This window comes from Dermochelys coriacea, chromosome 8 (assembly GCF_009764565.3).
Source record: "Dermochelys coriacea isolate rDerCor1 chromosome 8, rDerCor1.pri.v4, whole genome shotgun sequence".
NCBI classification, from domain to species: Eukaryota; Metazoa; Chordata; order Testudines; family Dermochelyidae; genus Dermochelys; species Dermochelys coriacea.
Window position 1 is genome coordinate 23,292,031 of NC_050075.1, and position 68,031 is coordinate 23,360,061.

Genomic DNA, 68,031 nt, shown 5'->3' on the forward strand with positions numbered 1-68,031 from the left:
TTCGGTACTTAAAGATGCAAATATGTGCTTAGTGGGATTTTTGAGAGTGCCTAGGCACCTAATTCCTATTGAAGTCACTGGGAATTAGGTGCGTAGACAATTCTGAAAATCCCATTAGGCATTTATCTGCATCTTAGGTGCCTAAATATCTTTACACAGCTGGCCCTTTGTGCAAAGTCTCTTATTAACGTAGCCTTCATCTAGCTTGTGTTGTCTACAACCCATCCTCTGTTACAAAGTCAGCCATTGATTGTTCAGTTCTCATCGTTAAAAGTTCTGCCACCACAATGCCTTTCCTCCAGTCTGGACAAAAGACATCTGATCTTCCCCAGAGCTGGTGGCTATGATTCTTCCTGCATCAGACTGCAGTTGGTGCCTTGGGAAGATAAGAGCTCCTAGGACTATCTTGCAAGGTATCAGTGAAATTATTAATGACAGGCCAACGTCAGTATATCTCAACCTGCAGAGCCTCATCCCACATATCCATCTTTCCCATAATGACTTGAGGGTCTATTTTCCTGTCCATATAGATACATCATTCCCATTAATATTGCTTGGAATGTGTGTGTAAAATCTGACCCTTCTCCCTAGGGACTAGAAATTTTTCCGTTTTCTTGAGTAAAATAAAACAAAATATAAACAGTCATAAGGTTAAATGTCCTATTTAATAACAACAATATATTTTAGGGAAGACCTTGAAAACCCTATTTACTATAACCCATGCCTTACACTGCCTCATCTATACTGTATTCTCATACAACAGTAATCTCTGGAGTGTTACAATGTGCCACTCTTATATGGAGTCAAAGGGGGCCCATATAAGAGTAAATATGCATGTGGTTCTAGGTTTTTGCAGTATCACACACTTATTTTGTATATCTGGTGCCCTAGCTTTTGTTGGTTATGTAATGACATGTCAAGAACTCTGTGGAGAAAGAGAATTAGGAGGTGTGACTGAACTACAGAATGTATTCTAAACACTAAACTGTGATGCTGCCAGCAAAATTTTAGGTGAAATTTAAGGTAATTCTGTACCTCTGCTGGTTACAGTATATAAGAGTCCCAAATACCCTGAGGCCCAACTATCCCAGGGATTAGCTCTCCTTCTATGTCCTGTGGTACAATTTGCACTCATCACTGGAACACTTACATTCACCGTCTCAAAAATGAGGCTCAAAGGAGCCAGGGAGCAGATTCTCCTATCTGGAATTTACTATATATAGAAATTGCCTAATCCTGAGCCAGGTCATTATAGTTAGGAAGCATGGCCAATGCTTCTTAATAACAAACAGCTCATTTTCCCTCATTGGCAAAGTATATCTTCTCTTTGTGTTTTTAAATTCCTGGTGCTAAAAAAGGGTTATGGTGTGTTAATTCTGTACACGTGGGAAAGGTTTTGCTTTAATTTAAGCCATGTAGAGCAAGCCCAGATAGTTCACTGATAGGTGTCAGATAAATGTAGGCAATAAATAATTAAACTACATTTAGATGTAGTATTTTGGTGGGAGCTGGTATCGAATGAGACAACTTAGGTTCTTGTAAAAATATTAACATGATCATAAAGCAAACTGAAAAATGGTTAATAAATAGGAGAGATTTCTGAATCTATGGTAATTAAAATGGATTTCCCCCCCTTTGCAATACAAAGAAATCATGTGGATTCCCTGGATTGTACCCAGATTTGTGCTAAAACAGATTGCATTCATCTAATTTTCATTTACAGTTGGCTGTGCTTGGATAAGCAACAATCATATATGGCATGCCACCCTGTTAAATAAAGAATAAGGCAAATTTTCAGGTGAGCCAAAGTAATATTTAAGCAGCAGAGACCTTTCTCATTCTGCTGATGAGCATAGAATAAAGCGCCATATCATTATCTGACACTACTGAGGAACTTTGAGGCAATGCATGCTCCTATTCTTTTCTATATTTAACTGCTGTTCTGCTTATGTTGAGAATTAATATAAAGGCTTTCATGGTGACTAATATTATACCATCGAGCTGTAGAATAAGAATTAGACAGGAAGGGGAGGAATATATATATATATTTACCTAATTGTTTCTAGAGAAATAAAAATTAATATATTTGACAGGCTTTAATGAGAAAATAATATAAAACTTTTGTGGAAAGTAGCAAATTTCATGATGATTTAGCATTAATGCAAAGAAGAGTCATGTTCATTTCAAAGGAACTATACAAAATAAACTTGTATGTCTTTTATGAAAGGCTTTAGTTTAAATTCCTTTCTTGGAACCTCTCAGATCTAACACTGGGATCTAGAATCTTCTAGAGATTCTTATGGTCTATTAGAGCAGAGGACTCCTAGGTTATGTGTTTAACTCTGCCACTGACTCATTGTGTCATCTTGGACAAGAAACTTAACCTATTTGTGCGTGCCTCTTTTTACACTCACCTTTCCAATGTACGTAATACTGATCTGTAATATCTCACAAGGGTTTTGGGAGACAATCAGTGAATGTTTTTGTAAAGCACTTTGAGATCTTTAGATGAAAGGCAATACATAAGTACAAAGTATTATTTTCAATGAGTAAGGGTGTTTTAGGCCTACCTGAATATCTGAATCACACACTGAACCTTTAAGAGAATTCATTAAAAAGTGTATTATGAGAAACAATTCTGTTCACTGCTTAAACAAGGGGCTGTAATTATCCACAGAGCAAAGGAGGCAATAAGTGTTGTGAGATGGCTCATTTTTCAGGTTTTTTCCATTGAGTTTGTAGAATTTTTTGCTATTCCCAGTTCAAAAAAAGGAATGGGTTAGCCTTATGCATGACTCGTTTCTCTGGCTTTGGCTAAATGTCAGTTTTAAAATTAGATGAACTATTGTATGTAGCAGTTCTGCAGATGTTGACGGATTGTTTTAACATTATTTTGTTTTGCTTGGGTTTTCCCAAACACTTCTCTGCTGCAAACCATCCACACAATGAAGCTTGTTCCATTAGACCTTGATCCTCATTCTGTTGCCTCTTCCTCTCTTCCCCCCATAGTGTTTCTTGAATCCCCCTATTATGTTGGCTGATGGTGCATACAGCATTACAAACGTGTTCTTACTTGTCCCTTATACAGTGCCAGGATGACTTTCTCCACCTTAGATATGACGTATTTTTGCATCTTAGAATTTGTTTGTATTTTATCTCCTGCTAAACATTGTATGGAAGGGTTGAGTTTCATCCTTTGGCCCAATGTTATGCAGTCTGACCTTGAAGGAAGCATTCCCTCACCTTGTGTTTTGGACCTTGCCTCATTATTACCTTAATTATCTATACATTGAGTTGCACAGACTCATCAGCTCGTTTTCCCAGTCTAAATCATTCTGAGCTGTGTTATTACCCTTTTCCACTGTGATAATTACTCCCTGAGAATTTTGCATCATTAGCAAATGGAAAGTCTATCACTGGGGCCTGGAGGAGAAGCACAATCTATCCTTCCCAGTTTCCTACCTGGACCAGGAAACCAAAAGAACACTTAGCTCGTGCTTTGAGATATTTGCTTTCTCAGAGTCTGTATTATTTTAACACAAGTGGAACTCCAAAATGCTACCTCAAGAATAAATAAGTTGGTTGGCTCCAAGAAAGACATCCTGGAAGATATCTAATGACAAATCAAACTAGACTGAAATATTGCCAAGACTAGTTTAAATTAGGATTTGTATGTCACCTACAGTTATTTTAGAAACTATAATATTAAATGTATAAAACTCAATCTCTTGCACTTATAAGTGTATGTATGAAGGCAAAACATCTAATGAGCCAGCACGCAAGCATGGCAAATTGTAGTTTGCTATCAACAAAAATGAGTCTTCATTGTTTAATTGGCAGTGATAACATATTTAGACTGTAGGTTCAAATTCTGAATGTGATGCTAATGTACACAGCAGGCCTGGAAAGTAACATGTCTGCAACAACAGGAAAAAAACCACAAAATCTATAATTTTTTTAATTATTGGCAAAATATCAGCCACTCGTTTCACTAAATGGCTTGAACTGCAAAATTCAGATCCAGATTTCAATCACACCAAAGTTTAGGGGCATTTAAACCCCAGATGGGTTGGGTTCAGCTCATTGTAAATACAGAGACCATTGGGAAAATTCAGATTTGATTTCTTAGGAACACAGGAATGGCTAGAGAAGAACAACTGGCCCAGCTCCATCATAACAGATCTGGGATAAAATTTTCAGACTATCTAAAAGCCAGATTTTTCAAAGATATTTAAGATGCAAATAGGAGCCTAGTAGGTTTTACAGACATGCCTAAGCAGGCTGGGCACCTTATTCCCATTGATTTCAACTGGGAGTAGGCACATAACCTGCCTAGGTACTTTTGAAATGCCAAGTAAGCGCATATCTGCGTTTTTGGATGCCTATGAAAATCTGGCTTTTAGTCACTTTTGAAGATTTTACTCCTAAACTAATATCCAGTTTTTAACAGTGTCCATTAGTAATTGCTTCAGCAGCAGGTATAAGAAACATAGTAGTGAATAATTACGCAATAATTCCCAATAAGGGAAGTTTTTTTCCTAACCTCTGTGTAGCTGCAGGTTTGTGCCCTGAAGCATGAAGGTTTACATCCACTTTGTCCTCTGATCTAATCTAACTGTGGATGTTTTCATTATCCATATAAATGTCTAACTGTTCCAGATTCCTACTGAGCTCTTGGCCTGATTTGTTCTATGACAATGAGTAATTCCAGCTAATTATGTATTGTGTTTAAAATAAATAAAAGTGTGCCCTTTTTCAATTTTAAATTTGTTGCCTTTCACTGTCATGTTAAATATTTCAGATGGAGATTGTTTGTTTCAGTAAAATACCAGAGCAATATGGTTTTTTTAAAGAAAATATATAACTCTTTAGCTCTATGATGTAGAACGGATGTTACTACAGAGACTAAAATCCCAATCAAAAATCATAGTAATTAGACTACCAAATATTCAGGTTATGAGAGAGATTTCTCCTGAATTTATTTAACTACTTAACCTACAGAGCCTGGTCCTGTGTTAATACTGGACTCTCATCTGCCCTTGACTCTGCTGGGAGTGGAGAACACTTAGAACTGGAGCTGGATGGAAATATCTTGATGAAACTTCTTGATAAAAAATGCCTTTTTTGTTTAATTGAGATGTTTTGCAAAAAGTGTGGCTTTAGATGAAATTTCATTTATCAAGATGCTTATTTTTATTTTTTTTCTAATGTTAGAATGTCCCATTTCAATATTTCTGGGTTAAAATTGTTTGATTCTTTTACCTTGAAATTACTTTTCAAAATGAATTTTTTATGAAAAACATGTTTAAATTGTATAAGAGGTCAAAATCAAAACTAATTGTTTCAGTTTTATTGAAAGAAAACATTTTGGCTGACCTGAAATTAATTTTTTTAAATTTCATTTCCTGGGAAATTTTGTTTCAAAATGGAAAAAAAAAATTTTAAAAAATCAGAATTTCCCATGAAATGAAAATCAGGTTCTCTCGCAGGTCTACTCAGAACCCTGCAGGATGGAGCACAACTTCTTTACTTTTAAAAAACAAAGAAAATAGTTCTTGAAATAAAGTATATGAAAACTGTACTGTAGTTTTCTAAACAAAGCCATGTCAGGCATTGGTCTACAGAACAGGATGCATTGTTCAACTGCCAGGTTTTTAAATCTTTGGTGAAGCAAGACAACTCTTTTTCCATTAAAACCAGAGGTGAAAGTAAGCCAGTATGGTCCATGCCGGACTGGACCAGCTTCCCCTGCGGTGATTTAAAGGGCCCAGGGCTCTAGCCACTGCAGGGAGCCCCACGCCCTTTAAATCACTGCCGGATTTAAACAATTAAAACAATGTAAACAACAATCTATCATTTGCACTTGAGATGTGGATACATTTCCGACAGCTGGGCTCAGGCAGTGATTTAAAGGGCCCGGTGCTCCTGCCACTGTGGGGAGTCCCGGGCCCTTTAAATCATGGCTGGAGCCCTGCTACCGGAGCTCTGGCAACACTTTAAAGGGTCCGGGGCTCCCCGCAGTGGCCAGAGCCCCAGGCCCTTTAAATCTGCAGCTGGTAGCCCCAGGGTGATTTAAAGGCCCTGCGGCTCCCAGCCACAGCTGGAGCCCCAGGGCCTTTAAATCTTGAAAGGTCCCATCTCTTCCAGTTGAGGCCACGCCTCTTCCAGTTGAGGCCATGCCCCCACTCAGGACTCGGGCGTACCAATAAGTCCTTTAAGTTACTTTCACCCCTGATTAAAACCAATAATATTTTGGCAAACATTTCAGTGACAAACCTTTCCTTAATTTAGTGCAGTCACAAATTTTACAGGGTATTAGACTGTTCTTGTTCATTTTAATCCTAAAATAATTAATTTAGGGCAAAGGGAAAATTGCAAGGGAGGTTTTCATTTGAGGAATTGAGGTACCTTTTTCTGAGCGAATACAGTTAGTGGCTTTCTATTTAGAAAGCCAATGGTATGTAAATCCAATAGTATTCGTAAAACTGCATTAGGACCCTTTGTCAAATATGTTACTAATTATATTACTGTCTCGGGGAATATAAATTATCTCATCAACAGTCTATCATTTGCACTTGAGATGTGGATACATCCTATATAGTGAGCTCCTGGAGACAGTGATCAGGTCAAATTAATCCTTGACATCAATCCAGGGCCCCTGGTGTTCACTCAATGGTCTTCACAGGATCAAACATTTTCTCAGTGTCCAATACATTGAGTGATAGTATACTTTGACAAAAACCATTAGAAGCTAAAACCAGGTCTTAGAATTCAGGGCTTTCCATAACTTTAGCTCCAATATTGATTCCTCTGTTACCGAAAGAAAGAATATACCTCTTCATGCAGAAGATTCTCTTTCTTCTTTGGCTTTCCTTTGGATTGCCAGTTCTCTAGAGCCACAGGCCCAGATTCTCTGGCCCAGCTTTGCTGGATTAGTACAGGCCAGATAAGTGGAGGAAAAGGCTTTGTGCCACATGCGCAGCTTCCTGATCCTTGGGCTCATCAAGGGCTAGTTTAGCCCCCAGCACAACTTAGAACAAACTCAGCCTACTTTAAAATACACACAGTTCCATTCCAGCGGCTGGCAACTGTCCCAGTGCAAAAGCACAGCAGCTGTGCCCCCTTTGTCTGCTCCCTACTACAGAAGCATGAAAGGGGATTACAGCAAGCTGCTATACACCACTCAGGGAATCTTCTTATGCAGCAAGAATCCCCATGTGATCAAGAAACTCTATAACATTGTAGCGGATTCTGCGTAAATCAGCTCTCTATTCTATCTCCAACTTTAGTGTTTGGACATTCACCTGAAACCAGGGACAGAGCCTTTATATTCAGTCTTCATGTTTCAGTCCTTGGCTACAAATCTCAGGGCCCTGCTATACATTTAGTCTTTCATTGGTTCAGAGGTACGGGTGACCAGTTTCCACCCTCTAGCTGCTTCGTGTTATAGATTGCAGGGGATAGACAGGGCATTAATACTCAGTATACAGCTCCCATACCACTTACAGACTGATGTGATAGCAGAAGTGAAGGATTCAAAATAGCAAGCAAGGGAGAGAACTTTAGTGACAGTGTTCTGTCTAGACTAGGGGCAATATGAGAGTCTGGGAAACCAGACAGGAAATGTTGCTGTAGTCAAGACTGGAAATGAGGGCCTGAATGAGAGAGACACTATAGTGGAGAAAGAAAAGAATGGCTCCTATCAATGTTCTGGAAGAAGAACTCACAGGATGTGGACATGGTCTTGCTGTGTAGTCAAGGGAAAGGAAGATAATCCCTGCATTACAAGCTTAAGTGACTGAGATAATGGTGCTTTTGTCAACAGAGATAAAGGGCGAAGTGGAGCAGGGTTAAGAGAGAAGAGAAGCAATTCAGTTTGGACATTTAATACTTAAGCTGAGAGGAGAGGTCAGAGTCAGGCTGAGAAGCAGGAATGAATGGAAAGAGAATCCCACTTAAACCCTCAAAATAGGACTCAAGTGGGATTGAAATGATGCACAGGCCTTGTGCCTCAGCATAAGGGAGATGAGTAGGTAATGAGTCATCAGCAGAGAGAGGGCAGGTAAAGCCATGTGAATGGATGAGACTGCACAGGAACACAGTGTAAATTGAAAAGAGCAGGGGGACAAGGACAGACCTCCTAGGGATAAACCCTCCCCACATGCCAGTAGCAGAAGGCAGGAGAAAACTCACGGAAAGGTCAGAGATAGGAGAGGACCTAGGAGACAGCAGTCCTGCAAAAGCCCACTTAGGAGTCAAAAAGATGACTTCTCTCTCTCTGTCCTTTTTTTTTTAAAACTGTTTTTATGCAAAATAAACTCAAGATAAGATTGTAGAAAATTTTTAATGCTTTGATATAAATTTCTTCGTGTTTTTGAATCCATAGTTGCTGGGTAGATTTTTGGGTGTGGCTTTGTTTGGCCGGTTTAATGCTCCCCTACATGGCAAACCACAACAAGCAAAACAGTCCTAGCAAGTTTTGTAGGGAGGGGTTTAGTGGGATGTATTAAAATAATTGCATGTTAAATCATACTTTACAATCTACTGTTTAGGAGCAACTATCCATGGCATGCAATCAGCTCTATTTTGTCATGTCAAAAGAAAGAACCAATGGAACCTTAAATCCAGTTGTATGATTTAGAGGTTTTTTTTAACTCCTTGCTACAGGTCTCACCCCAGAGCAAGCCACATGTGCACAGAAGTGACTCACCAGATAGAACTGCCTTGTGGCTGGGTGCAGAGTTGCTGTGCCTTCCCCTGGTTATCACCTCCTGTTGGTCATCTCTGTCTGGGCCTCATGTGGCCTAGCCCTTTTAAAAGTTGAATCCCTTTCTGGAGTATCCAAGATTCCAAGTGCAGTTGTAACTGCTCAGGCCCTAAGCTAGCTTCTCCTGGGTGGCCTTTTCAACGTCCCTTCACCCAGCTTCCCCTTTTGGCCACGAACAAAGTCTTTCTAAATCAAACAGAATCCCACTCTTCATTCACAAAGCAGCAGGTCCCAGGTCTTCTCCTGCCACCCCCCCAATAGAACTCCAGCATTACAGACAAAACTAAACACTACCAGACCATCTTTCAGGCCTCAGGACTGCTTCCCTAGAGCTAGGTCCTTCATTCCAGGGGCCATCACAGGAGTCAGTTCCACTCCGGTGGCTCAGCTCTCACTCAGTTCACCTTCTCTTCTCCATGGCCAGCCCCTAAATGATGGGCTTCCTCTTTTTTTAAGTCCTACACACAGCACAGGTGTAGCAAAGTAGGGCTTATTAAACAGGATTGGCTAGCCCTGGACCTCTTGGCCCTGTTACACCCACATAACTTGCCCAGGCCTGTGATTTAGCAGTATGGCTGCATACTCTAGCAAAGGGCTGCTGGACTTTTAGCAGCAAACACAGATTACCCACTTTGGAGGCTAATGGAGATCTGATTGGTCACACAGTGGACATTCATAGAGTTTAAGGCCAGAAGGGACCATTATGATCATCTAGCCTGCATAACACAGGCCATAGGATTTCACTGAGTGATTCCTGCATCAAACCTATAACTTCTGCTCAGCTAAAGCATATATTTTAGAAGACATCCAATCTTTATTTCAAGGACTTCAAATAATGGAGAATCTGTCATGCCCCTAGGTAAGGTGTTTGAATGGTTAATTACCCCCACTGATAAAAAATTGCCTAAAAATGTGTCTAAATTTAGATCTAGCCATTGGATCTTGTTATGTTTTGACTGCTTAATTATAGATTTTTCTACTATCAGAAACCCTGTCCACAGATGGTGATCAAGTCACCTTTTAACCTTCTGTTAGATAAACTAAATAGACTGAGCTGCTTTAGTCTCTCACTGAAAGGCAGGTATCGTGGTTCCAGGATGAAATGTACTTTAGCCCCCCTTTTTAGCCCCTCGTGAGTGCACCCCTCTGGTGACAGACCTGGCGTCAGGCACCTCATTCTAGGTGGACCATGCAGTCCAACCACTCTTAGACTGGATCCCTCGGCTACAACACCCTGTTTGATGTGACAGGCCCAACTGCATTGGGTACCTGTACACTCTTTCACTCTGGGGACCTGTGACCAGTGAGTTGATTAAAGTGACTTCAAAACAGCATCTTCAAAGCATTATTTATTCATTCCCCAAAAGGTACAATGAACATACAGCAAAGGGCAATAATAAAAAGGCCTATATTTTGCTTTTCCCTTAATCTTTCTTTGCCAGCTTTTGTAAGTTTCCCTCAGCCCAGCTAAGCCCCATATCTGGGTCGAAGAAACAGACTGCCTTGCTCTCAGCAGGCCCTTTCTATCTCTGTGTAATTCCTTGACAACCTGTCAGCATTCACTGACACTCCTTGGGCAGCCGCTCATCACTCACTCAACTCCTACCCTTTTCTAGGCACCAAGTTCCTCTAATGTTCTAGTGTTCCCTTGGATCTCTCTTCTCAGCTCTGGCAAAACAGTTCTGTCAACCAGCATTGGGCCAAGGAGTTTCCTCTTCACAGCAATAAACCTGGCTATTGTGTTTGAGTGTTTGCTGGGATGCTCCTTATCTAGGCTATTATTTTACCTTTCCTGCTTGCTCTGGCAACCCCTTTTGATTTCACTCCATACTTGTCACCAAGTAGCCCATCATAAACAAACACATAGGCATGGACCACATTCATTAAAAAAATACAGATAATTCCCAGTTCATCACAACAGGTTTTGCAGATCTCAGATAATTATTGTGGCTCTTTTCTGAGCCCTTTCCAATTTGTTACATCCTTTTTTAAACTGTGGACACCAGAACTGGACACAGTATTCCAGTAACAGTCTCCCACTAATGTCATAAGCAGTGATAATACCACCTCTGAACTGCTACTTGATGTTCCCCTGCTTATATTTCCAGGGATTTTGTTTGGTCTCTTAGCTACTCTACTGCACTGGAGTTTATGTTCAGTTGGTTCCATCATGATCTCCAAGTCCCATTCACAGTCACCACACTCCCCATCCTGAAAATGTGACCTACACTCTTTGTTCCTAGATGTATGACCTTGCATTTCATTGTATTAAAAATGCGTGTTTTTCAAATGAACCCATCTTACCAAGAGATCCAGATCACTCTCTAGGACTGACCTGTTCTTATAATATTTTACCACTCCACCAATTCTTGTGTCATCTGTTAACTTTACCAACAATTATTTATATTTTTTCCAGATCCTTAATAAAGATAGTGAATAGCATTGGGCCAAGGGCAGATCCCCTTGGGGTCCCACTAGAAAGCTTCCATTGGATCATGATCCCCCATTTGCAATTACTTTTTGAGATCTATAAGTTAGCTAGTTTTTAATCTATTTAATATGTGCTACATTGATTTTGTATAATGCTAATTTTTAATCAGAATGTCACAAAGTACTAAGTCAAATAAATTACACAAATCTATTATGTCAACTCCATTATATTTGTCAACCAAACTTGTAATTTCATCCCAAAAAATGATATTGAGTTTGTTTGATGACCTATTTTCCATACTACCATGCTGGTGGGTATTAATTGTGCTACCATCCTTTAATTCTTTATAAATTTCAACTTGAACTTTTAGAACTTGATAGACAGTTACTTATAACATGCCTTTTGCAGCAACCTTAATTCTGGCATTTCCTATCTTTTGAGTGCTTGACTTTAATGTTCTTTTAACATAGGTTTTTTGTTTGTAATTATACACACAGGCAGAATCATTGTAACTGAGGTAAGCAGCTTGGTATATTTCATAAAAGGACTGGACACTAATTTGACTAAAATAGTACGTTCAGGGAAACTAGCTAAGATAAAAATCACAAAGCTAATCATCCTTCAGTCCTCAGGTTGAGGACTGCTCTCCAGCTGAGGTCTGGAAGAAATTCTTCTTCCTTGGTACAGTACAGTACAGTGTGGTGAATTATGTGTGGTGGAGGGGTTACATTTTCCTTTGAGGCATCCTCTAATACCTACTGTAGGAGACAAGATACCAAACAGATTAGCTTGGCCATTGCTCTATTACACAGTGACAACTTTATTTACTGATGCTCACCAAACTAGGACCATTTATTCTTAATAATTTCATTGCAGAAAAGTTTTTAGCTGTTCTGTTATTGTTTGTTTAAAATGCTTTTCCCTCCAATGACAGAAGCTTTATAGTCCTCCTTTATGTATCCAGCCTCATTACGTCTGTAATGATCCCAATAATTAACTTACAGTTAAATTCCCTGGAAATAGGTGGCTGTGCTGGAACTTGCTCCTGTCAGTCTTCCACCTGAATACTGCAAAACTCAGCATTATTAAATGATGGACTGTTGGACATTAATCTGCTAATTCACTCTCACCTTCAAATCCCCCGAGATTGCTATGTTTATAAAATCACCTAAACATATTTGAAGAAGTTGTAGTCAGGGTTAGAAGAATTTATTATCATAAATGGAGTTGAGAGGTGAGGAGATGAAAGAGATATAATTGAACTGGACTCTTTCTAGCCAACATACCAGTCAATTAATTGGGAATTCATTGCAGGCAATGAATTCACCATCAGTTAGTGCCCTGTGCCTCAGTCATGACTCCTTAACTAGTCTATGTAAAGCTGAATGACCGCAAGATGAGCTCACTGCAGACAAAGCTAAGTAAGCTTCATGTGCTAATAAACTGCATTTTAACTCCCACTGCTTGGGTTGTAATTAGAGTGTTGTGGAAAACCAGAAAACAGAGAAATTGTCAGTTTATTTCAGTGGTAAGGGAAGGTCAAATTTAGGCTCCAAACTATATGTCTCATTAAACTAGCAAGGAGACCCCATGTATTACGCATGCCTTCTTTGTCTTTTTAATTTCAAGGCCTGTTTTTTTATTTTATTTTATTTTCCTTTCAACAATCCATATTTCAAGCAACAAATACAGTGAGGTGATGATTTGCCAATACATTTCAGAGTGTAGTTTATATTAGGTTCTTAATTCAATTAGCAAATTAATTACCAAAACAGAGCTATTTATACAGCAACAGTGATGCCTGAACTTTCAAATATGGGTAAAAACGATGCAACAAAAACTATTGGTGCACATACTGAGTAACCGTGCATATAAATGGGTAGTTAGTTGCACAAGTTCAATGAGAGCGAGTGCATTTTTGCAGACACCTTTGTACCCAGGCTTCTAGGCCAAATTTTCAATAGTTTGCATCCTCAAAAACAAGCGTGTAGTACTAGTAATCCTGCAAACACATGTTGAACATGGCCCCCAGTTTCTAATGTTCTACAGCTTCTAACGCCCCACAGCTCTAGATGAGCAAAGTACTAGGAAAACATTTGTAGTTCATCATCATTGCTTCCTTTGTCAGAAGATCAGATTTACACTTGGCTAATATGGTTTTATAATATCTCCATGATCTCTTCACAGTTTTCAGCTAACTTCAAGACAGCTTCCTGGAACATGTCAGAGAAGATCTAATAAAAGTAAAATTCTCATCCATAAGAATTCATTTTGATGCACCCAAACATGTACAATTTTTCCACACCAGTAAGTAGGAATACTGAAGAGCAGAAGTGCATTACATAAAAGCACTACACGAGTTAGTGTCTCTGTAGAAGTCTATTTTGATTATTAACATTTATTTTTAGCAGATTAGGGGGTGCAGCAGCACAGAGCCATGCATTTGTTCCACTAATAGTCGCAGTGCCGTGAAGGGGGGAAAAACATTGTTTGAACTGATGGGAGGGATGTAAATAATAAAGGAATGACATGCTCATGCTGAATGCCAGTCTGCCAGCAAGGCAACAGGAAAGATCAGGACTTCACCATCTTTCATGTCTTTGCCTTTCCCCCATCATTTGCCTTTTGATGCTTGTCTGTAGCTGCATCCTCTGAAGGGCCAGCTGCAGATAACATTCCCTTGGGACAGGAAGAAGGGGTGAGTTTTTAAAGGTCAGAAGCCGGATCTGGCTTTTTCAGAGGTGGCTGAAGAAGGGCAGTGTTGACAGCTGTTCAGTGGTGCTTCTGGCCTCTGGATGTTTTCCTTTGTTATCAGGATTGTGTTCAGGGAGGAACATTGCTTTGGGGTGGAGTTTTGTGGGCCACAGGAGTCAGCTGAAGGATACTGGCTCTGGCTCTTCACAGTTCCAGTGCATCCTCATCTATGGAGAGAGACGTGGCTGTTTCAGAAGGGCTGGTGATGTTGGGGCACATGTGACGACAGCATGCAGTGGCTTGTAAGGTTGTAAAATACCTGGTAGGAGCAAAGCACCCTGTTGCAGTAGACAGGAAGTGCACACTGCCCTTCTTTTGTGAGATCTCTAGAGCAAGGACCTAGCTGCAGCACCTCTTTTGCCTTGACAGCTCCGAGTTTGGGGTGGCCAAGACAGCCTGATGTTATTGACACTCTCTGGGAATCTAATGTGGTGCCCTGGGAGGCTGGGGGAAGATGAGGATAGCTGGAGCTTGTCCAAATGGAGACTGGACCCATCTGACAGTGAGTGGGAATCCCTGACACAGTATTACTGTGATCTCTGAGGCTTTTTGTTGTTCTGTTTTTCTTTAGTCTGCTTAGGTCCCAGAATTTGGACTCATCTCAGGCACTTTCTGAACGGCAAGTCACACTCCTATACATTTAGACATCAAAAAACAGTTTATGTCTGTGATGAGCCTCTGATCAGAGAGCTGAGAGTTACATGCAGGTACATGACAAGATTGCATTTTGATTGATTTGAGCTGTATGTGCTGCTGGTTCCAGTTTTCTGCATGCAATGATTCTGATAAAGTGCAGAGTGCAGTAAAAGAGTGGTTTTACCTTAATGTGTATAAAAGATTATGCCATAATAATTGGCTCTGTGGATATGGGGAAAGCGGTGGATGTGATATATCTTGACTTTAGCAAAACTTTTGAACGGTCTCCCACAGTATTCTTGCCAGCAAGTTAAAGAAGTATGGATTGGATGAATGGACTATAAAGTGGATAGAAAGCTGGTTAGATTGTCAGGCTCAATGGGTAGTGATCAACAGCTCGATGTCTAGTTGGCAGCCAGTATAAAGCGGAGTGCTGCAGATCCTGGGGCTGGTTTTGTTCAACATCTTTATTAATGATCTCGATGATGGGATGAATTGCACCTTCAGCAAGTTCGCAGATGACACTAAGCTGTGGGGAGAGGTAGATATGCTGGAGGGTAGGTATAGGGTACAGAGTGACCTAGACAAATTGAAGGATTGGGCCAAAAGAAATCTGATGAGGTTCAACAAAGACAAGTGCAGAGTTCCGTACTTCGGAAGGAAGAATCCCATGCACTGCTACAGGCTGGGGACCGATTGGCTAAGCCGCAGTTCTGCAGAAAAAGACCTGGGGATTACAGTGGGCGAGAAGCTGGATATGAGTCAGCAGTGTGCCCTTGTTGTCAAGAAGGCCAATGGCATATTGGGCTGTATTAGTAGAAGCATTGCCGGCAGATCGAGGGAAGTGATTATTCCTCTCTATTTGGCACTGGTGAGGCCACACCTGGAGTATTGTGTCCAGTTTTGGTCCCCCCACTACAGAAGAGATGTGGACAAATTGGAGAGAGTACAGCAGAGGGCAACGAAAATGATTAGGAGGCTGGGGCACAAGACTTATGAGAAGAGGCTGAGGGAACTGGGGCTATTTAGTCTGCAGAAGAGAAGAGTGAGGTGGGATTCGATAGCAGCCTTCGACTACCTGAAGAGGGGTTCCAAAGAGGATGGAGCTAGGCTGTTCTCAGTGGTGGCAGATGATAGAAGAAGAAGCAATGGTCTCAAGTTGCAGTGGGGGAGGTCTAGGTTGGATATTAGGAAACACTATTTCACTAAGAGGGTGGTAAAGCACTGGAATGGTTTACCTAGGGAGGTGGTGGAATCTCCATCCGTTGAGGTTTTTAAGGCCCGGCTTGACAAAGCCCTAACTGGGATGATTTAGTTGATGTTGGTCCTGCTTTGAGCAGGGTGTTGGACTAGATGACCTCCTGAGGTCTCTTCCAACCCTAATATTCTATGATTCTGTAATGTGTGTTTTCTTTTTGAATTTGAATATAGATATAATTTATAGGTACAGAGAATAGTTCCACTTTGTCATGTCATCATATTTTTGTGTTAACTCAATGACTGGCTGAGGTGAGCAATGAATTATAAATGCATTAGGTTTGCCCATCAGTTTTCACAGAGTTTGTGAATCTAAAGACACACACACACATACCTGCAAGTACTGATATAGGGCTAAGCAGTCTTTTTTCCCTTTATTTTTAAAGACCCACTGTCACACACAGGCAAACTTTCAAGCAGATTTTTACCACAACCTCAATATACAGGCATACATTTTTGTGACTTTCTGTTCCTAGCATTGGTGTTCATCAAAGGATTTGTGCCCTTTGGAGGGTCTTTTGATACCTCTCAGTATGAAGCACTATATCAGGGATCAGCAACCTTTGGCATGCGGCCCGCTAGGATAAGCTCCCTGGCAGGCCGGGCCGGTTTGTTTACTTGCCGCGTCCACAGATTCGACCCATCGCAGCTTCCACTGGCCATGGTTCGCCACTCCACGCCAATGGAGGCTGTGGGAAGCGGAGCAGGCTGAGAGATGTGCTGGCCGCCACTTCCCGCAGCCCCCATCGGCCTGGAGCGGCGAACCACTCCACGGCCAGTTGAAGCTGCAATCGGCCGAACCTGTGGACACAGCAGGTAAACAAACCGGCCCAGCCCACCTGGGAGCTTACCTTGGTGGGCCGCGTGCCAAAGGTTGCTGATCCCTGCACTATATAAATACAAAAACATGACTAGTAGTAGTATTTATACTTGTATTGCAGTATAGCCCCAGTCATGGACCAGGATCCCATTGTGCTAGGCACTGTACATTTATTATTATTATTATTATTATTATCACCTTACCCTCCTGTTCAATTCATGACATAATACTCATAGCTGACCTTCAAAGTGTTGCCTACAACTTAAAATGTTTTTGTAGTTTACTACTTTGGGTAGAGTCAATTTCATTCCTTCCCCTGTGCTGTTATTCAGTTAAGCCTCATTCCGCAATTGACTACAGATGGGTCGATCCCTGTGCCTACACAGAGCTCCATTGAAGTCAATGGGCTCAGCACATCTGAAAAGGTTCACCTGCATGGAACCAGTTTTGGGACTGGGGTCTGTATTAGTGCCTTCTGTTAATTGTGTAGGTTTTAGGCACAGCAACAGGGGAGAGAAAAATATTTTAAAAAATAGAAAATGCGAGCGTAAAAACAAAAATTGAGAAGGGACTTATGGGCTGGAGATGAGGCCTGAAATGATTAATAACTTTAAAAATTAATTAGCCAAGGTGGGTTTTTTAACTATTGTGCCATGGGAAAGACTGTGATGTCACCAGCACCGGATTGAGGCACTGGAAAATACAGACTGTTCAAAATTTTGAACATTGTTTGCATTTTGTTTCAGTTTATTTCAAGCCAGCAAATTTTGCTTTTATTCATAATGTTTTTTCATGCCCAAAACAGGAGAAAGTGCAAGTGAATCTGCCTTTGCTCAAAAATAGGCCAAATATTTCTTGAAATGTGACCCATTTTAACGCAATTTTTCTCAGCTCATCTTGAAAATGGATTATTTTTTGAGGAGCATAAGTCCAAACAAATGCAAAATGGAGAAATTTTCAGTTTCACAGTGAAATACAAAAACACTCATATACTTGGACATCAGTGGATATTTTTTTCACAACTCTAGCTAATGCCAAGTGATTTTCTATACTCAACATCTTATTAATTGGCAAAGAGAGGAAAGGAAGAGATATATGACAGTTTAATGAAGTTTTTGCAAAATACTGTATCTGGCTTTTAAAAGTATGGCTGAACATGTCAGGGGTTCTTTATGGAAAGAAAACAGATCTCAAAAACACTGTAAAACAAGCATATCAAACCATTTTATGCACCACCTGCAATTAATAAAGCAAGCAATAAAAGGACAGAATCTAATGTCAGACAGCTTAGATGAGTAATGTTGTGATGTCCAATGATAACAGACAAAAGTTTTATCATTTTCTACATATCTTGTTTAAATGTTAACTTACACATGTGAGTAAAATTGCTGACATTGTTTATAAAGAATCCTTTTTTTAAGCTACAATCAAATGTCAGACATCAGAATGTCACTAATTCTCCCTTAGCCACAAATCTGCAATATCTCACAAAAAGCAGCAGGCTTACCCCACTTCTCAGGAAAAATTTAATAGCAGAGACAGTGCTGCAGTAAGGTCTGATATTACGAAGGTTTCATCTGTATCCATCTGTTATCTCTTGTCTTATACTTAGATTATAAACTTTTCAGAGCTGGAATAAGGTTTCTGATTGCAGAAAACAGAACACTCTTGCCCTGCCCTCTGCCCCATCCCTTCTCCAAGGCCCTGCCCCCCGCTCACTCCATCCCTCCTCCCTCTGTCACTCGCTCTCCCCCACCCTTGCTCACTCACTCATTTTCACCAGGCTGTGGCAGAAAGTTGGGGTATGGGAGGGGGTGAGGGCTCCAGCTGGGGGTGTGGGCTCTGGGGCAGGGCTGGGGATGAGGGGTTTGGGGTGCAGGAGGGGATGATGGCTCAGGCTGGGGGTGCAGACTCCAGGGTAGGGCCAGAAATGAGGTGTTCAGGGTGCAGGAGCGGGCTCTGGCCTGGGGTTGGGGTGTGTGTGGGTGGTGAGGGCTCTGGCTGGGGGTGCAGGCCCTGAGGTAGGGCCGGGGCTGAGGGGTTTGGAGTGCAGGAGGGGGCTCTGGGCTGAGGCCGGGAGTTGGTGTGCGGGAGGGGCACAGGGTGCAGGTTCTGGGAGGGAGTTTGAGTGTGGGAGGGGGCTCCAGGCTGAGGCAGGAGTTTGGGGTGTGGACTCTGGGCAGTGCTTACCTCAGGCAGCTCCCTGGAAGTGACCAGTATGTCCCCGCAACTCCTAGGCAGAGGTGTGGCCAGGCAGCTTTGGGCGCTGCCCCCACTCACAGGCACCACCCTTGCAACTCCAACTGGCCACAGTTCCCAGCTAATGGGAGCTGCGGAGCCAGCACTTGGAGCGGAGCACAGAGCCTCCCAGGCCATTCCCATATCTAGGGACCGCAGGGACCCATACCGGCCACTTCCAGGAGCCACGCAGAGCCAGGCACAGAGCTTGCCAGTCATGCTACGCCACTGACCAGACTTTTAACGACCCAGTCAGTGGTGCTGACTGGAGCCACAAGGGTCTCTTTTCGACTGGGCATTCTTTTGAAAATCCCACCAGGTGCCTAATTCCCAGGCAGTGGTGCAAGTAGAATTCATTTCTTACCAGTACGCTACACTAGCTAAAGGGTGGGGGGCATGTGACCTTCCCATGTGACTCCTCACGTGACTCCACCCTGCCCCCAGCCGGGGGTCCCTTGCTCTCCCTCTCCCGTCCCCATGATCCATCCCACATTACTTTGGGGGGGAGAGGAGTGTGACATTGCACTCCATATGATTTTATGAAAATATGTTATATGTTAATAAGTGTGAATATAATGTAACTGGAATATGCTTCATGCAAAAGGTCTCTTGTAAGGTATCATTACAAATCTTATAATCTACTGAGTGTGTTCATCCTATTTGTATGAATGTATCATTCTTGTATCTGAAACTAAAAATATGAAATATAATTCTGAGGTCCTATTGTAATTGTGCAAAGTGTGGGCCATTAGTGGTGATTTGGAATCTTGATGGCTCCCATTAACCAGGACAACTGACTGTAGATGGCTCTGTTTACTTGCAAGCCTTCCTGTGAGTCAGGTCATCTAGAATGAAGGCTTGGGATCTCATAGGACATGTGACCATGTCCCCTGGTACTGGAATCCATCTTAAACCTGGTGCTTTTCCGTTTAGAAGGAGGGGTGGGGACCCAGACAGACAAAAGATTTCTGCCTTGTGCCAAAGCTCTATAAGGAAGTGGAACAGAACAAAGGGGAGGCAGTCATGAGAAATCCCCCAGCTACCACCTGAGCTGGAACAAGGGCTGTTCCAGGGGAAACGATTGGGCCAAACTAGAAAGGAGTCTAGTCTGTGAAAGAAGCTTAATGGAACATCTCTGAGGGTGAGATTTACATGCATTCAGTTTCTTAAATGTATTAGGCTTAGACTTGCATGTTTTTGTTTTATTTTTCTTGGTAAGTTACTTTGTTCTGTCTGTTATTACTTGGAACCACTTAAATCCTACTTTTTATATTTAATAAAATCACTTTTTACTTATTAATTAACCCAGAGCAAGTAATTAATACCTGGGGGAGCAATCAGCTGTGCATATCTCTCTATCAGTGTTATAGAGGGTGAACAATTTATGAGTTTACCCTGTATAAGCTTTATACAGAGTAAAAGGGATTTATTTGGGGTTTGGACCCCATTGGGAACTGGGCATTGGGGAGCTAGAGACAGGAGCACTTCTTAAGCTGTTTTCAGTTACGTCTGCAGCTTTTGAGGGGTGTGGTTCAGACCTGGGTCTGTGTTTGCAGCAGGTTAGCGTGTCTGGCTCAACAAGACAGGGTATTAAAGTCCCAGTACCCAAAACGGGCTCAGAGAGCCATGTCCACCTACAGGGAGGAGCACTCCCAGTGGGTGGACATGGCAGAGCTGCTGTATGAGCTGCTAAGAGAAGAGGAGGGCTTGCTCTCTGGAACAACAGCCAGCTCACAGTCACACCTGCTTTGGGAATTGCCAGCAGAAGAGCTACAAGACAGCTCCCTCTGACAGCAGAGAATATTTTTTTCAGGCATGCTGGCAACCGAGCCCCACGCTGGCAGCTCCTCTGGTGCGGCTGTACCACCCCCAGCCCTGCGCCCAGTCCTTCCATGCAGCTGCATCTCCTAAGTCCTGTCCGGGTTCTGTCCAGCAGCCCCGCCGGAGGACAAAGATGGGGGGCAAGGCTGGGAACAGTACAGCCGCGCTGGAGGAGCTGCCAGTGTGGGGTTCTACTCCTTTCGCAGCTGTGGTTCTGGGACAGACCCTGGGCAGGAGATGCAGGCACGCAGCTGCGTGAAAGCCTCACATTCTGCTCCTCCTGTGTCTTTCCAGTACACCGTACTGGCTATAAATAACTTATTGGTACAGTGTACCAGACCATACCGCCCTACTTCCACCACTGCTCCCAGGGGAGATAAATGGCGCAGATGTTCTTGATAATCCCACTAGGTGCCTCTCTGCATCTTTAGAATGATAGAAATGTAAAGCTGGAAGGGACCTTAAAGTGTCACGTCCAGCCCTCTTCACTGAGCCAGAGCCAAGTAAACCTAGATCTTCCCTGGCAGGTGTTTGTCCAACGTGTTCTTTAAAATCTCCAGTGACGGGGATTCCACAATCTCCCTTGCAAGCCTATTCCAGAGCTATAGAAACTATATTTAGGCACTAAAATACCTTTAAAAATCTGGGCCAAAGTGAACAAAAGACTGATACATTTTAAAAAGCACTTTGTAAAACTTTTTTTTTAAAGTAACTCAACTAATTCCAAAGCTAGGCCCTGATGATGAGAATCTTTTTGCATCACGGATCTGATAAAGTAAAATATATTTTAAAGAGTTCAGCACCTTTCAAGTTTCAAACTAGTCTCTTTAAAGATGTACTCCTTGTTTCCACAAATAATTGTTCTATATTCAGTCTCTTGTTGCTTTGGCAATTTGACCATAGCACATTCACTTTGAAAGGCTCAGAGGAACAGCAATTTGTCTTACGGTAGAATGTGATTGAAACAGCTTTGAATAGAATCTCCAAACTCTAGAAATCTTTTTTCAGAGAACATGACATATCTAAATTACAGGATAAAAGCAACTTTGGAATTGATAGGATCTATGTTTCTCTGGCCTTCTCTGTCTTCAGTTGCAGTAACATAAAAAACTATCTTAACCATGATGTAAAGAGAAGCCTGTTTCCTAAATGTACCTGTTCCTCTTATCCAGGCAAAGGATGGTAAAGACTTAATGTTCCTGTCCATGTCTGTGCACATTCTCCACTAACAATGCTTTATTAAAGAACCCATCTTTGAAGATCTCAAAGCAATTTGAAAACATTAATCAGTTACACCTCACAAGTTACTGAGGTAGGTAAGTATTATTACACAGATGAATAAACTGAGACAAGGATAGGTAAAGTGACTCACCCAAAGCTATACAGTAACTCTGTGGCAGAACATAGAGTAAAATAGTCCTCTCTTATGCTCTAACCACTAGACCAAACTCATTGCCTTACTACCATTATTGGTTTGATCTCTTGTCATTTTACACTGATTTTTACTGTTTGCATGCCAAGTTCATTATTACTGTTGATGAATAACAAATTGAGAGTGATGCCCCTTGACACTACACACTGTTTATGCACACTGTATGAGAAAGTCCCTGCCCTGGAGAGCTTATAATCTAAATGGACAAGACAAATGGTGGGAAACAGAATGAGAAATCACAAATAAACTTGAGAAAAATGATATGGGATTCCAGAGAAACAGAGCAAAATGTGAAGAATAAATGAAAAATATAAGTCTGTCTGGCAGCAAAGGCTACAAATCCTGCTTTTATAGCCCAGACAACTCCCTGCTATCAAGGAAGAGCAGAGGCAAGGGGCTAGGTCCACAAAGGGATTTATGAAGCTAACTGCCACTCCCAACACCCCCATTCAGCTGCTGCCTAACCCTATAGGCACTTACATTCCCTAGGCATCTGCATTTCCACTGGTAAAGTCCCCTAGGCACCTACATTTTTCCCAGTGGGCATGCACATAACTAAGTCCTGATGCCAGTGCCTAGCTCATGCCTAAGCCCCAGCAGGAACCTCACAGTAGGTGTTCCCCCAGTCTATCTCACCTGTGAGCCCAGGATCAGGCCCTGCACAAAATAAAGCTGGAGTCAGAATGACTCTATAGCCCAGTGAGACCATGAGAATGATTCTCTAGCCCCGTGGAGGGCACTCCCCTGGGATGTGGGAGAATCAGGTTCCAGTCCCTGCTCCAAGTATGTGCTTTATACAAAGTAGAACAGCTTCAGTAGCTCAGGGACTTAGGGTATTCCCATGGGAGACCTGGGTTCAAGTTCCTGCTCATGGCCAGAACGGGGGTATGAACCTGAGTCACCCATACTCTCAGTGAGTGCTCTAACCCCTGGTGGATAGTGGGTACAGAGGGTGCACCATCTCCTCTTTGTTTTTTTGCAAGAAAGGACTGACCTGGCTTAGGCGCCTAACTCCAGGACAGCGATCATGGCTGGGAATCCCAAGTGGCAATAGCTTGGCTTCCCTTCAACCCGGAGTTAGGGATCTAAGTCCCTGAGAAGGGTGGGGCCTAGGTCACACCTCTCTCCTTGACATTTCCTACTGGCTAACTTTGGTGGTGCCCTGTTCAGCATCCTGGCTTTTGTGGATCTCATTCTTAGCCACCTAACTCTCCCCCGGCATTGTATAGGGATCTTGAGCGCCCGGTTCCAGGCTGTGGATTCCACTAGGTGGAAAGGCACTTACAGTCTGGCTTTGCAATGCTGCATCTAAGTGCCTGTTGTCCCAAGGTGGCTGAACTTAAGATATTTCAGTCTAACCAGGAAAACAGACGTTCATAAAATAATTGAATATTTTTTCATCACTCCAGTGGTCTCTTGACATGTTTTCACTGTGTTATTGTAGGTGCTTCAAAGAAAAGCTTTTAAACACAAGTTATTTCTCATTGTCACTGCCATTATTACGTGCAATGCAAACATGTCATACACTTACTGAAATAAAATTCAAGCAGAGTTTGTGTTTACAAAATATGTCTTTCAAAACAACATCCTTCTTCATTCGCTGTCGCCTTATTGAAAATAAACCTTTTATTTTAAACATGGTACATTTTGTAACAAAAAAACAATATATGGTTACTCAGAGTTCTCCAGACAACAGCTGTAGGATATAATATAATGATAGAAAGTAGAGAACAGTATTTGGACAGTTTTATGTTTTTACTTTTTAATGGTATTAGGCTGTGAAGCTGCAGGACTTCGTGTATGTGGTGATCCAAGACTACACAAATTTAGGCAGTGACAGTTTTCAGAATAAAGATCTTACCACTATTGCAATGTTAGGGGTAAATGCTAGTTCCACAACTTAGCACAAATCACTTATTATTCAAATTCTTCTTTATGTGCTATTGTAAGCAAACACTGCAGTCCACTGTGGCTAAAAAATAACAAGTCCCTGCCCCAAACACCTCACAGTCTTAAGGCACAGATGCAGCAAGGTATTTAAGCATATTGAATGCTTGCTAAGAAGTACTGAGGACCCTCAACCCCCATTAACTTCAAATGGAGTTGAGGGCACTCAGCATCTTGCAAAACTGGGGTCTAAAGAGAGAGAGAGAGATCCAGAATAATACAATACAGAATCATCATCAAAGATCATGCCACAGATTTTGAGTGTCATCATCTGGTACTTTTTTCCTAATTTACAGGCAAAAACAACCTTCAGAATGAAACTAGCTCATGCACAATTCTGTTTCACTTTTGAATACTAAGTCTGTCTATATTTTACCATAAAAAACATAAATGCTGCATTTCCCAAATCGATGTATTCATCGCTACAAGATAGGGAATCATTAGAACTGTCAAGCAGCATATGATTCATTGTGATTACAAAATAAACTACAAGATATTTATTTAGTGAGTGAAAGTCTTAGGGTGCTGTATCATTTTGTACTGCAGTTGCTTTTTCTCCATATCCCACTGAGTATATTTTTCTCAGATAATAAAACTATTTTTTTTAAGGTTTCCAATCCAGTTTTCTGTGTGGCAAATGCTTTAATTAAGATTGATATATTCCATTTGTTTAGTTTTGAAGCTTGGATTTGGAAGTTTTAACTTAAACTGTATTGCCCTCTAGTGCTGTTATGTTTCAGGACTCCAGTGATGTCATTAGAGCAGCCAGCGTAAGCAAAGGCAGCCACTCCATGCAGAGCTGCCTAAATGCTTACAAACGCTTCTTGGAGACGCATGTCATAACAGCTGGGCAGGGGCACCCTTCCAACAAATGCACAAGAGAGGATAATAAACCTGCCTTTTGTTTCAGAGACCTCTTGATCCAAACAGCTACTCTAAGACTCAGTCCAAGAGTTCCATCTGCTAATTTCTGTTTAAATGAATTGACATAGAAAATTAACCAAGTTGAGCATCCTATTACTTTTTGACACGCTTCAGAGGATTTCATGCTGTGCAAACTCGCATGCTGGTGGCTCGTAACCTACAGTGGCGATGAGTTCTCAAGCTGAAACTGGGCTTTGCCTTGCAGCACGTTCTTCAGTGGAGAGATAACTTTCAACAGACCTGAAGTACTTTTGTGCATTGACCAGGGGATCCAATTACAACTTGCTATGGAGCACGATTTTTAAGATGAATACCTACCTTGATGATAACTACAATTCATCATTACCTGGATATTTGGACTACTCTGTACTAAGTAATGGGAGTCTCACTGCAAACAACTCTAATCAGTCAGCAAGCAATCTGAATTTACCTGCCTTGGATATCACTAGGGCTATAATTGTGGGGCTTGTCTTAGGTGCCTTCATACTTTTTGCTATAGTAGGTAACATCTTGGTAATTCTTTCTGTAGCTTGCAATAGGCATTTAAGAATCCCTACAAACTACTTCATAGTTAATCTCGCAATAGCAGACTTGTTGCTGAGTTTTACTGTCCTTCCATTTTCTGCTACACTAGAAATTCTTGGCTATTGGGTTTTAGGGAGGATATTTTGTGATATCTGGGCAGCGGTTGATGTGCTGTGCTGTACTGCTTCTATCTTAAGTCTGTGTGCAATTTCTATAGACAGATATATAGGGGTGAGTTATTCGCTTCAGTATCCAACTTTGGTAACTAGGAGGAAAGCAATTCTTGCCCTCCTCAGTGTCTGGGTCCTCTCCATGGTAATCTCCATTGGACCTCTTCTGGGATGGAAGGAACCAGCACCCAAGGACGATAAAGAGTGCCGCATCACTGAAGAACCTTTCTATGCCTTGTTTTCTTCTTTGGGGTCCTTTTACATTCCTTTGATTGTCATCCTGGTGATGTACTGTAGAGTCTACATAGTGGCCAAAAGGACAACTAAAAACCTGGAAGCTGGGGTCATGAAAGAAATGTGTGATTCCAAGGAGCTGACCTTAAGGATTCACTCCCGGAACATTCACGAGGACACTTTCAACAGCAGCAAGGCCAAAGGGCACCACCCCAGGAACTCCATAGCTTTCAAACTTTTTAAATTCTCTCGAGAAAAGAAGGCAGCCAAGACCTTGGGAATTGTAGTTGGCATGTTTATCTTGTGCTGGCTACCTTTCTTCATAGCTCTGCCTCTAGGTAAGTTGGGGATCAAGGGATGAGGGTCAATTGTTTATTACAGAAATGTCAGATAAAAATCAGCTGAATGGTGTCTAGATGCCATAAAGACGGATACATTAGAAATACAGATAGATAGATAGATAGATAGATAGATAGATAGATAGAACTACATCATAATTTCCCTCTGACATTGTTCTTGCTGAAAGTCATGCAAAAACTTTGCAGTGTTTGCAGCCTGCAAGAAATCAGCTCAGTTGTCAGGTAGACAGATGGCACATGGATAAAACCTTCACATATTTTTTCTTAACACTTTATATTAAGGCTCCATTTATACGTGTTTTATTTTTAAATGTTTTGTGGACACTTTTGTAGCATGCTGAATAGCAAAAGCCATGTATTAAACAGATGCAGGCAGCCCATTCAGATGTCATATGAAGCTTTTTAACATGTTATACTGTCAGATGTTAATAATACAGAGTAGGTTGTGACATTTTTAGTAGAAATGGCCTGATCCGAAGCTCTGGATCCAAACACCTCTGAACTATGGGGCGTTCAAAATCTAGATCTGGATCCATACGCTGTGACTTGACTGCATCTCTTCTTTTGGGGTCTGATCCAAAGCCAAGGGAAAGTCTCCCATTGATTTCAAAGGGCTTTTGGATCAGGCCCTTGAAGAGGCTGCAGCTGGAACGTTTAGCAATCAATTCTTTCATTTTTAAATGCTCTCAAACTATGTACATTTAACTGAAAATGTTACCAAAGCATCCTACATAATTTTACACAGGGCTGCATTCCTGAAATCCTTTTGACATTCTCCCTTTTTGTCCTTAATATTATTCACCAGCTTGAATCAGCATCACAGCACATCTCACAATCTGTTAGCACAGAATTCTTAAAACTTCTTCTCTAAAATTTCTGTCCAAAATCAGCTGTTACGCAAAGCAAATGATCCCACTGGCTAACTATGAAAGAAGGTGGAAAATAGCCTACTCGGTATTCTGTGTCTCATATTTACTTAGTCACTGTAAAACAAAATATTTCTAATCCAGTCATTGTGGTAAGCTAAAGAATTTATTTATACATTTCACCTATTGTTCCCCTGACTCCTGCTGAACAAATTGTCTCTAAACTGCCTCCAAGATCTAGGGGTCTTGGTTAAAAGTTTTAAGTTTATCATTTTTACTGGATCAAACTATGGATGTGCTATTCTTTGTGCTAGATTCTCACCTGGTGAAAATCAGGAAGATCTGGCTCAATGTGTCTAAAATTAATCATATAAAAACATAAGGTTACAGGTGTGACAAACCCACAAGGGCAGTGAAATTGTGAGTTAAAGTCTCCTGAACTCAGCCCCCCGATGTCAAACCTTGTCCTTTGTCAGAGAAAGTTCCACCACACTGGATAATGCTACAGATCATTGGGAAAATACGTATTTCTTCCATACAGGATAGTTGTGTTGTGCACATATTTACAAAGTACAACATTACAGTCTAGATATAAAGAATCTCCAAACCCATTCAGTAGAATCCAGTGGTTCAGGACCCTCTGATAAAGTAAATTAGCTCAGTCCCTTTGTGCTTAGCTTGCTGTAGCAACCGTAAAAAAAATCACAGTTTTATCCTGGCCTACTTAAATGTAAAGGGCCAGATCCTCAACTGGCATAAATCAGTGTAGCCTTTTAAGTCAGTAGCTTCACTTGCTGATTTTCACAAGCCGAGGACCTACCCCAAAATCATAGTAACAAGAGTAGTACAGATATGGAGTCAAAGAAGGCCATATCTTGACATGTCTTCATTTTGCCTTGAGAAAGGTTAAAAGCCACTGGAGGCTCTCTGCTCACACATGGGATGGCTAATGAATTGTTGCTTAAGACACTTGAGGAATTTAAAACATCAGCTCACCTGTTGTCTCCTCAACCATGAGCCCAAGATGTTGCAAGTGGAGTGACTGATCAAAAAGTCTCAACACTGTGTTTGGAGACACAGAGATTCAGAGTTGGCAGCAGGGGCCGAGGAGAAGCTATCTGGCTGAAAACAGCTATTCTGGCACCTGAGGTCTAAGGCCTGACCCTCTGAGATGCCAAGCTTCCACAACTCCCATTGAACAAAATGAGGAACTGAGAGAACTTGGCACCTCACAGGATTGGACCTTTTTTGGGATACTGAAAGTGCTGCTACTTAGGTCAGTTATGAGATGCTTTTTGGTATCAGAATCCATTCCCGTTAGAGGGTGTACATACTCATCAGTACATTAGAATAGCAATCCAGTCTTCTGTGTCTGCAATCTCATATCTCTGCCAGCCCACTCCAGGAGCCCAAATACTTGTTCAATGCTCTGATCCCCAGAAAAAGGTTAGTTAAGCCTACTTAACTGCTATGTACTTTTCCTCTTATTACTTTTTCAATTGTTGCTAATCACCAGGAACAGGAGGTTCACTCCTTTGCAATCATCTGGCTTTCCCCTCCTGAGTCATTCAGTGATGACATGACCCCACAATATGTATGGATGTAAAATAGAGCAATTCTGGATTTGCAGTCATGTGAGAATGATCAGAATCTGACCCAATGTGTCTTGAAACACTTTACAACTGTACAGTTATGCCTGAATCCTGGGACACTGAAAAATATTGCCTTGACAAAGGATTCTGCTAGTATGTAAATAAGATATTTTCTTCTCAAAAGTTCCTCCACTCCTGCTGCTTGTTCCCCAGCTAAAGTTCTAATCCTTTGGTTGTGACATTGCACAACAATAATTTCCACAGCTACCTGTTGTGCTGTCCCAAACAAAGGATTATAACATTAGTGCTCCGGGGGGCGGGGGGAAATATGCAGCAGGATCAGACGAATTCTTGAGAAACAAAGATTTTGTTTTAATAAATGCGCTCCTTGTAATAAAGAACAAGGGAAGAGAAATAATATTTTGCAACCAAAGATTTCAAAGCACTTTACAAAGGTGGAAAAGTACTGTGCTGATTCTACAAATAGAGAAATTATGGTACAGAGGTTGTGATTTGTTACGCATCATACAACCAGTCATTATAGCATATAATTGCTATATATGCTACAGCATATATGCTGTCAAGGCAATTGGTAGCTCCACAAACTCAGCAACATAATTTCAAAATGTAAATATCTTGGTTATTTCAAAATAAATATTTCTTTTTTCCACCCAAAAATATTCAACGGCACCTGGAACATATTAAACACTCACTGTTGAAAAATGTCAAATAAAAATAGACAATTTTTAGCTAGAGTAGTGGGAAAAGACGTCTGAAACCATTTGCGATCCAGACCCTCTTTTACATACGGTGGAACCAATTTTGAGCTGTTACATGTATAATAAGAAATGCATCCAGGGTGAAAAGGCTATATATGGTACAGCAGGGCTACAAGTTGCAACTCAATGTTATTTCTAGCAGGTGAATTATTAGGCAGAGCTTTCCAAAGAAGTATAAATGAATTAGGCGTCCAACTCACAATTTAACCAATACACGTTTGGCACCCAGCACCTGCAGGCTCCTTTGAAAAGCCCAGCTGTAAAGCTTATACACAACATAACACACGTTGCAAGGAAAAAAGCCGCCGCCACCACTAAAAATTATTAACATGTAAGACACAAGTTCTGCAACTTGACTTCACTGGGGCTCCAGACAGGTACCAGGGTCTACCCATTGCAGGCCTAAATAAACTTGGATTCTGCAACCACTGAAATCAGATGCAAAATTCCCATTGACATCAGTGGCCACAGCATGAGAGACCAGATGTATGAAAGAAAATAGCAATAATGTTACTTTCAAAAAATGTTACTTTTTTTTAGTATTTTTTAATCTGACAATAAAATAAGTAATAATATTAGGGGTCCTACAAGCAACCAATATATAAGTAAAAAGTTACAATGTAAATTTATGTAATTTGGGGCCTGATTCTACATTCCCGGTGTGCCAGGAATTAAGGATGAGGCCTCTTATCTTTCCATGGAAATCGCATTTTATCAAAGGTTTTAGGTCTGGACCTGGCCTTGTATGTATAGGCTCTATTTCTTCCTATAACGCTCTTTAGTCTAGCTGTTTAAGATTGGTGCCCTCAAGTTGCCAGTTCAGCGTCAGATAGCATTTCGGCCTTTAGAAAAGTATATTTAGCAATTTAATCATCTGCTCAGTTTCAGTCCAGATCTTTGGAACAAAGTTCAATAGCTCAAATTGCAGGACGAAACAGTTCAGTCTATTCTCTGACCAATGTACATGAGGCCAAAGATCATGATGGACAGTTCATGCAGAGGCCCAGCACAAGTTGTCACGTATGGAGACTTACCCTTCTCAAAAGGATTAATTGCAGCACAAGGCCTACGCACCACTCAAGTTCCACTTAAGTCCTATTCAGAGCCTTCTGCACAGGGGTGAATTTTATCCAAAATACCCAAAGCAATTAGTTACTTTGCTTGCAGTGTTTTATTTTTCAAAGCAAAGCTGTTTGTCAAAACACCTGAAATTGTATGAACATCCGGGGATTGGATGCTTTTTTTATTTACTAACTTATATTTGGAGCTTTAGCAAACAGGCAAATGTTAAAACACATCATCCCACAGAAGTAAATACGAAAGTAAAATACAAAAACAGTTTGAATACAAAGGAAAGTACTGACAGTAACTAGTCTCCTAAAGATAACCACCAGCACTCAACACTACAAATTCTAAACAGACATCACAGGACAAAAGAGGCTCTGATTTCCGGGGATACCAACCGTCCTCTGTAAAAATGCTAACGAATCTCAAGAAGGGAGGTAATATGTATATCTTCTTATTTTCTAGGGCAATATATTTCTCTGTTGTTGGGAAGACTCATACTTTATTGAGCCAGAAGATTCAAAGAAGAAATATGGGGATTTAGCCATTGGGCAGCTATTACACTTAAACAGAGGAAGGAACTGATTTTTCTAGTGGGGAACATTGCTATCAACACTCAGCAGAGCAATGGACATATGTCCTGATCCTGCAGATGTTGTCAACGTGTGTAACGTTACTCACATCCTATTGCCTTCAGTGGGATTATTCATGAGAGTAAATGTATACACATGCACAAGTGCCTACAGGATCAGTGCCATAGTAGCTGTACGGGATATTAAATGAAGGTCAGGGGCAAGAGTACAGGGTTTAGCAGCATCTGAACAAACAGCCTGATCCAAAACCCATTGAAAGCTCTGCAAATATTTTGTTATTTCAATGGATTTTGGATTGAGCCCTAAAAACCTGTGTACTAACCTGCTTAATTAAAAAGCCATGAATATCAGAGTTTAGAATGGAAGCCAAGATAGCCTCTCTATAGCTCTCCTATTAGGTCTCCCAGCTAGAGGGTTATCCTTTACCAAAGGTATCCAAGAAAGAATGTTTAGGCCATACATCGAGATTAAGAAGTTTAAAAAAAAATGTTTATAAAGCAAGCCCAGTACTTGAAAATGCATAAGTGTAATAAATGAAATGTCTGCAGACTTAGATTAGCTTTTCCCTAATCAACTAATCCTTTGCAAAACAAGTGCAAGCCCTGGCCATATCCTATGCAGTTAGTCAGCTGCAAAACTGTTTTGTCTGGCCAAAAACAGTAAGATCAGACTCCTGTCCCCATTTAACTCCCAATGGCTTCAATGGGAGAAAGGTTGGGCCCTAAGAAAATTATATTAAAATATAAAAATACCATAAATAAAAGTCTTGATAATGGAGAGGAAGACAACTTAAACATAAAGGCCCAGATTCCCAGCTGGTATAAATCACCAGGGCTCCATTGGCTCAATGCAGGCACACAGATTTACCCCAGCTGAGGATCTGGCTGGCAGATTTCTATTTGCATTTAAGTTATTGCTTGAATTTTCCTATATGCATTTTTAAAGGACTGTTTTGACAGCATGTAAATAAAAGGGAGAATGAACTTGAAAGAATTTCTGCTATCCACGAAATGTCCTGTATTTCTGCTGATAGTTACAATATTACAGATGGGGCACAAAGAATTCCAAGTGATATTTTATTTAAGATATTGGCTTCCTCTTCTTTCTTTCTTTCTTTCTTTCTTTCTTTCTTTCTTTCTTTCTTTCTCCCCAGAAGATAAAGCTCCCATTGTCCTTCCTGTTACAAAATCATTCTTAGTACCTATTTTCAAATGGGCTATTGTACCATTACCTTGATCACCTTGATCGATCGGTCTTTCAGCCCTCATATAGATTGCACCAATCTTAAATTCAGATATCAACTCTTGTATTATAACAATAATGCTTTGTAGTTTGACTGCATCTTTCATCTGAAGATCTACATACGCGGGCTGGTCATCCAAGGGCCATGAATTGCTGGGTGGGGCCTCAGAGATAGCCTCAATCCCTAGATGGCATCATGGAATGTGCCAGCCAATGACTCTCTGTCATGTTAGGAGGGTTATCATTGGTCATTCCCAGTGCCCCTATTACATTCCAGGACTGAGAGGGTGAGTGGCAGGGGACTGACCATTAAAGATGTAGATGGGTGGGAGTAGAATCTTATCTACTCCATTCTGTCACTTCCTGCAGCATATGGGACATACAGGGACCATGTCAGTCACCACAGAAAAGTAAAGACAGGGCTCTGCTCTGGGCAGGGTTAGACAACACAATGGTAAAAAGGCCTGAACCCTGTCTACACTATAGCTTCCACTATTGCGTCCTCCAGTGAAGTTTCATTGAAGGTGAAATATGGACCCTATTTTGGCCAGTGTGTAAACAAGAGCCAGAGCCTTGTATAGTGCAGAATGAAATCATACTGTGTTTGCAAGGGTGAGTTGTTCACTTGGAATTTGACACACTATTAATCACAGATAGATGATGTGTATGATAAGAGAAGGCATCTGAATGTGTGGATTTTAATTAGGCTAAGAGGACAAAAAGCAAAGCTACTCCAGGCTGCCAGAAGGCAGGGACTACCCTTGCCAGAGCTTTTTGTCCTGTTTACCAAGGTATTAGTACAGAGAAGTGATCTTTCAGAGTCTGATTCTGTATTCCCTGCATGCCCTGTACTCCCATAGAATTCCCTGGGGAGTTTGTATGCACAAAGAATACAGATCAGGCTCTATCAGTGTAAATGCTATTGGCTATTTAATTATGCTAACAATGTTTAATGGTTTGCACAAGTTGCATTTCCAAATTATAACAGGATGGGAGCATGAGTATGCATCATTCATAAACCACTGAGACAGATAACAGAGCCTCTGTTTGTGACTTCAATTACCAAATGTTTGTAAACTAGGGTTTTTTTTTCTGTTTTAAATAAGTTTAGAGGAATGTAAACAAATATTGAATGCTGGAGGCAAAAAAAATCAGGAGCTTCAGGAATCCAATTAACATTGAAAATTTGGCATGCTGATTTGGCCAAGTACATTGTAACAAGGACTATAGCAAACTAGCAAAGTTCAAAGAACAGGACTACTTGTGGCACCTTAAAGACTAACAAATTTATTAGAGCATAAGCTTTTATGGGCTACAGCCCACTTCATCGGATGCATAGAATGGAACATATAGTAAGAAGATATATATAAACACATACAGAGAAGGTGGAAGTTGCCATACAAACTATAAGAGGCTAATTAATTAAGATGAGCTATTATCAGCAGGAGAAAAAAATTTTGTAGTGATAATTGAGATGGCCCATTTAGACAGTTGACAAGAAGGTGTAAGGATACTAAACATAGGGAAATAGGTTCAATATGAGACTGGGAGTGGCAGGTCATTACACATATTGAATCTATTTTAACTATTTTAACTAGTTTCAGCCAGCCCCTGATTGGCTTCAGGTGTCCCAATCAACCTAGCCTTCTCCCTGCCTTCTGGAAAGTTCTTAATTGGCCCCAGGTGTCTTAATTGACCTGGAGCAGCTGCCATTTCACTTATCCTGGTATCATGGATTTGTTTAGCCTGGAGCTAATATATCTATCTCCCACTACTCTTCCATAGCCATCTGATCTTGCCGTCACAGGTGCCACAAGTACTCCTGTTCTTTGAACTTTGCTAGTTTGATATAGTCCTTGTTACAATGTACTTGGCCAAATCAGCATGCCAACTTTTCAGTATTAATTGGATTCCTGAAGCTCCTGATTTTTTTTGCCTCCAACATTCAATATTTGTTTACATTCCTCTAAACTTATTTAAAACAGAAAAAAAAACCTAGTTTACAAACATTTGCGGATACAGACTAACATGGCTGCTACTCTGAAACCTAGCAAAGTTCAGCGTGTCTTCCTCCTTTCAGTATATTCAGCACTCGAAACAGTTCTGGTAATAGCTAACTTCCATGCTTCTCACTTATCCAATAAGAACCTAATTACCACACACATGTAGGGTCTGCCCTTTACCCTTAGGCAAATACAATGTTAGTTTAACCTTTTATTGCTATTTAGCTTAACATTGCCTTTTACAGATAGGAATCAATGACTTTCAACCCCATAAAAGCCAAGTTTTTCTCACTGCTAATTAATGCCATAACTAACTACAGTAATAAAAACTTGGCTTTTAGTTCATCCTTATTAAGGCAGGCAGCATGAGATAGTGAGCAGAGGAGAAGATTGGAAAAGAGGTAACTAGGGTTCTAGTCTGGGCTTTAAGAATGACTCATTGTGTGACACTGGACAAGTCTCTCTTCTAGAACACCATGTGAAACACTTAGAACCATTTTCTATCAGAGAATGCATTGCTCTCAAAATTGAAGTGCTTCATGAACTTGTGGCAATTTCACTAAGGAGCAAACCAGACAAAAAAGTTCAGACAATGTCGAAACATCCCGTTTTGACGTTGTCAGAATAAACATTTCTATTGTTTTTTGTTTTTTGAAGCTACTTTTTGTTTCAATTTTTTAAAAATGTCATACAATATCATACCTTTTGGTTGATCTGAAATGATTTTTTTTTTATTTTCTTTTACAGAGAATTTCAGAAGGTTCAGGTGTCTTTCCAATTTGGAAGGAAACCAAATTTCAAAATCTTAAAATCCTTCATGAAGTGGAATTTCCCTCCTCTGCTTAGCAATACACTCAGCCTCTCTGCACCTATTTCCTACACCTGCCCTACAACACCACTAGGAAGTTTAAAAACTTAGGATCAGATTCTACCACCCACACTCAGAATAAGTAGTAACTTACCCCCCATCTAGTCCGAGCCTGTGACATTTACACAAGAAGGTGACAGTGTTGTCTACAGAACCCTTCTGACTCAGTGTTTGGAACTTTGGAACTCTTCGTTTTTCATTCATACTGGACTACACTTCAATTCAGGTAGTTACTAAATACTATTGTGTGCTTTGATTTCATCTTTTAAAAAATCTATCCAGTGAAACTTTCTCACTATCAAAAAGAAAAGGAGTACTTGTGGCATCTTAGAGACTAACAAATTTATTTGAGCATAAGCTTTCGTGAGCTACAGCTCACTTCATCAGATGCTATCACTATCAAGTTTCATTTTCTCATTACATTTCTCTGTAAGAAGTGTGCTATTACCATAACAGCAATTCCAGATCATCATCCTACTTTTGTATGAACAAATGATTCCCATTTGTTCCTATAAATGACAACAGATAGATTTTCCTCTAAGTGGGCCCCAGGGTATATAAAACCAAATGTATAAAAATTTTTTAATATGGTCCCTTTATCACTAATAGCTAGAAAAGGTGACACCTGAGAACCTACATCCACCAAAACTTTGTTACTGTGTGATCATACATCTGCCAAAATAGCAAAATGATTAATTTCCAGTACTTCATCTGTCTGGCCAGAGGAGGTGTTTCTAGTGTAATAATGAGTAATTAACCCATGTGTTTAATACCACTTCAATATGTAATTAAAGATGGGTGCTAGGCTAATGGAAAATCATAAACTGTGAAGAGAAAAAGTTGATTAGAAAATAGAAAACTAGGAAGATGGAGAGAAAAACTAGATAGGAGGGAGGAAGAGAAGAGAAAGAATAAATGATAAAAATGAAGAGAAGAAAGGAATAAGAGAAGAAAAGTGACAGAAAGCAGAAAATAGAAAGATAGAAAAAGAAACACCAGGGGGAGGTAAAGAGAAGGAGGAAAGGAAAAGAGGAGACTGCCAGTAATTTGGAATAAAAATGGTTTACAGATTCCCACTGGCTGGGCACAAATGAGAAATATACAAGCACTCCCAGCAAATCTATATTCCGAGAACACCCACGCATGAAGATTGTCAACCCACTTACATTAAAGCAAGGTGTAAATCAATTGATATTACCCATAGGCTTCCTGGTACTCAAGCCCATTACAGCAGAAATAAAATATATTCCCTGCACACAGGACAGATGAAAGGAAATGTAGCCACACAACTGAGGTCCATGATGTCATTAATCTGTCACAGTTTGATTTACATGGTGTTCACAATTTATTTCCTTTTGCATGAATGAAAATGGCATAATTAACTGCCTGGCATAAACATACCAAAGCCAACTTCAACAGCATTTCCTTTGCAGACACGTGCTATATCTTAGGGGTTTAAACTGCTGCCGATCACTGCAGCATTTGAGCACCTTAACCATATAAAATCAATAACAATAGCAAAGACCCTACTGAGCTTCATGGAGTCTTTGGCGTATCCTCCTTTTCAAGGTAAAAACTCTGTTTGGGGTAGGGTTTTTTGGTTTAGTTTGGCTAGTCTAACTATTTACGCTCAGTTCTTTCCTATAAAAACGAGAACAGGACCCTCTCAGATGTACTGTACTCATTAGAATAAGTTTATCCTTTGTACTTAAATGAAGAGTCTTAACTTTGCTGTCTTGCTGTCACACATTACAGTAATATAGTTACTGGTGGACTGAGGTAACAGGAAACTATTGAGCAAATATTTATACCATATTAGGCTGTTGAGAATGGATCTAAAACTTGGAGAAGAAATGCCCCTCCTAGAAATCTGCTAGTTAAGGTGTCAGTGGATCCACAAAGAATTTTGTTTTTCTAGCTGTGATTATCCATACTCTGGAAATACTCCGAGCTAGCTTTTAATGTGTGACACAGAGTATGGCAGTGATGGTTATTGTTATATATTTGGCTTTTCCTGTAACAGGTCAGATTGCGGATAAGCCTGAACAGCAAAGCCTGAACAGCCAATGATTTTAAAGCTGGTCTGTGTTGTTTTTCCAGACACAGAGTATTTTTAATGTTAATAGCTTTTACTTTAGATTAAAGGAAAACAAAAAAGCAAGAGAGAACATGAGAGATTACAGTGTGTGTGGCTCCTCTGTAGCAGGCTGCATCTGAACTGTCCTCAATGTGAAGTTTGGTTATGTAAGTGTAGGGTGACCAGATGTCCCGATTTTATAGGGACAGTCCCGATATTTGGGGCTTTTTCTTATATAGGTACCTATTACCCCCACCCCATCCTGATTTTTCACACTTGCTATCTGGTCACCCTATGTAAGTGTGTCAGGATTTGGCAAATCCAGAGGATCTTCCTACTGTTCACCCTGCTGATTTAAGGCCTGATCTAAAGCCCACTGAAGTCCAAAGCTCATTCAAAGGCTCCCATTGAATCAATGCGCTATGGATTAGGTCCCTAGAGTGGTACTGGAGCCCCAATGTTTCGGAATGCTCAGATTTGGAGGGTATAATAGAGATGGGACTGGCCACAAAGTGCTGACCTGCACCCAAGATTTCCCAGTGTTGGAGGGTATTTGCCCCCATGGTTTCAGCTCTAGTCCATTGCTAGCTATTTCTTAGTAGTTCCATGAGGGAAGGCTGGGTATTCTTCTGTGTGTGCTGAATTATTTTCTACGCTTTGTTTTTCCATCTGGGAAAAAAGAAGACATAATTAGGTAAAAAAAGAAGAGCAAAAAAGAGAAAGACATATGTTTTGTATTGCACAGCCCTGGGTCCAGTCCTGTAGTCCTTAGTCAGGCAAAATCCCAGATATTAACAGAAGCCGTGATGTGTACAAACTGCAAGATTGGGCCCGTTATCAGAAGCTGAGCCCTACAGAAATAGTAAAACATAACAAAGAAGTTATTTAGCTTGATAAGCTTATATCAATAAGCTTGATCCTATGAAGTGCTCATTACCTCTCAGTGTTTTCCAGGATCAGGCCCTTGATGAGGAACAGTCACCCTAGAGCTAGTGATAGGTTCATTTCAATTACCCAATGCTATGCTGGTCTTATATGCTTCAAAATGTGTAATGACAAGCTAATCCCATAAATTGTTTCCCACAGCCTTTGCCAATTTCACTGAGGGTGACTTATATAGTTTGACTGTAATAATAAACAGTTCATTAAAAACTGCTGGAAATGCTAATGACATTCTAATTGAAATTAACTTTCACTAGACAAAATACTTTTGAATTCCTAATTATGTTATTCACTTTTGTTCAGTCTCCTTCCAACCTGAATAGCTGTCATGTCTGGTGTGTACAGTTGGTAATGATTACGGATTTTTTTTTCAAAATGCCATAAAAAACTACTAGACTGATTGAGTTCCTGGTATATTTACTGTTCTGCATTATTACTGGATAAGGGGATTTGCAAAATGGCTAGAAGAGAAAGGTGTCAAGGCTGCAGACAGAGGTAAATCATATGCGGTGCTATATTTAGTGAATCACAATGTAAACCATCATAAATAAATATAAATAAATAAAATAAAACTAAAAAGAGAAGAAAAAATACATTCCCTGGCTGGGAAGTTATTGAACATGAAGTGCCAGGAAACAGATAGTTTAGAGTGGGGGAGTTATTCTGGCTTCCCCATCAGGAATAAATCACTGACGAGATAATTATAGGCGACATTTTTTCAGCTATTCTGAAAGGCAATCTAAATCAGGACTGGGAAATATTTAATCTGTTTATCAGACTGTGATGGGAAAATAGCTAGAGATTAGAGCAGGAAATATTAGTTTGCTGTTTGGAGACTGTGCCTGGTAGGATTAGTTTTATAATTTTATCAAGGCACCAAAATAGCCCACAGTTGTTTGCTCCTGGCAGGTTAATTACAAGGTAAGGTATGTGTGCATGACAAAATAAAAGGCATTGTCAGTACCAAGGAAGGGGCAGGGGAAAGGGTGATGTTAAAAATATACAAGCTAATCAAAATATATTTTTCCCTATCTTCACTGTAGGATAAGTGTCAAAGGAGCTCTGTGCAACAGTGGCCAAATTGTGCCCAGGTCTGCACATTTAGAATGAGGTGGTTCATACAGAGGCCCCTATCAAACTAAAATTCCTAATAAAGGGCCTTCTATCTTTGTGGGAAATTCATCTATTGATGTCTTTGGAAGTCCCACATGCAGAAATGGGAGAGGATATGAAACCTGAGACACTTCTAAAGTCCTGAAGGGAACATAAGAGCACAGGACACTATTTGCCTACTCAAAGGCCACACAAGTTACTACCTTTGAAATGAAAAACAACCAGCATCCACCCCCACACCCAAAGCAAGCCCACCACAACCACAACCCTCACCACAAGGCAACTCCACAACCCCCCCTTCAACAGCCACTTATAGTATGTGGAGAGATAACACATAGAGATAAGATTGATAACACAGCACATCTCCTCACTCTTGCATGACTCAAACCCTCTCTCATGCACACATGCAGTGAGCTTGTGTGTTCGTGGCCAAACAGCTGCTGTTTTGATTTGTTATCACTTAAACTGCAGAAATGGGAACACGACAGCATCTTTCACTGGACACAGAAACTTTTAACATTGGATGTCCATTAGATGTGATAATAATACCAGTCTTTAAACTCACATTAAAAAAAAAACCCGGCAGATTAAATTATTTTTCTGGCACCTGGCAAATCCATTTAAAAAACCATCCAGGCCAGGCAACTACTGGTCAGGTGGTAACCCTAAAGGCCACCCTAGCTATTGGCAGTTGCCTAGGCAGCAGCTGCAGAAGATAAGGCTTGTTGGGCTGGCTGGGCTCCAAGGAGCAAGAAACCACAGCCGGGTCCCCGGGGAAGTGCTCCCCACCCCCCCAGAATGGGTAACATCGTAGCTCGAGGCTGCTTGAGCTCTGCGAGACATTGGCCACAAGTGCTGTGACCCGTCCAGGTCCATGTTGGCAGCCAACCTACACCTGTCTCCCACTGCCCCCAGGCAGTCTCTGGGCCCAGGTATCATCACTTCCCTTCCACTGTGTCCAAGCTCTGGAGGCACTGCTGAGGTGCAGGCTATGAGCCCGACAACAAGGCACACAGACGGGAAGGTGTGAGTCTGCGGGGGGGCTGGGCAAATGGTGTGGGCTAAAATGGGCTGGGGGGTGTGGGCAGGTGGTGCAGTATGTGGGGACTGGGCAAGGGACTGGCAGTATGGGTCCAGGCCAGGGATGAGACTCCCACTCTGTCCAGTGAGAAGAACCCTGCTGCCTCTGTGTGAGAGGGATTGTTGCCCCCAGCCTGGATTACTTTGTAAAGGGTAGGGTTCTGCAGTACCCGTTACCCAGGGCCCTATGGGCTGGGAGCAACAGTGCTGGAACTGGGAGGGTCAGGGCAATGGCTCCCCACTATTAAAAGTGGGAGGGCCATAACCCCCTACTTTTTAACAAAATAAACATAAGCACAGAATTCACGTCCCCCGCAGATTTTTTTACCCCCCGCAGAATAGATTCTGCTGGGGAGGTGCTACAATTACACCGTTTGCCCACCAGAGCCCACTGTGGCACCAGAAGAGAGCCCAGGTGGCTCATTGCTGGAGCAGCCAGCCATGGAGAGGGAGGAGACACTTTGGCCTTGGCATCCCCACTTCTACAAAGTTGGCTGGGAGCTGCTCTGGCCAGTGCCTGACTGTCAGACTGCTCTCCTCCCATGGGATCTGTCACTGGGGCCCAGCAGCTTCTGCCTCCCGAGGCCATTGTCCACCCTGTCAGCCTCCAAGTTGACTCCCTGAGGTTTGGAGGTGGAGATGACAGCTGTGGGGGAAGCACTGGGTGCCTGCCACCAATTTTCTACAGAGGCAGGAAGGGGCAGCTGACTAAAGATTTGCCTAGGGCAACGGATTGTCCTGAGAAGCTTCTTTGTATAGTGAATTCAGTCTTTCTAACACCAATCCTCACTTAAATAATGGATATATTTACGGAGGGCCAGATTGCCAATGGGCCTCTATTCCTGCAATCTGCTGGGTTGCGAAAAAAACCCACCATTTAAATATTCTCAGTGGTTCTGTGTTGGGAACATAGGAGGTAGACAAGCCCTAGATCATTGTGTGTGTCCCCATAGGAGCTAGACACAGTCCCCAGGCTCCCCACAGAGGACTAAATGTAAAGTGATGCTACATTTGATCTTGGGCAACAGTAAAAGAAGAAACTGTGTTCAGTCTTTATAAGTTCAGCAGTAAATTAACCAAATGCCTCAGTCCCATTAGTGAGTGTCTGAGGATTAGATTGCATCTACTGTTACAGTCATGCTTTGGGGATGCTGTGGAGCTCCCTACTCCACTGAGACTTTAGGGAAGGATTATCCTTCCCACAGCTGCCAGGAGTGCAGCAGAAATGTAGAGTACACCAAACTTAAGGATGGTTCAGCCTGCTCTTCCTGGCAGGGTTCCTCCTCCATCTTTGCCCTCTTTGGGATTAGATTCACCTCTGGGGACATACAAAAATAGCAGTCAGTACTCCTTTGAGCTTGGGGACTAAGGCTGTTACTGGCCCTTGTGTGGGACACATAGGAACGTATTGGCACTCTCATCACCCTGTGTGTCTGCACAAAGGTCAGGGACAATATGAACCTAAATAAAGCATTAAAATGTGGAAGGTTTAACCAGGTTTAGCTGATAGCAAGCTCAGTTTCTGGGCCAAAGGATGTGGTTTCAGATCCCAAACCAGGTCTTGGGCTCATAATCCAAACTGACTAGCGCTAGAGGGGGATTCTATGGTAGAGGCATCATCATTCAGAAGATCGCTGAGTTTTTGCCAATATTCCCTCTCTGTCTGATAGCATGTGGGTTTTTGCTGAGCTCACAATAACTACTGTATTTGTCCATGACCTCTGCACTGCCAACTGTAAGCATGACTCATCAAAGTGCTCAACTTTCATTAATTTCAGATGTCTTCAACTCCGCTTTGGGGGATTAGGACCTATCTGAATCATTATTGCAAAGTCTTATCAGCTACCCAGTATGGTACAATGATAAGACAATGGTTTTGGGACTCATGAGAGGTGGGGTTCTATTCCTGGCTCAGCAGGTCAGTTTACCTCTCTGTGACTCAATTTCCCCAATGGTAAAATGTGGATGATGATGCTTTGTAAAAGCACTTTGAGTTGACTTACAGATGCAAAGTGCTGTGTAAAAGCAGAATAGTTATGTTTCTATTCACAAATTTGTTAATTCTCCTTCGGTATGATATCATCTCTGTTTGCCAGTTCACCTTCAAAGTAATTATCCTAACATCTAATATGTTCCTAAAACTATGCAGTAATCCTGCATTATATAGTAAATTAAATTCTCTAGCCTCCAGAGCTGTTTTTATGTATTTGTAAGGCCTGCGTTGTTCAGCTAAGAAGTCCCTGTTTTTATACAACTGCCTAAAAAAGAGCTTTTTCCATATATTTCTATAATTTAATAGCTTGAAGGATATCCACTTATCAAATTAGTATCCCTTTGTTCAGAAAAGGATAATCTTGGACACTGCAGTGTAAGTAATGAATTCTAGGCTTTGTGTGCTATCTCCATAGGTCTAAGTCTTATAGTCACAACTGGTTTTGTTCATTTTTGCAGCAGCTGCGGGAAATAAATAAATTTGGAAACAATTAATCACCAATGTTTTAAATATCTACTTTAATCTTGTTTCCATACTACTCAAAAAAGCAATAGAGAAATATGCAAAACTCTCCTTCAAATGTTGCTAGATATAGATCATTTTTAAATCCAAACCACTTTCCAAACTGATATGTCTTCAGATCTTTGCTGCTAAGCACTCGATTATGGATGGACTGCAGTACAGTAGTTGCTCTGTAGGTTTTTTTAAAATTATCTGCCAAGGCTCAGTGACATTTCAAGAATAAGAACTGAGCACATGCTACCTCGCTCAGCCTCGGATGTTAGGAAGTAATTCTCTTCACCCTTATGAAGTTGCCCTTTTACATATGAGAACTCAAAATGACTGACTGGAGATTTTCATCAGTAAATATCTGAAAACTTGATTATCCTAAAAGTGTGTGAGAGAGACATACCTGTTACCTTCTTTTCTTAACTATATACTGTACACATTTCCACTAGCTCTTTCAAATACTTCCCACTTTTTCAGGACTTGACTTTGTTTTAACCTTTTCCACTGCTTTGTTTTGGACTTTGATCTTTGTGTGTCAGTATGTTGAATTGTATTCTGTTTATATGCAAGACAGCACATACAGATGCATCCCATTTATCTTTCCCCATATGTATAGCCACTCATTTCTTCTGTGGAACTCCTCTTGCTTTACTTACCCATAGGCAAAGTCTTTCCAGCAACCTTTCCTTCTTCTTTAACTATTACTTATTATTTAAAGAAAAAGACTGTCAAATGGATTATGTCCAAATTTTGTCCTGCCCCAAAACATTAAAATCTAGTGGAGGAATTTCTTCTAGATTCTAAATGTTTCCAATATTAAATATATATATTCCAGTCTCTTGTGGGGAAAGAGCCAATGTTTATGTAAGACTTGCATAACAACAATATGCGCTCTTCAGTTCCTTCATTGGTCCTAGTGGTCCTTAATATCTTGAGTTCATCTAGACTTTATGCTGGTTCTGGAAAACAAAATAGAGACCCTTTAAAGGATAAGCCCCAGACTAGTTTCCCCATATAATCAGGTTTTGTATTTGTGCAGTACAATCACAAGACTTTTTTCTTCAAATCCAAAGGAAAATATTTGTAATTATTGTTTAGAAAATGAATCCTGAAAGAGTTTGCGACTGAGTGTATGTGAGGACTTGGCATATCTTGCCCATATTGGCTCAAGTCATAAGCCTGGATCAAGTTTCACTAAGACAGTATAAGGGTTTCACACCCTTTTCATGGTTTATTCCCTAGAACCACATGAATGTTTGTTGAATCTTTCATTAAAAAGTACTTAATGCAAAGCAGATGCAGTCAAGGGGTTTGCATTATTTTGATTTGTCCGTTGGAAATCTATTGGGTACTTTTCACTGTTTCTCCAGTGTTAGACTCTGTGCTGCATTCATCACTTCCTGCAGTACCAAATCAGGGCTGAGCCTTGGGAGCTCTATCAGATGGGAGGGAGAGGCCTGCAGACTATTAGGGGCAGCACAATGGTTAGAGTGACTAGTTTGTGCACTGAAATGCAGTCCACTGCAGAAGGCATGAACAAAGCACTATGCGCCTTTTAAATTCCACTTAAACTCTCAGAGCTAGATTGGCACTTTACTTCTAAGCCATAGAAAGAACCAGCACGTAGCTGCATCACCCAATAAGCAGTCCAGGAAAGGAATGGTGACTCTGGGAGCCACCGTTCCTTCCCTGGTTCCCTCTTGCTTTGGGCAGAGGCGGGAAGTAATCTCCAGTTTGTCAGTATTAACAGCACATTACTTCTCCCTCTGCACTAGCTCTGCCATGCTGGTTGGTGCGTGGAGGAAGGCAGGCTGAGGCATAAGCTGTGTTGAATGTGCTTATCTCTCCCTAGCTTCCATGGAAGTTAAGCTTGCTCAGCCCCTTGTAGTTACTATCAAGCCTACCATGCTGACTGGAAAAGCAGCAGCTATGCTTATCTGCATGACACAACTGTTCCCCTACTAAATAGCACATAGCTGTGTCCATTAAACAGGGGTTTGCATAGCTTTGAGGCCTAGACCACAGCCTTTGCATTGCTGGAATAGATGGGGAAATATGCCTTCAATCACATCCCTCCCACCACAGTAAGGCAGTCTGATAGCTATTGCTGACTCGGTGCTTTCATGGCTCAGATCATCTGAAACTGCTCCAGTGTAAAAGGATTCTGTTCTCAGAGCCTTGACATGTGGTTCAGTTGCCTCTCTCCATTTTTAAAAGGCCTAGAATCTAGTTCCAATCCCTGAAATTAACCTCCCATATTGAATCCACCTACTCAGCTTGCTCCAGCGAGAAATATACAGTAAATGTGTGCAAGGGCCGTTCATGTTAACTCAGAGCCTTCAGGCATTCTTTCAGAATGTTCCATTTTGCTAAATTTCGTTTTAATGAATTAATAAATACATTAAATGCTTTGCTAATATTAGTTTTCTATGCAACAACCACAATAGTTGATTCAGGGAAATTATGTGATAGTGAATGGGAGGGAAAGTGTTCATGAGCTAATCACTCTGCTTGTGCTATAAAAATGTTGAGAAGCCCTGGTCTATGCAGACCTGTGTGACCTTTAACTGATTTCAGGCTTAAATAGATTTTGTTTCTTTTGAATATTATTTCCTATTGGTGACTTAGATAATCTAGATAGGACAGGCGAGAACAAGTGCCCAAACCTAGGGCTGCCATAGCAAGTTTGTGGAAATGGCAAGTTACGTCTGAGCACAGATATGCACCAGGATGAGAGGCACAAAAGGACCTTGTGAATATAAACAGATCTGTCCCTATTGAAAGTGACCTACAAATGGCTCTCTGCAGTAGGAACCATCTCTGTGTGTGTTTTTTACGGTGCCAAGAACAACGGGGCCCCCCCAATCCCCTACTGCAATATAAATAAATAAATAAATATAGAGGTTTGGAGGGTGGGGGAGGGGGGTAAATTGAGCTTATGCACCTTTTTGCAGCTGCATGATGAAAAAAGAAAATCAGGCTTCTTTATCGAAAAGAACTTTTGGGTGGGTGGGTTTTGTACCTTAGAAATATCAAGAATGTCAAGTCGACTTTAACTGAAGTGGCAAGGGTGATAGAACTTTTTAACAAAGGAATCCTCATAGGAACATCCAGGAACATCATGGGTTCACCTTAGTCTCTTTATTAAAGGTAGTCAGGACCAGTTATCTCAGATGCTTTCTCTGCTTGTTTTTCCCCTAATAGGGTCTATGTTTTCTGCTTTGAAGCCACCTGAAACCATCTTCAAGATAATTTTTTGGCTTGGCTACTTCAACAGCTGCTTGAACCCAATCATCTACCCCTGCTCGAGCAAAGAGTTCAAGAGAGCTTTTATACGAATCCTAAAGTGCCAGTGCCACCAGCAGAGGCGGCTGGGGTGGTGGGCCTACAACTACAGGAATTGGAACCAAGGCTCCTTCGAACATGCACGCAAGGACTCATTGGAAGACAGCAGGAGCTTCCTAAGCGGCAGTCAGAGGACATTATCCTCAGCCACCCCTAGCCCCAGCTACCTGAGCAAAGTCACTCATCCTCACATGGAAATGTACACGTTCCAGGAGTGGAAGAGCTCCAGCTCCTTCCTGAGCCCCCTACAGGAAGGCAGCAGGCAAAAGGACTCATGCCACCTCTTCACCTTCAAGCTCTCAACAGAGCACAATGGATATATCGCTGCTGGCAGCCAAGCCTCGAGCAATGGGGGCTGCAAGACCATCTGTGACACACTGAACAGCACAGCTGACTGCAGAATGGCTGTTGAAATGAGCAAATTCTAAACGCTGTTCCCTGGATGCAGGAGGGCCTGGTCTCTGGGCTCATCTGCACACATTAAGTTGGTTGGTATTTAACCCAGGTGAAGACATGAACCTGCACCCAATCTAGACATGCTTGACGTGGTGCTGGGAGGGAGTTCAGCCAGGATGGCAGTAGCAGGCAACCTAATATCAGAATATTGGCATAGTCTCACCATTGCAGGGAGATCTGTGTTCCAAGTTGATTGCCAGAGATGCTGCAGAAATTTGTGCACAATGCAGGGAAGAGCCCTATAAAAACAGTGATGTGCACTCAGCCAAATATTCAGCTCCGATAGAAAGGCTGTAGAGCAGTCAAACACACACATATATGAGAGAGAGAGAGAGAATATCTTCAAGAGGAAGTGTGGTTTTATTTGTAGCTCTTCAGGGTACCACCAGCTGCTTCTGGTTTTGCCTGTAAAAACCTTACCTGTTGGTGTACTTCACTGAATACTAGCACTTTAGAAACCGCAAACAATGTCAAAGATTAAAGTAACTTCACATTTATACATCACTTTTGTTTATTAATATCCAATTGGCATTCCAGCAGAGCCTCCTTGCTCACTATCCCATTTGTGCATGTGCACACACACTGAGGTGGTATCTCCCATCATAGCCAATGATATCCTCTGGCGCAGCGCTATGGATTGGCAATGAGTTAAAAATGGAAGTGAACCAACTTGGCCAAACTCCCCTATCTTTTACCATGTTATTTTTTTGAAAGCTTAAAAAAAAAAAATCAGCAATGGTCAGGGCTCAGTATTCGTGCTCCAGCACATTAGTAAGCTGTAAGCCTGTAAGCTTACAGGCAACCAAAGAGTCTGGTTTTCAAAGCAAAACTCATAAATCACTCCAGATCCTTCATAAACAGCATTGCAGACATAGCAAAAAGAGCACTGACCGCTGGAAGCCCATAGCCCAGCCTGAGAGCAAATATGCTGGATTTCAGTAAAACCTACTTGGTGCTTTTGGCAGTTTTTGAAGGTGACATTGCATTTCTAGTGACTTTTGCTTTCTCACTGAAATCAGAAGTGGAAAAGTCAAAAGGATGCAGTTATATGAGAGTCCCACTTTTCTTTGCATCCTTCAGCTCAATAACATGGTATCCTAAACCGGGGGATATCTGAGGACATCTTCTCATATGTTTTAACCCATGTTTGGAAGTTGTTTTCATTTCAATTAAGTGTGAATCATGAAACGACAACTGAATTTTTACATCAAGTGGTACAAACCATGGCAACTGGTCTTTACTCCTTTCTCTGACCCAAGGCTTCCCTTATTAGGAATTTTAGCAATGTTTTTGTGAATACTGAAACAGAGGCTGAACCATGAACAGATGTGCAGAAAACACTTAACAGATGTTTTTACAATCTTGACTCCCATGAGAGCATTTCCCTGGGTTTCATTGCATATGTATATTCCCTCATTAGGCTGATGAAGATGGATGTGATCTGTGGTTGGGCCAAATATCCTCCAGCTCAGTGAGCAAGGATAGGGAAGTTTTGTGTCTAGGTCACCACATGTTCATATACTACAGTGATGAGAGCCATATAAGTACATATACAGACTTAATGTACAGCACCTTGGGTCTGATCTTGATTCCATTGAAGTCATTGGCAAATCTCCTGTTGTGTTTAAATGGCCCAATCCTGCTCCTACTGAGTTGTAATTTCTTCTTAAAGGGACACTGCTTATTAAAATAGAAAGGATTTTTAAAATGTTTCCACTCTTTGTCACTCATTTATTTATTGTATTCTACTCAGCTCAGGAAAAGAAGCTAGACTGGACGATTTTGCTTTCCGCTTGTGCTGCTCTAGCATATTCCTGTTCTCTGAGTTTCCCCCCCAGTGTAGATGACTGTGTAGGGTTCCTTTGTGTAAGTTTTCATTTTAATTTTTGGAGGGGGACCAACTGGGGGAAAATGTTATAAAAACATTTCTAGTCACATTAGGTTGTGTAAATTATTGTTGATTACAGATCAGAGTTTTGGCCTAACTGCTTGATAGTATCCTTCTAAGTTTAGCTTAACAGGTGATTCACGCAGTGTAAACCCAAACCAAAAACAACATCTATCAACTTTGGAGAACTTTTCAGAGCTGATGGAAGAAGGTGCAGCACAGCCAGCATTTCACTCCTCTAAAGCCTTTAACAAAGCAGCTTTGAAAGATTGGCATTTCTTTTTATTACTTTTGGTTCTTAACAAAAGCTGCATGATCCCTGATAATCATTTAAGCTCCTTAAATAATTGTATTTCATTTTAACGAGATTTCTGTAGTCACCTGTGGCAAGCCTTGAAATTTGATATTGTGCCACTCCTTGCTGGAGGGACCTATAAGCACTTGTCATTTTTATACATTGGATACTCCTTACAACTTTCCAAAGAAAAGATTCCTCATTGCTGATTTAGCTTTTCAAATTTACAAAAGGGAATCTTGGTCATTTGACTGCAGAAAAACCATCTCTCTCCAAGTGACAGAGTAGGAAACCCAGACTGATCAAAGAAACCATAACTAAGCTTCACATTAGTCCATACCATTTGTACAGTACCTCCCCAAATCCTCCATTTCATAATCACAGCCAACACATCAGAGGCAGCTTGCCGGGTGAGATGGTTGGGGGAATACCACCTTCCAAGAGGAACAGAAATCCAGGAGACGTTCTGTTTTAGGGTCTCTGCCACCTGGGCAGATAACAAGAGAAAAGTTAACTTACCCAGCATGGTAATAAAAATGTCCAACAGTTATAGCCAGCCAAAAGTAAATGTATACTGTACTTTCTATGGCTATGTCTACACTACAGTTTATGTCAGCATAACTTATGCCATTCAGGGGTCTGAATAAACCACCCCCATGAGTGACGTAAGTTACATTGACATACGTGCTTGTGTGCACAGCACTATGTTGGTGGCAGAGCTTCTCCTGCTGACATAGCTTCTGCCGTTCACAGAGGTGGTTTTATTAATCTCTTCACCAGACACACTGCAGCGGCACAGCTGCATCAGTACAGCTGTGCCACTGCAGCGCTGTGCATGTAGACATGCCCTAAGTAAAACATTTCCTCTACTGTCCATTGTAGGCATTCAACAAGCCAGGCCTTGCCTGGAGCATCTCATTCAGAAGTGGTTCAAACGCTTCACCTCTTATTGCCATGACATCAGCTGCATTACAGAGTGATTGATCCCACAGCTTTAGCGGAGCTGTGTGAAAGTGGGAAGCAATGAGGCGAGATGACACTTGACATGTAGATAAGACATGATTTCAACAAATTGTTACGTCTCATTGGCTTGATTCATATTTGTTATCCTATAATTCCTATATTTGGCACCCTGTTCTTCCACAAAATGTGGAGATTCCTCACATCTCTTTGCAATTCATATTGAATATTTTTTTTTTTTTACACAGCCACACTGCCATCCTGGATTCCCTATGACCTCCCTTTAGATATTTCGTGATCCTCTTCTTCATAACTTAGCTTCCTGCTTCCCACTTGTAGGCTCCCTGCCTTTCATCTCTTGAGAACCGCAAGTCCTGCTTTTTGGAGGGTCTCATTTTGGGCCACATGTTTTGGTTCTGCACGGAGCTCCGATGACACCCTGGCACCTTTGGGAAGCAACCTGCATATACAGGTTTCTGTACAGTGATGCCAAGCCACAGTGCGAACAGACTGCCAGGAAGAAGCACCTCACCTCTAATCATAGCATCAACACATATCTGAGACCCCCATTACCAAACACAATGTAAAGACTAACGTGAAGGACTCAGACTGCAAAATGGACTTGAGAGCATCCATTTGTGCCATCTATGAAGGAAAGTAGGGAGACCTGCAGGAGGAACATCTATCAGGACTACATTCCAGTCACTGTTCCCTTGGCTTGGGTTTGAACAAGTGGCCAGAAGCTCCATATCCACCTCCAAGGCCATCTGGCTTTCTTAGAGGAAATTTATTTTAATCTCTTTATTGTACCAGTAGAATCTTTCCAAGTTTGCATCCAGTCAAGTCCTGCCCAAAAGAGGTCCTGCACATCTCTATCTTCCCTCCACAAGTCCTCCCATCATAGCTGCTTCTTTCTTTTGGTGAAAAATTAGTCAAGGTAGAGCATCACCACCAAGCCTTGTGGGACCAGTCCCTTTTAGCCCCTTTGTTAAGGAAAGAACATAGATTACATATAGAATATCTGCAGCCTATGGGGAAATAGCAATTGGCGTGTTCTGGTGGCCTGGAGGATGCAATTATAGCCCATCACATAGTTCTTCCTGTAGCACTGAGAACCTCTCTGATAAACTAAATAGGGGTACGTCTGCACTACAGTTAGACACCCACAGTTGGCCCACGCCAGCCAACTCGGGCTTATGGGGCTGTGCTATGGGGCTGTTTAATTGTGGTGTAGCCATTTGGATTCAGAATTCAGTCCAGGCTCTGGGACATAAGAACGGCCATACTGGGTCAGACCAAAGGTCCATCTAGCCCAGTATCCTGTCTTCCAACAGTGGCCAATGCCAGGTGCCCCAGAGGGAATGAACAGAACAGTGATCCATTCCCTGTCACCTATTCCCAGCTTCTGGCAAACAGAGGCTAGGGACACCATCCCTGCCAATCCTGGCTAATAGCCATTGATGAACCTATCCTCCATGAATTTATCTAGTTCTTTTTTGAACCCTGTTATAGTCTTGTCCTTCACAACATCCTCTGGCAAAGAATTCCACAGGTTGACTGTGCATTGTATGAAGAAATACTTCCTTTTGTTTGTTTTAAACCTGCGACTTATTATTTTCATTTGGTGACCCCTAGTTCTTGTGTTATGAGAAGGAGTAAATAACACTTCCTTCCTTACTTTCTCCCTCACAGGATCCTGAATTTCCACATCACAATTAAACAATCCCTTAGCCTGAGCTCTAGTCAGCTGGCATAGACCAGCCATGGGTTTTTAATTGCAGTGTAGGCATACACAAGCCTCGGTGTCCAAATGGGTTTGCTTACATTTTGGTGGTTTTGCCACTGAGCACAGAAGACACTTGTAAAACATTTCTCCAAGTTAAGCTACTGCATGGAACCTAATTGCTAACTAGAAGCCTGCAGAAACCCATTCAGTCAAGAGCACAGCTGTAATGGCTCATACTATATTGTTATAGCTTAGCTGCACCTACATTAAACCCATTAGGTGTCAACATTTTCATCCATCACAAGAGTACTTCTTATTTCAGCAAGAGGTGATGGTAAAATCAATCCAAGTGAATGAGATTATACCATTGGAACTCTGGTCATAGTGCATTGTTTACTGTAGGGAAATTAAATTGTCGGTTATCTTTCCAAATGGGGTGGGAAAGGGAGAAAGCAGGGAGTGCACATTAATACTGTAAAAGTGAAGTTCTAGTCTGAAAAGTGATACGTGAAACTAGCACTTACCTTACTTTACTTTATGCTGTCTGGGTGCATTCAGAGTCATTGGAGTAGATCTTCATCTGGGGTGAATGAGCATCAAATTACACTGCATGCAAATTAATGTTCTGAGGTAGCAGTCCTGTAGCTCAGAACCAACTATCTCTGAGAGAGCGAGCTAGGGTCTATGCTGGCTTGTGCATCAACAGATTTGCTCACTTAGTTCCAAACTGCTCAGGAGATGATGGGGCTGGGTAGATGTAATGAGGCAGAGATGGCCTGGTGTGACAACACACAAGACAGAAAGAACCCAACTCGACTTTCAAATCCAGGCTGAGTTTGCAGGGCTAGCAGTTAGGAAGAAAGGTTGTTTTAGCCTTTGAATGAAGCAGATTTGATGAAAATGTAATTATGTCCCAACTACCCTGAAGGCTCATCATGACATTTTTAGAATCACTTTAATACAGAGAAAAAAATCTTTGCAGAAGGCTGAGGGGTGGAGCAACAACAAAAAATGTTCACAGGAACCTTTAACCTCTGGAAGGGTTTGGACAGAGGGCTCCTCTCCTTGCGAATTGGCTGCCATACTAAGGTTGTTGCAGCTGAAATTTAAAGTGTGTTTGCTCTGTCTCTGACCTCCTGTGAACAAAGATTAAATCTCCTGCATCTCTTCTTTCGTTTCCTTCCCTGCTCTCCTCCTCTCTGGCTATTCCTTCCCCAAGGCTCATAACAGGAAGACTGAGCCTAATTCTGCCCTCAGCTATGCATTTACAGTTCTCATTGACATCAGGGGATTGCACAGGCATAAAATGAGGGCAAAATTTAGTCCTTTGATTCTCTTTTATGGTACAACTTGTACTTTAGTTAACATGGTGGATGGTTTGCAATCAAAGGGGATTTTTTGCCAGGAGGAGGAGCTGTGTCTACAATGAAGGTGTCCAGTGCCAGTTTTGGAAAAAGAAAGCTATCGTGATGTGTGTGAGACTTACTGAAGGCAACCCAGGTTAAGCTTGTTCAGAGCAGGAATCACTGTTGGCCAAGATTTCAGTCCAGAGTTAATAATAAATCTATTAATAAATAAATGCTGTGGAGGTGTAGCAGTGAGTACCAAACAAGGCAACCTCCTGCCATTCAATGGTTTTACTGCTGATTTACACCAGTGTAAGTGGGATAAGAATGGCCCTGAGTCAGGAGGAAAAAGGCCCAGATTCACAAAGGCATCTAGGCATGTAACTCCCAATGAAATCAGTGGGAGTTAGGTACTGTGGCAGAGCTCCAACCTTGTTCCCGTGGGTCCCGTGCTTCCAGGCGGTTTATGCTAGCCTCAGAGGCTCACTGCGACCCTCAACATAGCCCTTCTCTCTCTGGGGCCAGGGTACAGTTTACTGAGCCCTTTTCATCATCATTGGTGAGAGAACTCCCACAGTCTCTGTTGTTCCTTATTCCAGAGCAGGTTAGCCTCCTGTCCTGACAGGGGCCTGTCTTCCCCTCCCAGGAGCTGTTTCTATAGTGGCAGGTTGAGGGGAACCCGGGCCCACCCTCTACTCTGGCGGGTTCCAGCCCAGGGACCCTAATGGCAGCAGCTGTTGGCAGCCAACCTTTCACTGCCAGAGTTGCTACGTTTCCCTGGGCCACTTCCCCACAGCTCCTCTCTCTTAACACCTTCTTCACTCTTATCTTAGGGCTCCCTTTCCAGTGGCTTGAGGGTGTCTTCATTACCCAGCCCTTCAACCACACTTCCTCTCCTCTAGCTCCCTGGCTCTCCTCGGCCTGACTGGAGTGAGCCCTTTTATAGTATCAGAGGGGCCTTAATTAGAGTTAGGTGTTGATATTAGCTTAACAGCCTCACCTGACTCTTTGCACGTTAATTGGAGTCAGGTGTTCTCATTAGCCTAATGGCTTCAACTGACTCTTTGCAGACTAATTGGAGTTCACCCTAGCCTGGAGCAGCCTCTGCTCTGGTCAGTCAGGGAACAGAAAACTGCTTATCCAGTGGCCAGTATATCTGTTTGTCTCCCACAAAGGTTGCTGATGACATCGCCAAGTCAACAGGTGACTGGAAGGGACTGAGGATCACAGTGAAACTCACTCTCCAGAACAGGCAAGCTCAGATCGAGGTTGTCCCTTCTGCCTCTGCCCTGATCATCAAAACCCTCCAGGAGCCTCCCTGTGACAGGAAGAAGCTGAAAAACATTAAACACAGCAGCAGTGTCGGCTTTGATGAGATAGTAAACATCACACACCAGATGAGGCACAGTCCTTGGCCCGGGAGCTCTCTGGAACTATTAAGGAGATTCTAGGAACTGCTCAGTCTGTTGGCTGCAATACTGATGGCAGACATCCTCATGATGTCATCGATGACATCAACAGTGGCACAATAGAGTGCCCAGCTAGCTGAGACAGAAGCCAAGAAGAACTCTCAACATGAAAGCTGATTAAGATTTTTTGTGACAATTATGAAACCTCAGTAAAACCTGCAGTTGTCTGAGAATGGTCTGGTAGTTTAAATACAGGATCCAGGTTGTCATTTGAAGGTGCAATATGCTGAAATCTAAACACATGGTTGCTTCCAGACAATCTGTATTCTGCCACATCAAGATTACATGATTTTTTTCTGGTCACACACTGAACTAATATCTACTAGCTACACTAACAGGTTGTCCTTGAGAGACCCCCTGCATTTTGGAATGGAGAAAGCATGCTTCATAAATGTTACAAAGATTAAAAGTGGAGATTGCCTCTAATTCTAATGGAGACTATACCTCACAGGGTGGAACTTAAAGTGCCACTGTACTTGAACTGGCTTTGCTTAACTCCTATCCCTCGTAAAACTTGCCATCATAAATATATGTATTCCTTGTGAGAAATAAAAATTATTCTGCTGTACCCAACTGGCCTGGGTCTATCACAGTACCTACATAGTTTTGAGGATCTGGGTCTATGCTACTGAAAGTAAGTGTTTCTGCAGTTTAGGTAATGGAATATATGGGACATTTCCAGTATGTATTCTCCCTCTGAAGCCCATGCAGATTACTAAGGCTATGTCTACACTACACAGCTTTTGTGTTGCTACAACCATGCTGCTAAAAGTTGCACAGTGTAGCCACTGTTTGTCAGCTCTCCTGATGACAACCCCGTTTGCGTTGTCGGCAGGAGAGCGCTCCTGCTAACAAAGTACTGTTCACACTGGCGCTTGTCGTGGCAAAACTTTTGTCTTTCAGGCGTAAGGGGCTAACACCTCTGAAAGACAAAAGTTTAGTCGTTCAATTGCCAGTGTAGCCTGAGACTTATGTGTGTTCATCAACAGAATAGATCCCACAATGTCTGCTCACAAATGCCTCCTGTAGGCAATTCTCAAAGGAGTCAAGCTTCCTGGGAATCTTACTTACACCACTCTGCAGTGGAATGCGTGGATGTTAGCACATGTCTTGGGTCTCTTTTCTATACATGCAGCCAAGGTTCATGGATTTATTAATTCTGAAACTCACATTTTCTCCAGTTTGATGTGGTGTCCTAAGACCAGTACTCTACAAGCTTCTTTAATTATCCACACATATTTTTTTCCTTTATCAATTAATTTATCTTATGCTTTCCCCATAACAGTTGAATACATTGTTAGAGAACTCAGTAAGATGTCAAGAAAGGGAGAAAACTTCCAAAGACTCACATAAGAAAGCAAAACCACATGGCTGGTTTTAAACCTAGAGTCTAGCTCATTGCAGCCAACTTGTCAGCCAGCATGTCATAAATATGTAAGTTGGGAATGGATTTGGTGCTATGCACATATTTTCTGAACCACTGAAATTTTTCTCTAGCTATTATTTACTTGCTTAAGTTTCCATATACAGAACATACAAATCTAAAAATACCCATGAGTCTCTGGGGATCTGCCATTTCTGACCCCATCTCTGAAACAGGGAAATAATTTCCCTGTGTAAGTGCAGCAATCAGGAAAAAATAATAATCATTACTTTTACTGTCTATAAGGATGGAAATCTATGGCCTTGTCTTTTCCTTTGGCCTCTATAGAAACTCTTGCATCAACCAGCTGGGGCCATGTATGGCCTTTGAAAGGCACCCATCATCTTGGTATCTATGGGCAGATATGTAATTGTAATATTTTATGAGAACGAGAGAAAGAGTTCTACAGAAGAAAGAGTCATAGTCAAGCTAGTCCAAGCAAGGTCTTGGCATTAGGAATTTACTGAGCTCTAATCCCGGCTCTGACTTCTAAGTCAGCTCCTCATCTGAAAAATGGAGACAAGAATATTTATCTCCCAAAGCTGTTGTGAGGAACAATGAGTTAATGTTTGTGGAGTGCTTTGAAGATTCAGGCCCTGATCTTGCAAACATTTACACCATGTTTAATTTTAAACACTACTCAAGTGCATAAAATTAAGCATGTGTTTGCAGAATTGATGACTATAAAGACTGAGTATGAATTATATAGATCAGTTAACCTCCTCATTTTTCTGTCTGTTGAATTCACCCTTGTGGCAACAGTATGATATTAGCGGCAAAGAGTCCTGTGGCACCTTATAACTAACAGACGTATTGGAGCATAAGCTTTCATGGGTGAATACCCACTTTGTCAGATGCATGTAGTGGAAATTTCCAGAGGCAGGTATAAATATGCAAGCAAGAATCAGACTAGGGATAACGAGGTTAGTTCAATCAGGGAGGATGAGGCCCTCTTCTAGCAGTTGAGGTGTGAACACCAAGGGAGGAGAAACTGCTTTTGTAGTTGGCTAGCAATTCAGTCTTTGTTTAATCCTGAGGTGATGGTGTCAAATATGCAAATGAACTGAAGCTCAGCAGTTTTTCTTTGAAGTCTGATCCTGAAGTTTTTTTGCTTCAGGATGGCTACCTTTAAATCTGTTACTGTGTGTCTAGGGAGGTTGAAGTGTTCTCCTACAGGTTTTTGAGCAGATTTAAAGGTAGCCATCCTGCAGCAAAAAAACTTCAGAACCAGACTTCAAAGAGAAACTGCTAAGCTTCAGTTCATTTGCAAATTTGACACCATCAGCTCAGGATTAAACAAAGACTGTGAATGGCTAACCAACTACAAAAGCAGTTTCTCCTCCCTTGGTGTTCACACCTCAACTGCTAGAAGAGGGCCTCATCCTCCCTGATTGAACTAACCTCGTTATCCCTAGCCTGATTCTTGCTTGCATATTTATACCTGCCTCTGGAAATTTCCACTACATGCATCTGACGAAGTGGATATTCACCCACAAAAGCTTATGCTCCAATATGTCTGTTAGTCTATCAGGTGCCACAGGACTATTTGCTTCTTTTACAGATCCAGAGTAACACCGATACCCCTCTGATACTTGAGTATGATATTAATTGCCTCAAACTTTTATTTGTATGAATCAAGTTTTCTATTACCCTGGCCAGATACTTTGATGAATGTGCTTGTGAAAAAATGTATCATTCATTAGCTTGGGTGTATTTTTAGATATTGTTTACCTGCAATGCCGAGGTTAGTAATAACCATAGGATCTCTTTGTAGCCTAAAGCAAGGACATTATGTGAACTTATGCTGCTGTGGTGTATGCAGATTTGCCTGCATTTTTTATGTTCTCCTTTGTTGTAGGGGAGTAGAGCTAGATTTTATTTACATTCACTTATAATTTATTGACTTTTGCTTGAAAAGCGCCCAGTCTCAGGAACTGTCCATTCCACTTGGGTGTGCAGTTTGATTAAAACTTTTAGCTGAAAGAAAATGTGATTGAAGTTTTAATTTTTACCACTCATCCATTAATGAATGTTTTCTTTTGACCATAATAAAATAGCAGCCTCATGTTAACTTTACATGGGTAGTTTATTCCTGGAGCTGGGGAATTCCATAACAATCATTTGCACATCTGAGCTACTTAGCTTTCCCAGCCAGTACCAGTATAGGCACAGGTCTGAAATCCACACAAAAGAGAAAAATGATCTCTGTCATCCTAGTTGTGCTAATCTATCTCTGCAAATTGAAAATGCTTTTGGGTGTACACAAATGGAATTTATAACAGCCAAAGGGACTTACAGCTGCAGAACTGAACTGAGGCAAAAACTGTGGCTGTTGTTTTTTAGTGGGCTAGATAATTTTATGACCACTAACAATCATTGTTACAGGTAAACTCAAATAATAGGAGTAGTCAAATCTCATGGTTAATCTAATTTGGCAAAAGCCTCTAGCTGCATATTCCATTCATGTAATTTTATAAGCAGTAAACTCATCCCAGCCCATCCCCAATATAAGTGATAAAGAGTATTTCCTGTGTTTGTTTTTTCCACTGCTCGCTGCCCTGATTTCTAAGCACGAGTAAGGGATAGGTGTGAGTTTAGCCTCTGAGAGGAACACATCCTTCTTTGAAGCTGGTGAGCCTCAATAGATACAACTGCATCTAATTAGCTTCTAGCTAGGAGGGCTTCCCTGAACAGCCTCTGAACAACAGCTGGGGATTAACCCCTATGTAGCTCAGCAAGGCTTCCTGCCAGGGACACCCCTGGAGCAAAGAATGGCAGGGCATTGGGGTCCTCTTCATGGAGGGCTCACCCCCAAGACATGTATTTCACATGACAACTCCCCTTTCCCCCCCCCAAACACCCCTTTTATTAAGGTTCTCAGTATTTTTTGCATGTACTGAGAACTCAGAGGGAAAGTTATAAGACAAACAGAATGTAGAGACACATTGGCAGGCTCTGGAGGGGCTTGGGCAAGAGGCTTCTCTCTTTGTGAATTGGCTGCCAGACTTTAAGGTTGTTGCTGCTGGAATTTTAAGTGTGTTTGTTCTGCCTCTGAGCTCTCACCCCACTCCATACAACACTACATAATTGCCTAGATCGGGGTGTTCACATATTTTCACAGCATGGGGTACATCTGAATAGAGAGATTTTCTGATGGTTGCCTCATTCCTTGTTGTACATGCTGCCTTTCCTCCTCTGCATGATGGTGTAACATCTCTGGAGAAACTGATTGCACAGAATAATCACCATAAATAACCAATGTATTTTAGCTGCCTTTAATCCAATAAGTGCTTTTTCCTTTTAGAAGATCATTAAGCACATTCTGTACTTTTGCTCCCCCTCCCATCTGTTTCATTTCTTCCAGCAGTAGTGCCATGTGACCAGCCAGCTCTCTGCAGGCCATCTGCAGGGTGTCCACAGACCAGAGCTTGGGAACTGCTGGACTAAATACATTAGGGTTCTGGGTTGGCTGGTTTGTATGTTTGTTTGCAGGAGGGCAGATTAGTATCTTCTGAAGTAGCAAGTGTTGCCCACAGCTGGGGCAAGCCATTTCTGTAGAACGACCAGTGGTTTGATTCATGGAAAATCCTAAGTGACCCACAAACACTATCGTCCAGATACTGCTCTGGTGTAAATCAACATAGCTCTATTGAATTCAATGGAGTTAAGCTGATTTACAGCACCTAAGGAGCTGATCCCATATTTATGATTGTGTGTAAGAAACACAATGAAGGCAAAGAAAACCATGAATCGACATAGCTCAGAGCCTTAGTTTACACCCTCTTAACCTGATCCAAAGTCCGGTGAAGAGAATGGGAGGCTTTCTGTTGACTTCAATGGGATATTAGATCAGGCATTTTTTAAGAGCAGCAAAGTAGAATGGACAGATCAGAAGAGGAAGTTTGGTGCCTTTTATGAAAATTCTTGTGTCAAAATATGTCAATCTAGACAAAACAGAACATGTCCTCAGCTTGTTCATTTCCAGGCTCGTCCTCTAAAATCCCAATAAAAAGTTGTGAAGAAACAAAAGAAGTGAATGTTAGAAATTAAGAAGGTAAAAAACTCATTCCTTCATTCAGTGAAAATTGAAAAGTGGATATAGTAAAATTTTTATTATATAGATTTAAAAGGCTTTAACTCACTCTTTCATTATTTCCTTTCAAACATTCATTGGGAAGCCCAATAATCTGATTCCACTGAGACAAGTGTGCAAATGTTTTACTCTAGCAAAGAATCTGAACTTTATCTGACCTCTTGAAAATAGTAATTATTTCTTTATTCTTTGCTTGATGCGTTAAAACTTTGATTTCCACGCTTTGAGGATCCAATGGGGGAGGGGGGGAATCACAGTGCTAAGTTTAGCAGAAGACCTGGTGGCATGGGTGTCATGCTACAGCTTGGTCCTTTTCTTTGAGCTAGTTAAGGGCCTGATCCTGCACTACTGAAATCAGTGGGAGTTTTGTCATTGACTCTAATGGGAGCATATTAGGACCTATATGAGGTGATTGCAGCTACTGGTATTTAAGATGCAATGGTGCCACCTACTGGGTCCACATTTCTCCCATATTCCAAATAATCGCACAAAAAATATTCGCAAAAAGAAAAGGAGTACGTGTGGCACCTTAGAGACTAACAAATTTATTAGAGCATAAGCTTTCGTGAGCTACAGCTCACTTCATGCATCCGATGAAGTGAGCTGTAGCTCACGAAAGCTTATGCTCTAATAAATTTGTTAGTCTCTAAGGTGCCACACGTACTCCTTTTCTTTTTGCGAATACAGACTAACACGGCTGCTACTCTGAAACAAAAAATATTTTAATTCTGCTGAGTTTGGGGGATTTCACATATCATAATTTGAGCCTCTGTACTCATTCTGTATTAGACAGTCATGGTGAGATTTTCAAGCTACATGGTCTGCAAAGAATGTTTTAAAATTATTTTATGCTTTTTTTGTTTCTTTATGATTTTTTTATCTTGGAACATCAGGCGTATCAACTCTGATGATCTCTGGTGTTGCTGGAGAACTTCTTAGAGATCTCAGAGATGAATACTGTGAGTTCCCTTAATCTAAGAAGTAAGATAGAATTCCTTTTCCCCCAAATGTCAGATAGGAATTGGTATAAAACAGCTGTTAAAAAAAAACAATTAAAAAGCAAAGTGTTTTAAGTAATTTGACTAAAATTCCCCTTCCCTCTCACTGCTCAGCATTCACTCTTCTGTATTTTTTTGATGTCCTAACTTCACCAGCTCTCAAGTCGCAACAGAGTCATCTAAGGTAGACAACAACTGATTTTTTTTAATGTTAAAAGGAAGTAGGAAAAAACACTTTTACAAAAACTTTTTAGACACCATGAAGAGGACATACATCCATTTTTTCTCTATTTGTGGGTTACCTTTAAAGCAGGGAATTAAAAGAAAAAACAAAACAAAAAAATACATACTTTCAAGTAAAATTTTCCTATGCTTCTTTCAACATAAGATGGGAAAAACAGAGTCAGCATAGCATGAGCATCAGTATTTTTTAGTACTCTGTATAATGCTCAAATTGGCTGCCTACACCACACTAGCCCATACTCTGCAGGCTTCCAGTTTGGAAAAGAAAAAAAAACTTTTGGAGGAAAAAAAAAGAGAGGGAGACATTGGAAAAAATTGGTGCATACAATCACTTTGGGGAGAAATAGCATCCTCCTTCCATGACACCTCCCCAATTTGAGCACTGGCTCAAGAAGTTTCTTCCCATTCTTCCCTGTTTCATGTTAGAGTGTCACTGACAGTAGAGGGTTGTGAGCACTTACTCATGGGAGCAGTTCCACTTATGTCAGTGAGTAAGTGATCGCCAACATGAGTTAAGGGCTCCACAACCTGACCTTTATTATCCAAATACATTCACTTGCATAGGATCACATATTTTTGATTTCTTCAACAGGTGTCCAGTTTCACAAACATCATTGCTCAGAAGAATCCCTCAGGATTGAGGAGATTAAACAAACTCCAACAAGTTTCCATTTTTGGATATGAAAAAGCTTCAGCTTTTCATACATTTCTACTTAGTAGAACAAAGGATTCTAAAAGGCTTATTGAAGCAGAAATGTGCTACATCTGAAGTGGGCAAGATTTAGAGGTGAAAGGTGACAAGTGATGCTCTATAATCTCAGGAATACAGATGTCCTGTTATGGCTCCTATGTTTGAAAAAAATAATACATAGCATGTCTATACATTTTCTAAGTACTCTCCAAACATTAAATGATTGATACTCATAACACCCCTGTCAGGTCAGTAAGTATTGATATAGTGCAGGGAAAATGAGCCAGACAGAAGTTAAGGCCAACACTATGAGACTTGGGTGCCTAAAGACAGGCATCTATATCCATAATTAGGCAGCTAATGAGAGTTTAGAGTGGTCTCTGGCTATGGAATGGTCAGCCAGCTGGTGAATAGGTCCCCTCTGATGGGGGTGGATTGGCCATTTGGGGACTGAGACCCCATTTGGCTCTTGAGGGGTATATTTCTCCCCTGAATGTTGATAAGCTCCCTTAGTCTTGGGGGGGGGGGGAGAGGGACCAAGGGGATGTGTCTCCCTGGCTAGGATGAGGGACTAAGGAGGAATGGATTTTCCCCGTATTGTCATAGAGGGTTGGAATGCAAAGGGGAAAAGGGTTCTTCCAGACTGTCTACCATCAACAACAATTCAAGCTGCAAATGGCACCAACAAGGAGAGAGAGAAGAACTGCCAGACTTGCATGCAGTGCTGAGACAGTTTGGCCCCAGAATCTGTCCCTTTCCTCCTTGTGCACTACTGGAGTGGCCAGACAGCATTTAGGAGTGACTGCCTAGTGCATCTAGTTTGAGCTTTTAGTGGCACTGGTAGGGGTCCCAGAAGGGGTATTCCTCTTGGAGAAGGAGTGTGGCCATAACAGTGAACCTGTGGTGTGGTTGCTCCCTGAGTGATTAGCAATTGGCTCATTGGTAGTCTCAGGAAAAGCTGAAAATGTTAAGCGACAGGGTTGGCCTTAGAATTCGTAGGAAATGAGTTTTTGCCATCACTCACTCCTGTCTGCCATTATCACAGCCCTCTGCATCAAGCTGGCCTCAAATTAGCAGGAGGACTAGCCAGATGGTCCTGGGATTCCCCCCAAACTTTACCTCACTCCTTTTACATTAAAAGTGTGTGACCCAGGGACCTCTTTGTGCCAACTGGCAGAGGGCACAGAGATACATGGGAGCCCCTTGATCTGGTGTCTACATACTAGTCCACCAAAGAATGTCATGTCAGGTCTCTGATGAAAGCCTGGGTCACATTGGTCACTCTAGTCATTGTGATATGTATGTGCAGATAATATGTAAGAGGCTCTGTGTGTGTGTGTGCGTGCGCATGTGTGTGTGTGTATCTCTTTAAAACTATAAGGCCATAAGAATATAATTTCCTATATGTTTCAAGGCAGCTCACTCAAAGGCGGCATGCCTTGAAACAAAGTTCTCCATGCATGGTGGGAGACACTTATCTCCCTAGCTAATCATTGTGTACTGTGTGTCTCCCAATGGAAGTCTATTAGCATATGAAGTAAAACCCTAAAGAGCTTGCAGGGACTTCACAAGAAAATTAAGAGGAGGATGTAAACAACGGTGGTGATGACGGATCCTGCTTTCAGGTGAAGTTCGAAGGTCTGGTTGGTAGATCTGGGAGTGCAGAGAGACATCCTGGCATCCTTCAGTCTGGGAAGACAAGCTACCAGTGGGCTTGATCTTATGAAAAGAGGATCTCATCCGTTTTGGTTTAAAACACTGGGGAAAACATTGTTTTCTCTATAAATATATCTAAAGGCTGTGTGTTAAGCGGAGTGGTGATCCTGAGGTGAAACTAGCAAGCAGGTGTGCAGATAATCTGTGCGTGTCCAGTGGATCAAGGGCTGGGCATTCCAGAGGGATTGGTGTTTGCCTATTGCTTGCATGCAAAGGGACAGCAGAGCCTGCAGGGGCTGAGAGGGGAGTACTTTCGCTGCCTGTGGCCAGGGTTAGCAGGGCTAGCAAAGTGTCACAGAGTTAATGTGTGCAAAGGGATCTTTAGGTCTCCTTAGTGCAGCAGCTGCTTGTTTGTTTCAACCCTCTGGATCAATTTATGCTTTCTGGGATCCTCACAAAGCAAAGGGATAGAAACTTCTTTTCTCTTAAAATTAAAGCTAAAATTCTCCTCCCTGGGACCCAAAGATCACTTCTGCTAACAAGGGGCTCATGCAAGCCCTGGCTGTAAACCCCCTCTAGCTCATCAAAACGTTCATGGGAGTGGAGCCATGGGAATCTTCACCCTTCTCACTAAATGTAGGGGAGGGATTTATGAGAAAATCCCCCCACCCATAATTGCAAATTGGGAAAGGGGTCTCAACTAGGCTGTTGTTCTTCTCTCCCTCCTGTGCACATGGGAGGAGGAGAATCCAGGCTAGATTCTAAATACAAAGTGAGGGAGCAATGTGCTTCTAGCTCTGGGGAGCTGCTGGATGGGCAAATATTTGGGAGCTGAGTAGCACCAATACTAATACTACATTGCAAAATTTAGTATTTATCTCACTGACTCCAGCTGGGAAGTGTCAATAAAATGACATCTTCCACTGAGAGTCCAGCTGCCCCATTGACAGTTATTCAGTTAATGAATCAGCACCCGATATTTCTAAAACTCATTTTGAAATATACTCATATGAAATATACTCATTTGAAATATACTTCATACATACTGACTGAGTTTTCAGATGCTATATTATATAGTATGTATATATACTTCATACATACCGACTGAGTTTTCTAAGGTATTACTTGGATCAGTGCAGTTTTCTTTTAAGGTTGACACTCTAGCTCAGACCCCTGTGCTCTTTGCACATCAATGGACGTTCTAGCTGGAGACTCAGCTCCACTTCAGAATTGCTTTGGCTTAGTTTTGTATTGTCGCTTCTCTCTTTTTAAAATGATCTGACATTTGATAGGACAGTGTGAGTGTTCAGAAATATTTTCTGTAAATCAGAATAAATTATGTGGCCATACTAGAAGAACAGCAGAAAGAGACATCCCCAGAAGTTCTGCCAAGAACCCAGATAACTCTTGAAGGAGAGCAGATTCAAGAGGTTGATGAATACATTTATTTGGGCCAGGAAGTCAACATGCACCACAATTAGAAAGGCAAACTGTCGCGCAGAGAAAAAGCTGGATAGTGCGCATTCAATGACATCAAGGACATCCTCCAAGGAAAGATCAGCAAAACAACTTGTGCAAATCTTTTAACTCGACCGTGCTTCCAGCGATATTATATGGCAGCGAAACATGGTCGCTGACAAAGATTGAAGAACATCAACTGTCTGTCAACAGAGGGCGATGGAACGAACATTTTTGGGTATTTCGCTCCGCGATTACATCCCCAATGAAATAATTAGGCAGCACACTGGAGTGGGAAACATTGTTGTTGAAAGCAGGCTCAGCAAAATGCGGTGTGCGGGATATGTGGCCTGACTCAGCGACAACAGATGGACTGCAGCTATATCCGACTAGATGTCTCAAGTCTCCTTCCGTTGGTAAAAATCCAGACCTTTGATTCTAATTATAAATTAATTTATGTGTGTTTAGGAGATGATACTCCGCAAACATCTGGTCATTCCTTTCTGGGGGAGATATCATCTTCACCCAACACTGAAAATAAAAAATCTCCGCCATTTCTCAAAAGATGCTTCCGTTTATGCCATTGGATTGCTAATTCCTTTCTATACCACAGCAATATCTGATCATTTTTAAGGTCAAGTGACCCATCAACTTAGTTCAAGTTCTGTCTCTTGCAGTAGAAAAAGGGGAAATAAAGTTAACCCAGGGAATTATAGACTAGTCATCTTAACTCTGGTACCTGGAAAGATAATAGAGCAAATAAACTACCAATTTGTAAGCCCCTAGAAGATAAGGTGATAAGTAACAGTCAACATGGACTTGTCAAGAACAATCATGTCAAACCAATCTAATATCCCACTTTGACAGGGTAACAAGCCATGTGGATAAGGAGGAAACAGATGTTATGTTCCTGTCTACCAGTCTCATTGTGACTGCTACTGTGGACACATGGTGCATTCAAAGACTATTGTATCAACTTTATAAATATTATATGTATTGTTATGGAATAGTGATTGTATTCCTGACTCAATGGGGGAATTACAGGGTTTCCTGCAGGAACTAAAATGATTGGGGTGGAGGGAGGTAATTAATGCACATGCCTAGGCAGTAACAAGTCTGGAGAAGTCCCATGGGAAATTGCATATCATGATTTGACCAGGTCCAAGAAGACTGACAAACAAAACTGTAAACTATATAAAGTGATCTACCGGAGAGAGGGTATTTTCACCAGAACAAGAACTGACCTGAGACTGTGACCCAGTGACAGGCCCTGTAGTACTCTGAAGCCAGCCTGGACTCCATGGTGATACTTGGTAAGCCAGACATGCGTAGAAGCTGCTTATTTTCAAGATACTGACCTCTTAAATATTTTTGTTCTGAATAAATAATACTTTGTTTTATGAAGGCTGGCTGGGCACTTATTAACCCTGTCACTACCCCTGACAGAACAGGACTGTAGGTGCTGAACCAGACTTGCTGAGATAATCACAGTGAACTGCAGGAATCCGCAGCCTAAATCCTCACTGTGTAGGAACTCAATTGTGGAATCCTCCCATCTGCTCCCCAAGAAAGGTGACAGCCCTCAGACCTGGGCAGGGGGGAGGGGTGTGAGTGTGTCCTTGAAGAGACTAGACAGGGGTGAAAGGTGTAATTTCCTCAGGAACTGCAATAATATCACTTATTGTCTTGTCACCCCCCCAACACCCACACTTTGCCATGCAGTCAGCTTTCCTCTGCCACTTGTCTTCTATCTCTTTAAAGCCTAGTTTCATAATATAGCATCTGAATTAATAAGGTGAGATGACATTGTCAAAAAAAAAAAAAAAGAGAGCAAACCTTAATGCAGCTGGACCCATTAAACAGCAGCACCTGCCTCCCCTAGAGCTGGCAACAGGTAGTGCCACCTCTCCAAAGGACACCTTTTCACTTACCATTCTTCTGTTTTTTGTCAAACTAAACCCACCTGTAACCCAACTAGTGGGGGAGGGGGAGTCCATTACTGTTATAGTACAGTGTGACCTTATCAATACACAATCTATCCAAAACCAAGCACTCAGAGAGTGCGACCTACAAAAACCATGACGCTGGCTGAAAACTAATGATTTTAAAAAATAATACATTTGGGGTCTCTATCTGTTTTCTGGGATTTGAGCCGTTAGAGTTTGTTTTCCAGCTTTTCTCTGCTACTGTGAAGATTGGAAACTTTTTTTTTTTTTATGAAAGCCAAGATTCCACATAACGACATGACTCCAAGAACTGGGGCTTTAAGAAGAAAACATTGCATTGGTATCAGTCCGGTGAATTGTATTAGGAATCAGTTTGGCTGCAATCAATTTGTGTTTAAACATGATTGAAAAGCCAGTGTAGGACAAGCCAAAGGGCTTGTCTACAAAGGGAAATTGACCAGAATCTCTCTACTGACAGGTTTCAGAGTAGCAGCCGTGTTAGTCTGTATTCGTAAAAAGAAAAAGGAGTACTTGTGGCACCTTAGAGACTAACAAATTTATTTGAGCATAAGCTTTCGTGAGCTACAGCTCACTTCATCGGATGCATTTGGTGGAAAATACAGTGGGGAGATTTATATACACACACAGAGAACATGAAACAATGGGTTTTATCATACACACTGTAAGGAGAGTGATCACTTAAGATGAGCCATCACCAGCAGCGGGGGGGGAAAGGAGGAAAACCTTCATGGTGACAAGCAAGGTAGGCCATTTCCAGCAGTTAACAAGAACATCTGAGGAACAGTGGGGGGTGGGGTGGGGGGAGAAATAACATGGGGAAATAGTTTTACTTTGTGTAATGACTCATCTATTCCCAGTCTCTATTCAAGCCTAAGTTAATTGTATCCAGTTTGCAAATTAATTCCAATTCAGCAGTCTCTCATTGGAGTCTGTTTTTGAAGTTTTTTTTGTTGAAGGATAGCCACGCTCAGGTCTGTAA

The 68,031-nt window shown here is 41.5% G+C and overlaps 1 protein-coding gene and 2 long non-coding RNA genes across 4 annotated transcripts; 1 reads left to right on the forward strand and 2 right to left on the reverse strand.

Moving 5' to 3' along the window:
- The first annotated feature begins 24,899 nt into the window (after window positions 1-24,899).
- On the forward strand, window positions 24,900-46,811 carry ADRA1B (adrenoceptor alpha 1B). The gene is made up of 2 exons (XM_038413683.2): window positions 24,900-26,294; window positions 46,243-46,811. Exons 1-2 carry the CDS (start codon window positions 25,334-25,336, stop codon window positions 46,809-46,811), a joined length of 1,530 nt encoding a protein of 509 aa, XP_038269611.1. The 5' UTR covers window positions 24,900-25,333.
- Window positions 46,812-46,940: 129 nt separating this feature from the next.
- Window positions 46,941-52,640, reverse strand: LOC122455466. Of its 2 annotated transcripts, none has more exons than XR_006273683.1 (3): window positions 52,425-52,640; window positions 49,363-49,509; window positions 46,941-47,078 (listed from the first exon to the last, which is right to left on the reverse strand). It is a non-coding gene; the product is annotated as an uncharacterized LOC122455466 (long non-coding RNA). The 2 variants fall into 2 exon arrangements; XR_006273684.1 differs by lacking the exon at window positions 52,425-52,640 and adding an exon at window positions 52,243-52,365.
- A 1,577-nt stretch (window positions 52,641-54,217) lies between these two features.
- On the reverse strand, window positions 54,218-59,843 carry LOC122455467. Its single transcript, XR_006273685.1, has 3 exons — window positions 59,832-59,843; window positions 56,251-56,253; window positions 54,218-54,388 (listed from the first exon to the last, which is right to left on the reverse strand). It is a non-coding gene; the product is annotated as an uncharacterized LOC122455467 (long non-coding RNA).
- Between the last annotated feature and the right edge of the window lie 8,188 nt (window positions 59,844-68,031).

Bases quoted from the DNA above. Each gene is read 5' to 3' on its own strand.
- ADRA1B (XM_038413683.2), top strand. From the start codon at position 25,334: ATGAATACCTACCTTGATGATAACTACAATTCATCATTACCTGGATAT. The intron at 26,295-46,242 runs GTAAGTTGGGGA...TTCCCCTAATAG, and splicing joins CTTCATAGCTCTGCCTCTAG to GGTCTATGTTTTCTGCTTTG.